The sequence below is a fragment of the Rhinolophus sinicus genome, chromosome 4, assembly GCF_057876585.1.
Source record: "Rhinolophus sinicus isolate RSI-liver-muscle chromosome 4, RSI-T2T, whole genome shotgun sequence".
Lineage (NCBI taxonomy): Eukaryota > Metazoa > Chordata > Mammalia > Chiroptera > Rhinolophidae > Rhinolophus > Rhinolophus sinicus.
This window is the reverse complement of record NC_142504.1, coordinates 77,362,196-77,434,284: the sequence shown is the minus strand read 5'-3', so window position 1 is coordinate 77,434,284 and position 72,089 is coordinate 77,362,196. Positions and strand designations below refer to the sequence as shown.

At 37.9% G+C, this 72,089-nt stretch overlaps 2 pseudogenes; one reads left to right on the top strand and one right to left on the bottom strand.

Annotated features, from left to right (window-relative positions):
* Positions 1–1,748: 1,748 nt before the first annotated feature.
* Positions 1,749–2,082, bottom strand: LOC109452322 (protein BEX3-like; annotated as a pseudogene).
* A 51,147-nt stretch (positions 2,083–53,229) lies between these two features.
* Positions 53,230–55,613, top strand: LOC141573071 (ubiquitin-ribosomal protein eL40 fusion protein pseudogene; annotated as a pseudogene).
* Positions 55,614–72,089: the final 16,476 nt, after the last annotated feature.

The following is a 72,089-nucleotide window of genomic DNA, read 5'->3' as shown; positions in this document are numbered from 1 at the left end:
CATTGCTCCAGCATACCAAGGAATATCAGGGCTTCACCTACCAGCAGTCATGTGGTTCTCATTGTCAGCCATCTGGCTGATGAGCCAACTCTAAAATCCCATTTTAGCATCTGCTTTCTGGGACCAGTTTGGCACCAATTGATTAAGTTCCCTGAGAAACAGATTCTGAGCAGAGATTTACATGCAGGAAGTGATTAGTGAGTGCTTTTGGGATCAAAACATTTGAAAGAGTGAAGGGATTAGGTATTGGGAAGAGTTGAACTGCAATGAGGTTGCACCAAAGGCCTCAGGAAATCCCATGGAGAGCTCTGGGGCTAGATGGCCCCTTGGAGTTGTTCTTTCTTGAAGCAAGAGGGCCAGGTCCATATATCCCTGAATAGAACAGTCACGGGATGTAGATTGGAAGGCAGTTTTTTTCAACAAAAGGCAACCCTTAAAGAGAATCGCAGCTGAGAATATTCTGCTGCCAAACTCGTAAGAATGGTGTCTCCCATAGCTTTTGTCATAAAGAGGACATCTGGGTAATCCACCACACAATCCACTATAGTATTTTTGCAAGTATATTTGTGGAATAAATTTCTAAAAATGGAAATGCGGATGATTGGGAAAAATGTATATATAATTTTGCTAGACATTGCCAGATTCTTCTCCATAGATGTTGCATTATTTGGCATTTCTACCAGCAATGTCTGAGAATGCCTATTTCCCTAAGGGCACAGTATCCATTTAGCCTTAGTTCTCGTTGGGATTCCATACTGCTGTGGAAGCCCCAACATGTCTAGGGGTCATGGTAGCCAAACAATGGCTAGAGTTGTGCTGTTTTTGTGCAATTAGAGCAAAACCGCTGTTTTCAGAGGAGTAGGCAAATAAAATTGTGGGAAGAATTGTCACGTCCAGCACGACGTGGGTTGTGGGCGCAGGGTTAAGAAAAGACAGTAGCCACGAGTAGAGTGCAAGCACGGGCCAAGGGGAACAGTCTCAGGGACTGAACCCCGAATTGAGCCAACGTGTAGTTTTTACTTCTTCTAAAGAGGTAATGATTGTTAATCTCAAGATCTCTGTGTTACGTAGCCTGCTGGCTGTCTCTCTGAAAGTTCCCATTGTGTTCCAGCCTGAACTTTGCCTTTACACACACGCACATCTCCAAGGAATCCATTGAAGGGGAGGGACTGATATAATTCCATCGGGTCTCAGTTTGCTGAGACTTCCCCTGAAAGGAGCTCTTCCAATATCTCTCCATTGGGCCTCAGTTTGCTGAGGCGCTCCTTTGTGAAATCCTGGGAAGAGAGCAGGGGAACAAACATTTTGACAGCTGTAAGGCAACAAAGAATGACTTAAAATTGTTCATCTTTGGACTGAGCTGATTTCTGTTATTTGGTCAAATTATCCAACTTAGTGTGTTTATTACTGGATATTGCTGCATCGATTCTTTTTCTATTTTTACAGCATCGTTTTGATCATAATCCAACTTTTGAACGAACAGCTATTTCTCTCTCTCTCTCTCTTTTTAATTGCTTTATTAACTTTACATTTTTCCATGCAAATGGGTGAAACTACTGTTGACAGAAATTTAAAACTGGGTGCCAAGGCAATCTCCAGTTAGAAGCTGGTAAGACAGAACCCACCTGACACATGGAAATTACATAAGGTTCACAGCAAACAGATCAGTAAAGGCATATGAGGAAATCCAAGGAAAAAGAAAACAACAGTGGGATTCACAATATTAATCTCATGGAAAATGGCAGGAGTCAGAGCATAAGGCAAAATTCATCATGATGGTCTTGGTGAGAATTCCTCCATACGGATACGCAGACAATTCCTCAACTGCAGCTCCTTAAGTTTTCTCCTGATTTCTCTCATCTCCTCTATCTACATTTCTATATCATCTCCACCTCCACCCATCCCATCATTGACCTGCCTATTAGGTATGGCCCATCAGAAGTTAGGGGCAAGTCGGCGAGCCTGTCCCCGTCTATTACTTCCTGCTAGCTGGTGGCCTTCGCCCCCTCCGAAAGGGCAGTCTTCCTCTGCATTCTACATGTGGTGCTCCATGTCTTAGATTTCCTGGTGGATATTTGCCATGATATTTTTTTCCTGGTTGTTTTTCTGGGCCTATCCTTGCTGTCTCTGCCTCCTCCCAATCCTTGTCTGGAGTACGCAGCCCCAACGCTTGGACCCGTAGACCTGCTTCCCTTTCCCCGGGCTGATGCAAGCCCACCATGCACAAGGTAGCGGGGATCTGGTCTATTTTTCTCTTTCTTAATGGTACTACTGTTAACTTCTCCTCGTTGGTATTAAGACATCATAAAATAATGTGTGCAATCATCCAACTAGGTAAGACATTTAGCAAAAGAATATGAGTGGGTTTTAACCGTGTCTTTTGTCTCAATGTGTGTGTGACCTGTGCAATCACAGAGGGCCCTGTACTTAAAAGGGCTTGTTCTTGGTTTAATGCTCCGTTGTGAAATATTAAAGAATTTTTGAGCAAGGGCTCCACATTTTCATTTTGCCCTGGATTTGGTAAATTATGAAGCTGGTTCTTGCTCTGCCATATTCATATTTGTTCAAGATGACCAACTGAATATGAGCACTACCAAAAATAGGGTCTGATTGTTAGTATTATTATACCTAGTAATAATTGCTTTATTCATACTTGTTTCTTGATGAAAGGTGCTAAACCCCAGCTCTGCCAGTTGTAAACAAATATGTCCCTCTCAAAGACTGAGAAGTAGTATCACCTGTGTCATTATTTCTATCCAAATGCAACAGATAAGGAAACAAATGAGATCCAGTACACAAAGGCTTCTAGATAATGTTGAAAACACTGAGAAGCTAACATCAGTCTTGAATTGCTATTCTACTTCGTCAGGCAACTAAACCCTGAGGACTGACTCAAAGCTACAGACATAAATGAAAAATGTTTTTCTCTGAGAACAAAATAAGAAATAGGAGATGTCCTTTGTAACTCAGCAATAGGTAAATATCACCTAAGCAATAACAAAGAGTCAGAGACTTTTCCCTGAATAACCTAAACTTGTTTCTGGACATAGAAATATCTTGGGTTTGAGGAGAAACTTTTCCTACAGGGTTGAAACTATGAAATTAGAACTAATTTCTGGTTAAAAATTATTTCCTGAAGGAATAAATATCTACTACCTGACATAAGGGTGACTCAGAATGTCACTATTGCCATTTTTGGCATCCAATGTACAAATCTGAGAAAAGGCTACCTGTGCCAATGAACAGTCTTTTCCCAACATGGTGAAGAAAAAGTCCATTCAGTTATGGACTGAATGTAGTGCAGACTCTGTCACTCTCTTTACTCTGATCAGTCCTAGTGGGACATGCATACTATACAATTGGGTCCATTCACAAAAATTTTTTTCCCCACTGTATATTCATAATACACGGAACCTTGCCATGGCAAGTCAAGCAATCTCACTACCCAAAGCAGCTGTAGGCTAAACGAATGTCTGGGCTTGCAGAGACAGATATTTTTGAGGCTTACAATGTGTGGGTAGAGTTGTGAGGTCTCTTGTGCTGGTGCTCAGTTACATCATCTAGAATTAAATGCTGAAGAATTTGCTTTTCAGTGCTTTCTCATACCTTAACTTTTCTCCTTGTACTCTTAGACTGGACTCCACCACAGGAAATTTACAACATTCAAACTTAGTGTCCATTCTGTCATAGGGTAAACCACCCAGCAAGTGTTTTGAAGAAAAAAAAAGTGAATGAATGATATACCATTTCTTCCTTATATATCACTAAGCAGACCCTTTGCAAGCATAGAGACTGTGATGAAATGGGATTTGGGCAGCCCGTGATTGAAGATTTCTTGTCATTTACTAGACTTTAAAAGGTCTTGTTATAGGTAGCTACCAATGTGCCTTAGCAGAAATTTCTATTTACTTCATAGGATTTATTAGTATCCAAATTCCATGTTCTAGCGGAAGGGCTTTTGAGAAACTAAGTAAAACCACCAATGAAAAATTCCCCAAGTGGAAGAGTTTAAAGATAAACTACACTTAACAGTTTAACTCAATTTCTCCCCTCTTTTAAAGGTTCTGGAAAGTTACAAACATTGGATTCTGCAGGGTTAAGATATCTATTCCTAGAACAAAGTTGTTGGTGTGCATTTTAACAACTCTGATATGTATAACTCAATGGTTTGAACATCCAGTTCTTCAAAAGGACGTGTTGGGGGTGGTTGGTTGGCTCAGTTGGTTAGGGTGCCACGCTCCTAGCACCAGGGTTGCCGGTTCGATCCCTGCATGGACCAGTGTGAGCTGTGTCCTCCACAACTAGATTGAAACAACTGCTTGACTTGGAGCTGATGAGTCGTGGAAAAACACACTTAAAGTAAATAAAAGTTTCTTTTTCTTTTTTTTTAAAGAAGAAGAATGCCTATAATTGTTCAAATCATTTATCATAATAAACAATCCTGGCTTTTTGTTTTGTTTTGTTTTAGTCATTTAATTCTATGTGAGATATTATGCTGTGTGAAACATACATGTACTTTTCAGGATGAGAAATACCAAATTTCATGGAGAGAGTATTTATGTCATATTGTATTCCTTAAGTTTAGTAGGAGAGTTCTGCCTCTGGACAAGATGAAGAACAGAGTCCATATTTACTTTCCTACTGAAACAACTAAAACAACTGAAACAACAACAACAGCTGCAGACTATATGAAAGGACAGTTTCCAGACAACAGAATCAGGTAGTGAAGCATAGAGAGAAAGGAAAAAAATGAGGAAAGCCCTAAGAAGGGCAGAAGGCCATGTGAAGATAGAAGCAGGAGATTGGAGTGATGCACCTACAAGCCAAGAAATGCCAAGGACTTCTGGCAACTACCAGAAGCTAGGAGAGAGGCATAGGAAAGTTTCTCCCTTAGCGTGTCCAGAAGGAACTTGCTAATACCTTTATTTTGGCGTTTTGGCCTCCTGAACTGTGAGAATATAACTTTTTGTTGTTTTAAACCCCAGTTTGTGGGAATTTGTCATAGCAGTCTTAGGAAACTAATACACAGAGATATTTGAAAAATCAGTAGTGCATCAGTGAACCGTGGGAAACTTCAGGCGGTCTAGTATGTATGGACTTGGAATTGCCAAAGGAGAGAAGTGACAGGGAGGAATGAAAACATTATTTGAAAAAATAACAACTGAAAACAATAAACCTAGAAATCGAAGAATCTCAACAAACTCTAAGGATAAGATTTATAAAGAATGAACACCATGAAAAAAAAACACAGTGATAAAAGGAAAATATTAAAAACAATGATAAGGAGGGGGGGCTGGCCCAGTGGCTCAGGTGGTTAGAGCTCCATGCTCCTAACTCCGAAGGCTGCAGGTTTGATTCCCACATGGTCTGGTGGTCTCTCAACCACAAGGTTGCCAGTTCAATTCCTCAAGTCCTGCAAGGGATGGTGGGCTGCACCCCCTGCAACTAGCAACGACAACTGGACCTGGAGCTGAGCTGCGCCCTCCACAACTAAGATTGAAAGGACAACAACTTGACTTAGAAAAAAGTCCTGGAAGTACACACTGTTCCCCCAATAAAGTCCTGTACCCCTTCCCCAATTAAAAGAAAAAAAAAAAAACATGATAAGGGGAAAAGATTAAACTTGTGATAAAGAAAACATATTAAAAGCATTCAGTAAAAAAATAAAACACGTTATGTCCAGAAAAATAAAACATGTTATGTCCAGAAGAATCCTTGGCATTTCTTGGCTTGTAGGTACATTGTAGGTATATTGACAGAAAGAATGCCGATGACATTTTATCTCCTTGTGACAATGACACAAGACTTCTTGTTGGAATGATGGCAGACTACTTGTTGGAAACAGTGCAAGCCACAACATAGTGGAGCAGCATTTGCAGTGCTGAAAATAAAAATCTGTCAACTTATAATTCTCCATTAAGTGGACATATTTTTCAGAAATAAAGGCAAAATGCATTTCAGACACACAAAAGCTGAAATAATTCATCACCAACAGATCTACATTATAGGAAATGTTAAAGAGGAAAATGATACCAGATGAAAATCTAGATCTATATGAAGGAATAAAAAATACTAGAAATGGTAAATAAGTGCGTAAATAGAGATGACATTTTTTCTTATTTTAAAAATATCTTTAAAAGATAACCGACTGCTTAAACATATTAATAACATATTGTGAGATTTATAACATATGCAGAAATAAAATGTATGAAACAATAGTACAAAGGCCAGGTGGAGAGAAATGGAAGTATACTGCTGTAACCATCTTGTACTATAAACTAGTCCTCCTTATCCATGGGTGATATGTTCCAAGACCCTCACGGATGCCTGAAACCATGGGTAGTATTGAACCATGTATATAAAATGTTTTTTTCTATACATACATGCTTATGATAAAGTTTAATATACATGTGTAAATTTGACACAGTAATTAGTTATTACTAATTAGTAATTATATTAGTTATTAACAATAACTAATAAAAGAGAACAATTATAAGAATATACTGTAATAAATGTTATGTGAATGTGGTCCCTCTTCTCTCTCTGATAACCAATCAAATAACTGAGGCAGCTACTAAGTGACTAATGGGTGTGTGGTGTACACAGTGTGGATATGCTGGACAGAGGAATGATTCACGTACTGGCCAGGACAGACTGGAACACACGAGATTTCATCATGCTACTCAGAATGACATGCAATTTAAAACGTATGTATTGTTTATTTCTGGAATTTTCCATTTAATATTTTCAGACCATGGTTGACTATGGGTAACTGAAACCACGGAAAGTGAAATCATAGATAAGGGGGAAGACTATTGTATATGAAAAGATATAATATTATTTGATGGTAGTTTATCCTAAATAAGATTTAGGATTTTAATAAATCCTAAAATAACTGCACACACATAAATAGAAACATGTAAACTGGAAAAAAGAATTATAACTGATATGACATCAAGGAGATAAAATGGAATAATAAGAATTAATCCAAAAATTAGAAGATGCAGAAAATTAGAATAAAGAAGAAAAATGGTACAAAGAGCAGGTGGGCTAAATAGAAATAAAACAACAAGATGGAAAATTTAAACCCAATCATATTAACAGTCATGTTAAATATAAATAGTCTCAAGAAGGCTACTTTAGATATAAAGACACAAATAACTTTAAAAATGAAAGAATGGAAAAAGAATGCTAACACTAACCAAAAGTACAATATACTGGCTATAATGGTATCAACCAAAATACATCTCAGAGCAAAGAATATTATCAGGGATAAAGAAGCTCATTTCATAATGATAAAGGGGTTAATTACCAAGGGGACATAACGATTCTAAATGTTTATATGTCTAATGACAGACTTCAGAACACGTGAAGCAAAAACTGATAGAATTGAAAGAAAAAAATAGACAAGTTCACAGTTTGAGCCTGAGATTTCAACATAGTCTCTATATTGATAGAACAAGTGATAAAACATAAATAAGGGTATAGAAGCCTTGAAAATTGAAGCACAGGGAATATTTTTCAATTTATTCTCTAAGAACAGCATTATTCAGATATCAGAACCACACAAAGACATTGCAAGAAAACTACAGACCAGTATTCTTCATAAACATGCATTCAAAAAATTTTAAATTTTACCAAATTAAATCCAACAATATATAAAAAAGGATAACAAATAATGGCCAAGTGTCCCAGGAGAGCAAAGTTGGTTTAAAATGTGAAGGTTAATGAATATCCATTTTCCTTTCTCACTCAGATATTGCCCACACCAAATTTCCTAGGTTATTTCTTCTGGAATTACTGTGTCCTCCTAAATCTGAAATTTTTTTTTCTCAGGGTAGAATAGAATACCCTTTTTAAAGATAGTCTGACCTTAGGTAAATCTTTTGGTTTTGCTTTTTTTAAAAAACAAAACAAAACAAAACAAAACACAGCTAGAGGAATTCAGTTGAACTCTTACATGTTATAATTTTAAATTTCTTTTGTAATAGTTTTTTGTTGCTTTGTAAAAGAATTATCACCAACTTATTGGCTTAAAATGGCACACCTTTATATTTCACAATTTCTGTGGTCAGGACTCGGGCATGGCTTAGCTGAATCCTTGGCTTAGGGTTTCACCAAGCTGTAATCAAAATGTTGGCTGGCTGCATTCTTATCTGGAAGCGTGACTGGGGAAGAATCTGCTTCCAAACTCACTCAATTTGTTGGCTGGATTACTTTCTTTGTGAATATAGGACTGAGGGCCCTGAGTCTTGCAGGCTGTTAGTTGGAGGCCACCCTCAGCTCCTAGCTGCTGCCTGCAGGTCTTTGAGGCTTCCCTGGGTTCCTTGCTATGTGGGTTTTTCCAACATAGCTGTTTAGTTCATAAAGCCATTAGGAGAGGCTCGAAAGTGAGTCTGCTAGCAAGAGCGAGTGGTATATAACATAATGTAATCACAGGAGTGATAGGACATCCCATTATTTTGTCCTATTCTATTGGTTAGAAGCCCACACTCAAGAGTAGGGGGTTAGGCAAAGTGTGAACACTAGGAAGGGAACATATTGGGTGCATTCACAGTCTGCCTGCACATATGCTTAAAGAAGTTCAGGCAACAGACTCTAAAAAAAATTGAAGCAGTAATAATATAACAATAATTATAAATGAAGTAAGTAGAGCGATGTAGGAATCTGGACTGAACGATTAATTGGTTGGGTTCAGTTTTGTTTAGAGATAAAAAAACACTATAGGTTTGATTAGCAGTGCAAGTTAATTTATTGAGTATTCAGACTTTTATTATGCTCTAATTATTTCTTACATAAATCTCGTCTTTCAAATTTGACTGTAAGTTCTCAAAGGCAGGTACGACTTCCCACCTTTTTGGTACTCACAATATCTTTTAGCAGGTTAATGAGTGCATTACAGATACAGTAAATTTTATTTGGAATTTTATAAACACACAACGAATGATTTTGTTGCACATTTGAAAACAGTGCTAAACACACCCTACCAAACTGCATTGGCTTCATCTATTAGTCAATAAAACATTAATTGATTGGGTTCAGCTCAGTTGGAGTTTAGAAAAACAATGTGATTTGTTTGCTTTAGGGTAAATTAAAAACAAATTCAAAAGTACAAAGTAAATAATAGCATAAGGGTTTATGTTTTAAAATTTGTTAAGTTTTAGAAAATTTCTTTTATGAATTAGAAAACGTTCAAGATATTGCTATAAAATGTCACTATCATTTATTTACATTCTTGTATGGTTTTATTTTTTGAAAGAAAATAGTTGTTACTGGAAATTGATTTGAGTCCTGGCTCACCCTATCTATGCTCAAACCTATGGTGAATAGTCATATTAACTTACTTAAAGAAGTTTTATTGTGGAAAATTTCAAACATGCAAAAGTGAAGGAAAGTAGTGTAACAAAACCTGACATATACCCATCTTAAGCATCAGGCATTATCAACACACGGACAATTATGTTTCATCTATACCCTCACCAACTTCTCTCCACTTTATATCATGTCAAAGCCAATCCTAGGCATTATATCATTTCATTTACAAACACTGAAGTATGCATCTCTAAAATATATATATCATTGTTACACTTAAAGGTTAATAGAAATTCCTTAATATCATCAAATATTCAATTGGTGTTCAATTTCTCCAATTAGTTCATTAAAAAAAACACACACAATTGCTTTGTTAGCTTTCAAATGAAGTCCACACATTGTACGTATTTGGTATATCTCTGAAATCTATTTATCACCTCCTCTTTTTTATTTGTTATATTTTGGTTTAGATCCCATAGTAGAATTCCTGTCTTGAAGGTGGTTAGAGACCTTGGAAAGTTACCCAATCCATTGCCTCACTTTCATGTCAAGTGAGATCACACCTAAGCTATCATGGTCAGAGAGGTGCTGTCTGATTTTGATGAAATTAGCTCTCTTGGGGTCTCAAAATTCTACATTGAGATAATTGAGACTATTTTGTTACTTTGCTGAAGGGAGCTATCTAAATAAATTAAACGTGCACAATAGATTGAACTGCTGGAAACACCTCTTCCTTCCTTCAACTCCATTAACTAGGATTCACTTTTGCTACTAATCTGACAAGAGGTTTTCTTTGTTAGATATGAGAGGTTACTATAAAAGTACAAAGAACTCTTGCTCATGGAAGAATTTGTCCAGCCACGATGTGTCCCTTCTGTGGGTCTCTGGAATTCTTACCTTAGCCAGAAATTTAGTTAAACTGTGTTTATATGCTACTGTATATTATCAAAGAGTAATTGATGTTTTCCTTAGAATCCTGGCCAAATTCCAGCTCTGATAAACACATTCTACTTCCCAAAATTTCCCCTGCAATTTCAAATGGATTTCATATCCTTAATTGCCTGTCCCAACCTGTTGCTTGGTGTTGAAGTTCACCTATTAAGCAGCTGTTGCTTTTGGCCCCAGAGGCTTGTAACTTTTGGGATTCAAAGAAGGGATCTGGTAAACTTGGTAAATGAGTATGTATATATGTTAGTATGAATGACTCTGAGGGCTCCAGAACTTAAACTTATCCTCTAATATGAAAACATTGGAGAGAGAGAGAGAGAGAGAGAGAGAGAGAGAGAGAGAGAGAGAGAGAGAGAGAGAGAGAGAGAGAGAAAGACACTGAACCATACAGTCACTCCAGAAGTATGAGGCCTTTAGTTTGCTCAGTAAACTTTTATTAAGAAGTTTGTATGTATGAGGTGTTGTTCTGTGTATTGTGGGGATACAAATATGAAGGAAATAATAGTTCTTGCCTTAAAGGAATATACAGTCTGGTAGAGTGGATGTTTTCAAAATATTAGGCAGTGCTAATTACCCTTTTTAAAAAGTCTTCCTTATAGTGGGTGAAAACTTCAGCAAGTTCCATTCCTCTTTAATCCAAGGTTTTCTCATGTGTAAAATGGAGATAAATATCTACCTCAGAGTGTTTTGTACAAATATTATGATGCAAAGTACTGAAGATATCGCCAGGCATATAGTATTGCCTGGCTTAATGAACATTAGTTATTGTGGATTTCTAAATGTGCCACTTGGGTCAGCTGCTGGGGGAATGTTAATGCCACTGAAACCTGTTTTGGGTTGTTTATATAGATGCAGATATCTAGACTGGATGGACAGCTCACTCATCCCATAAAAACCAAGATTGCGGGAGAATTCTACACCCAAATGCTTAGCAGGCTCCAAATCTTTTATTTACTAGTTCTTTGGTACAGATCATAAAAGGAGGAGAAGGAATTAGGATTCTCCTGTTCTCACCCCATTATCTAACTTAAAATCCTGAGTGGTTTTAGGGACCGAGATTTGGAAATTCAGACCTTTAAAGCTGTTACAACAGGAGAAAATAAAAACTTTACTGTTTGACATTGGCACGTATTCCAAAGTCCCTCCCTATTTAACTAGCTCTAAGCTTTCATAGGAGACATAAGACACTTAAGGGAAAAGTATTGCCACAAGGCTAATGATGACAACAGCTGCCAGCGCACCTTCCATCAAAAACATGTGAAGACTTGAAACAAATCTGAGCTCCGGTTTGTTTTAGAAGCATCACTGTGACATGCCTGTGCCGGCAGAGGCTCAGAATGCATTCCTTAACACTAGGACTCTAAGACGTGCTGGATGCCAGAAGCCCAGTGGTAATGAGAGAGCAGTTGTGAAGTTTCATTCAGAGGGTGTTCTTTCATCATGGGCGTGCTGGCTCTGAAAGTTGGGTGCAGGGAACCACAAAAAAAGAATGGGTCAATTCCTTTCCTTCATCAGAGGTTATAGTCCGGCGAATTCATCTATTTATACCTTTGTCCTTCAGACACTTAATGAATGCCCACTGCATTCAAAAGCACTGTGTTGATGATTAAATCAAGTAAAGTAGTGAATTTAGGATTGGCAGTAAATTATAAACTTCATAACTTCTATGCGTATTTTGGAGAAAATCCACTGGGATACTTTAAATGGAATCAAAACAACAGGTATAGATAATATGACTACAGAGTGGTGAACTCGATTCTTTCATACCAAGATTTATAATGTGCAGAACACTATTCTAGGTACTTAGGAAATCCTAAAAATGAAATGGTTGGACTCTAATAAGTAGGTTGGTGTGAGAGCAGATGTCTTCAACAGCTTCACAAGGAGAAATCTGTGTATTTTTTTTTGGGAAACACTCTGCTTTTAAACAGATAGTCTCTTCTACTAAGTCTTAGCTCCCTACCTATATACCATGTAGCTAGCTCATTCTAAAAAGCCTAAATTTGGAATGTTGTGACCTCAACTTTCATAGTTATTTGTGGGCTTTCCATATGTATTCTTGACAGGATCATTTTCCTACCATCAATTAGAGTGACTGGTGTTAGCCCGTCTTCCCCCTTTCAGCATTTCTTCATTGCATTGTAGTCCTGTAAGTATCTGTTGGGATAAACAATGTGTATTTGGTATCTCCACTTCAAACTACATTTTTTTCTTTCACTTGTGGAGTGAGAGGGAGACTTGGGAAAAGTTTATACGAATTCTCTTAAAAATCTATGCTATACATCAAAGTTTTATTAGATAAGGAATACTTTACATAGTAAAGATGTGCTGTATTTCTAATTGCTACAAGTTCCTGAACAGAGATTATTAAACGAATGTCATCAGGTTAATACACTAAGACAGAGTCATACATTTTGTTCTTTGTTACCCGAAAAGCCAGGTATATTCATTTGCAACTACTCTTCTTTTCCTACCACAATCCTCAAGACACTAGGTAAATTTCATTGAACTCTTCCTCCTCACTTCTAGCCAATTCCATTGAGCCTTGAGACATACAAAATCTTCTCCTATCAGCAGCTCTTTCTGCACGGTCTGTCTTTATGTGTCTTCTTTAATGTCCAGGTTTATAATCCATATTCCTTTCTATCTTTGGCAGTTTCATTTGCCAGGCATTATACTTAACCCTATAGCATATATCAACAAAGATGTGATTTCTGCTCTCAATGAGTTAGCACTCTATTTGGGAGAAGGAGCTCTTGCCTATATGTCCTTCTTTCATGAAATTTTTGTTTTATGAAAAACCAAGGAGGTCTTAAGATTTAATAAGTGTAAGTAGCATTTAAAAACTAGGTACACAAAAAGAAAGATTTCTTATAAAAAAGGATATAACATTGTGGTAGCATTAGAAGGTGGCACACACTTTAAAAATATTTCCCTATTTGTTTCACTGATCATTCAATTGGCTAGTCTTTGGTATTTTGGGACTTTTTATGTTGTTATTAGTTGCTTTAAATGGAATAATCAAATGGTCCAGCCATGCAGGGATTTAAATTGCTGTCAAGTCAAGCAATGTAATACTCTATTATTTTTTAATCCTAAATACAAATTATGTCTTCATATAACTGAATGTATTGTATGTAGTCTTTCAGCAAAGTAAAACAGAAAACAGCAGAAGAAAGTGGAGACAACATTGGCAAAATGTTTTTGGAAATCATGAAAAAGAATGCCTCTGATATCTGAAAATAAAACAATATCTCTGGTGGGTTAATGAATAACAAACTTTACATGTAGTTGGACTAGGTTATTTTCTTATAATTAGGCGAATGGAGAAACAAAATATTAGTTTAATGGAAGCAATCCTGCAATTTTAATCTGTTGAAAGTGCAGGCATAATTTTATGAACTATCTGTTAAGTTTCTGGTTGTAGGTAAGATGGAGCAAGCACATTTCATCTTGTCTCTTCCAAAAATACATGGAGCAGATATCTGAAGACTCTGAAAAGTGAATAGTAGTAAGCAGATGACAGAAGAAAAGAATTCAAAACACCACCAAATAGGGTGAGATGACCATTTCTTGTTCTCTGGTAACTTCCAGTTTGAACGTAAGGTAGCCCCAAATCAAGAAGCAGATGTGGGCATGAACATAGCTGTGGGAGAAAACCTACCATGTTTCCCCAAAAATAAGACCAGGTGTTATATTAATTTTTGCTCCAAAAGACGCATTAGGGCTTATGTTCAGGGGATGGCATCCTGAAAAATCATGGTAGGACTTATTTTCTGGTAAGGTCTTATTTTCAGGGAAACAAGGTAATTCTGACTTGAGGATCAAGAAAAAGATCAGCTACCACTCAGAAAAAAGTGGGGGAATCTTGCTCTTCTTTACCTCTTTGGACTCTTTTCCATTCTCTTATGCCCCAGTCCTTAGTCAATCATGCTATGGTAGTGGCAGTGGCAGGGAGAAAAGCAGCAGCTGGAACCCTCAGTACCTAAAACAGAGAGGGGAACATTTTTTTTCTGATTGAAGGAGCTGTGGTCCCAAAAGGGTGAGGTGAATTCCTGTTGCTTTTTTTGTTTCTTTCTGTTGTTTTGCTCCTCAGCCCCAGAGAGGAGCCAACCTCAGGAAGGGTGAAGAGAAATCCAGCTTTATTAGAAAATTGAAAAGGGAGCTTCAGGATACAAGAAATACCATGGAGATCATAGAGAAAGTGGGAACATTGGAAGAAAATCCATAAAGTTGTCTATGAACTCCTGGGCTCATCTTTGAGCTATGCACTCGTGGATCTGATCCTAAACAGAATATCAAAGACTTGTCCCAGACTTATCACTGGATGATAAGAACAGAACTGAATAAAGGAAAATTTCAACTTGCATAAGAATTGACAGATGTTAATGTGTCATAAATGCTGGCTATAACTGACAAAATATGCTCAAAGAAGTAAGAGCATACAATTCTTTTTAAAAAAATTATTCTCTTGTGGTATGAATACTTAACACGAAATATACCCTTTTAAAAATTTTAATGCACAATACCTTATTGTTGACTATAGGTATAATGTTGTACAGCATATCTCTAGAGCTTCTTTATCTTGCTTAACTGACACTTATGCCTGTTGATTAGTAACTCCCCATTTTCCCTTGTACCCAGCCCCTGGAAACTGCCATCCATTCTTTTTCTTAGTTTTAAAAGATTTTTATTAAAATACAGCTAACGTACAATATTATATTAGTTTCAGGTGTACATCATCATTATTCAACAGTACCCATCTAGCACTATACAGAGTTATTATCATATTATTGATTTTATTCCCTACATTAAAGAAGTGATCACCATGATAAATCCAGCAACCACCTGACACTATCATGCTATCCATTCTCTGATTCTATGAATTTGACTGTGAATTTGTATGAGTTCATGTAAATGGAAATCTATGCCTAAACCCATCACATTTAAAACTGTGACAAATATTTTGAAAGCAGCAAGAGAAAATTGATGTATTATTCAAATGACTACAATTTTCTCCTTAGAAATTGTATAGGCAAGAACAAAATGGATAATTTTTAAAGCACTGAAAGCACAAAAATTGTCAACCCAGAATTCTATATCCAGTAAAAATAGCCTTCAGAAATGAAGGTGAAATAAAGACATTCTCAGATGAAGAAGAACTAATAGAATTTATCACCAATAGACCCATTTTAAAAGAGTTACTAATTGAAGTTCTTAAGACATAAAGGAAATAATACCAGAAAGAGATTTGGAGCATCAAGAATGAAGGCAGAGCAATATAAATGACAAATACCTAGGTAAATATAATATAATAGATAATTCTAATCCTTTTAAGTTCTTTATCATTGATAGTTAAAAGCAAAAGTTATAACACTGTGTAATAGGCTTTTCAGTGTTGTAAATCTGACATGCACCACTCCTCCCTCTTGTACCAACTAAACATTACTTTCTTCAGAGAATTTCCCTTTTTCTTTTCCATATGTTCATGGTAGTGCTGCCAATCACAACACAGCATTCTTCATAGGCACTAGGGTAAGCAAGTGGTCTACATTAGACTGACTGGATTTTCTCTGCCAGGTATCTGATTCTGGAACAGAGGTTCCAAAGGGCAGAAAATCAATTGGTGCCAAGTTACTCAATGATAGAACCCAGGGAGAAATTCCATAAATTCCTACTGTTGACAATCTGAGTCTTCCTAGCTCCGTACCCTTTCTGAGGAACAATTGTTCACCTTTTTCTTCAATTCAGTAAACTCACCAGTCTCCTCACAATATCATGACCTTTGCTTAAGTTAGTCAAAATCAGTTTCTGTGTGTATAACCAAAGGCACTCAACTAACACACTACCACCCTCCTCCACTTCTACCTTCATCCCCTGCCAGAGTGGGGGGCAAAGAAGATAAATTTTTAAAGAGAAATCCAAAAGGGAAGAAAATCATTCATTTAAATAAATAAGATTCTCCTAGTGAGATAGAAAAGAAATATATGTAGAAAGAACTTTGGACTGAAAGGTAATATACGTAGATGTAATACTTAAGACAGTTACAACATGAAGATGGGAAACTAAAGGAATGTATGTTGTAGAAAAGATGCTAAGACGATTCAATGGAGAAAGGATCATCTTTTTAATAAATGGTGTTGGAACAATTGGATATATATGTGCAAAACAAACAAACAAACAAAAAAAACAACCCGAAAAACGATTAACCACCTAAACCTCATACGTTATACAAAAATTAAATCAAAATATATCATAGCTCTAAGTATAAAATGTAAAACCATAAAACTTTTAATGAAAATATAGGAAAGAATATTCATGGCCTGAGGTCAAGCAAAGAGTTCTTAGATACAACATTGAAAGCATAATCTATAAAATAAACAACTGATAAATTTAATTCATCAAAATTCAAAACTTTTGCTTTGCAAGACACCATTAAAAGAATGAAAAGTTGGGGCGGCCGATTGGCTCAGTTGGTTAGAGTGCAGTGCTCGTAATACCAATGTGGCCGGTTCGATTACCACATGGGCCAGAGAGCTGCGCCCTCCACAACTAGATTGAAAACAGTGACTTGACTTGGAACTGATGAGTCCTGGAAAAATGCACTGTTCCCCAATATTCCCCAATAAAAAAAAAAGAAAAAAAAAAAAAGAAAAGTTAAGATCTGGACATTATTCAAAATTTGCTAATCTACTTATATAGGTAACCATTTTTTCCCCCTTTTAATTTCACTGTGCTAGAATTTAGTCCTGCAACCTCAGGACACATCTTTACTCATCTCCCGGGCAACCATTTTTAGTTTTTTTCTTGCCAGTATATAGGTAGGCACCCTAAAGGGGTCTCTCTCACTCAGGCCTGCCTTTGGCCATGAGAAACATGTGCCTTTGACTCTCAGTCCATGAGAGTACTGCTAATTTACTCTTTCATTTGAATCATTCCTTCCAAATATTTGTCTAATAACTAGAATGAAAATACTACCAACCAGTTATCTGATATCTAGAATTGAGAATAAAATTTTATTTTTGTCATGTGTATAATTCATTTGTATAATTCATCTTTAGCAAATTTTGACTCGTAGGTTTGCTATAACCTAGTTTGCTATAACCTAGCTTGCCTCTTATAGACATGTTCCAAATAAGGAAAATAAATCTTTAAATTAATCTAAGCAAAAACATAAGAAGATTGCACTGTCGCTGCTAAGAAGTCCTTACCTGAAAGATTCCAAATAAACTCTGAATTTTTGCTTCTCTACTGTTAGATTACCTCTGCAAACAGTTTTACTCTTTGCAGAGAAAATTAAGTTAATATAATGAGTTAATGTGATACTCAAGAAGGAGGATTTAAATACGATATTAGAATTTTTTCTCACCTAGAACAAATGTGTTTTGGGTAACCACTTTGTCATAAAAACCCTTTCATAAGCTAAAAACTTGCTCTTTGTCTCCCAGTCTAAATGCTTTTATGGCAATTAATGAACAGATGATTATGCTGTGCCACAAAAACTGGCCAATTTGTTGAAAAAAACTAGTTAAATCAGTTGTTTTGGCATTATACAGATTCAGATCGATCAATTTGTGAATAGATGGAACTCAGGATTGAATGAAACACATGAATGATTTTAAGTTTCTGGGAACTAGTCAGTGGTGGACTAGAATGTTTTACTCTTTTAAACTTAGCCCTTCCTCATCTCTTTTCCACACTGTCAGAATGGCCTTTTAACTGATCTCGATGCCTCCAACTTAACTCCATTTTCAAATTATCCACACTGTCATTTGATAATTTTTCAAATTTTTCTAATTTGATGATGCTACTCTACTGCTTAAAGGTAGCCTCAGTGGTTTTCTATTACATACAAAACAGTTCATATTCTTCAGCTGGCCTTTAGGACTACAGAAGCTGGTTCCAATCTACCTAATTAGTCTTATTTCCTTTAATATCTTTGCCTCACACTCTATACCATATAAGTGTTCCCACCTTCCTATGAGTATAGAATATTCTTTCAGGTGTTCATGTTTTGCCCACCTTTTTAAATTAGCCTTTCCCCACCCAACTCCCCGACCCCTACTGCGTGGTGAACTTTTTATATCTTCAAATTCCAATTCAGATGTCACCTTCTTTGTAAAGTGCTCCAGTGCCCCCCTCCCGCAATTCTCTGTCATTATAGCACTTTGCACAAACTTGTCATACGGTTGTGCAAGTATATGTTTACTTATCTGTTTTGTCCAACAGAGTGTGATCTCTTTGAAGAGAGGAACTTTTTAGTTCCATATCTCAAATCCTAACCCAATGCCTGACATAATAAACACCCAAGCAATGTTTGTGGAATGAATGATTGATTGTCTAAAAGAGTTAGTGCATTTTTAATGATTTATCACTTATTCCTAAGAATGAGCACCTACTCAGGGAGAATCTGGCGCATTTATAATTCCATAAATTACTCTTTGTAATGAAGTGAGTGCTTGAAAGAAGTTGTGAAACTCTTATGGGGCAGCTTGTTCCTTCTAATTCATAGACTCAGCCCAGAGCTCCAGAAGGCACTGGAAGAAAATTATGATTGTAATTGTTAAGTATTTACTTTTAGAGTTTCTAAGCAAGAACAAGTGTTTGACATACACAAAGTTAAATTTGGCTTAAAGCTCAAAAAATTCAAGCACAAAAACATTTTAGAATTTTCTCTCCATAAATAGCCCAATAACCTCTAACGTTTGGATATCATAAAAGTACCTACTTAGTAGGGCCTTGTCCAAAGTAGGTGTTCAATAAATACTTGTTAAAGGAGTTATTTTTCCTTCTGTATTTATAATAGCAAATGGTGCCAATGTATGCATTCCCCTGTTTATCTGTGTATGAACTTGATCCTATAACTCTTATAATCATAGAATATTACACATAGAATCTTTGAACTCATCTTGTTGAATAGCCTCAAATTACAAATGAAGATACATCTAGAAAGATGAGACCCTGTTTGAATTAAACCATGTGAAATTGCTGTTTTAATAGGTCAAAAATGGTCTAAAACTGGCAATTTCATTTGTTGCAACCTAAAAAATGTGAAAGTGTTCATTCCATATCATGATACAGAGCTCTCCCTGAGGATAATAAGAAGAAAGGAGTTACTGTCTAAAGTAAAAATATAACATCAAATAGGTTAAACTCCAAGTTATAGAAAAGGGATCATATCTGCCGCTTTACCTGTTAGTTATATATGATCAGAGAAAACATTTGGATCATGGGATAAAAGGTAATGGTTTCCACTGAATGGGTTGGGAAACTTTATAAGGTTGAGAACCTTAAAAAAATATTTGACCAATTTTTTTTTAAGCTCCTGAACTATAAAAATTTCCTCGCTGAGTTTTTAAAAAACGAGATTGGCCAAATTTAACGGGTGTGGCTGTATTTCAAAGTATCAGAATTTCTCAAATTTTATCCCCTGATTCCTATTCCCTGAATATTCTAGATCCTACCTAAAACCACAAATTGTAACTGAAAGGGAAGATTATTTTGTTTACTCTGTCCTGCCTTTGTGGGAAGCTTGGCTTCCCATGGAACTGCATTTCGTTTTTAGAATGAGCTTTCAACAGGAAGCATTCTGCTCATGCATGCATGACAGGAGAGGAATGTGCCCTGACATAATGATATTTTTACCTAAGAAAGAGTTTTGGCTCAGGGATTTCTTTGGGAAATCGTTTGTGGTCTTTTCCCCCATGACACATGTGGTCACGTTGGCATTTTTCTTCATAAACACAGTTCAACGAAGCCATCCCTTGGACCTTTCTCTCCTTGTTTTCTCTTGTTTCTGTAGCCTTTCTGTCATAGGAAATGAGACATTAAGCTTCAGGCCAGAGAAGTCATCATGTTCTTAAAGTAGTCAGAGGTTTCTAATCTTAGAATTTGGGCTCATGAAGACCTGTAGGTGAAAAGGGAACACAGATGCAATTTCCTAGACAATCAGAATAAATGTTTTTGTTTGTTTTACTTTTGAATTAGATAATTACGTTGGCTCTTACCTTTACCTCAAATGTTCTGGTAATTATTTCTGCTTTCTGTTTTGCTTTATGTCTACTGAAAAAAAATCAATATTAGTTATGTTTCCGATTTTCTTAATGAACATATTCAGATTTACTGGACAGCCTATCTAATTAATTTTATAGTTAGTTAAAATAAAGTCTTTATGGTTGCCTGCAAATATAGCCTATGTTTACATGCATAATCTATATATTCCATAAGAGTAGGAATTGTCTGTTTTGTTCACTGTCAGATCCCCAGCTAGTACACTGCCGGCCCATAGTAGGGACTCAATAAATATTTGTTGAATAATTGAATGAAAGTAGAAGTATTAAAATTGAGTTCTAATGAGGTAGTTATCTAAACTTATAAAAATTAACCTAATGAAATATTCAAATATGGAGGATAGAGAAGACATAAAAATTGTTATTCTGACATGAAGCAGAATCTAGGGAGGGAAATGCCTGCGGGAGGATTTAACCCCACAGTTCTTATCCTTCCAATCTGGGTGTCCTTGAGCCTTAGAATCTGAAGGAAACTTTAGAGATCATATCATATCTAATCACTTATTTGACAAAAGGTTATGCAACCCTTGATTGATCACCATTTATAATATAGTGACTCATTACTCACTAGTTAAGAAGCAATGCACTTTTTTATAGGAAAATTCTGATGCTAGAAAGTTTTGACTTTCAATTGATCCAGAACTTACCTGTCTGCTATTTCTGTAAATTTTAAATTCTGCTTTCTGGGACCGCATGTGATATGCCTGGTGGCAGACCATCCAGACCTGAATTAAGGGTATATCGTTTATGTCAGCACTAGTCTAGGTTTATTTTGAGGCAAGGCCCAAACTAGATAATAAACCTCCCCAATTCTTGCCAGGTACACCTGAACTAGCCTGCTTTGCACGGCATAGTGTCCTTATCTCATACATAATTTGTGGAAATGTAAATTGTTAACACTTCCTTCGGGAACAATTCGGCTCGAAAAATGAAATTGTACCATTTCATCCAGAAATTCAATTTTTAGAAATTTACCTTAAATAAATATTTCCAAAGTTGTACAGAAATAGATGAACAAAGATGCCTAGAGATGATACAGGATTCCCATTATAAAAATTTTAAAACAATTTAAATGTTCAATAGGCAATAAATAAGTTGGATACATCCGTTCAATGGAAAAGTATAATGAAAAAGAATGGGATAGAGCCACATACATATCCAGTTGAAAGATGTTCATTACATATTATTAAATGAAAAAACAAATATCATAAAAGTATGTATGACACACCCTCATTTTTATAAAATAATAGTAATAATAATAATACCTCTATATAAGTATTTCAGTGAAAGATTATATACCAAGCTTATAACCCTAATTTGTAAGGGATAGCATTATGATGGACTTTTTACTTAAATTATTTCTGTAGTCTTTGAACACTTTAAAATGAGTATTACCACTATAGTCAGGAAAAAAAAAAATGCAGATATTTAAAAATGTCACCTGGAAGAATTCTAGACGATTAGGATTGAAATAGGACTTAGACTGCGTAAGAAGTATCTTTAGAATTAATCTAACATAACACCCTAATTTTACAGATAAGAAAACTGAGTTCTACAAATGTGAAATGAGTTACCCAAATCCCCCAAAGCAATTAGTAGCAAATCCATTTTTAGAACACAGGTCTAGCACTCTGAATTATACCACAATGTCTTTTAAAAAGCAGTACAGATTTTGAGAAAAATGAAATATAAAAGTATTCATTATAAATCTGTTCATATTTGTTTTCTTTTAAGTTGCTCATAGTTAAAATAATGTAAAAGAGTAACAACTTCACAAATTGTGATAGGTTTTTTTTCTTTTAAACTTGAATTTTGTTTAAGAAATGATTAATACCAATGTACTCCTCCTCAGGAGAGAAAATTAAAGCCAAGAGATTTGTGGAAGATTCTATAGTGCATTAATAGTAGAGCTGGAACTTGAACCCTGGTCTCAGGATTCTTAGTCAATGACTTCTTCATTTTGCCAAACTGTTTCCTGCAAGTTGATGTACACTTATTAACTATCCGTCACGGTACTAGATACCTCAGCCAGAGATATACTAGGCGCAGTCCACACCCTTGAAAAATAAAATAAAACGTGCCAATAAAATGTTCATTTAAGAGATTTCAGCATAGATAAGATCAATTAAGTTGAGAAAGCCTAATGAACTGAGCCTCAAAGTCTATCGAATTCTTTGTCCTTAATTTGAAAATGATGTATATGAGAACTTTCCCCCCTTATCCCAATTAAGGATTTCAAGGCATTCCATACCAATATATAAAGTATCACAACCTTCTCAAAGGGAAGGATTATTTTATTCATTAGGAAATTGAAGGCACAGAGACATTAAATGGTTTGTCTACTGGTCACCAAAAATAAGAATAACTGTCAGATCCCTTAGTTCTGGGTGATTCCCAGAAAATCACACGTTTCATGGATCCAAATTAACTTTGGACTACTCCTGAAATCCCGAACATATCTGGAAAGTGAATAGATCATTGCACTTTATTTTAGGTTATGTCGACCACAAACCTGGCAGAACCTGACTCGTCTGAGCAGAATCCACCAAACTATGCCTTCTAAGCCAGGTTTACTCCACCAGAACTGGGGAAGCATTTATTATTCCATGGGTGAGGTTGCATGCATCAACAGCCAAGTCAATAGCAGATGAATGAAAACCACAAAATTAAAGGTGTTGTTGGCACCAATACACAAACTAAAAGTGCTGATCCAGGAATGACAATCTAAACATTTTCAGACAAGTTAGGAATACAAGTAAGACCAGCTCTGGGCAGATCCCATTTGTGTGACTGGCACCAACAGTTTAGTGAGCATTTAACTTGGCACCAAGGCTTCATTTCCCCTTTGTGCTCTGGCTATGTTTTATGCAAATTTTAAGATACAAAGCCATTTTTGTTACAGGCTTATTTTTTTAATGATCTTCAGACTCTGCTTCCCTTACCTGGTTACCTTTATTGTAAATAAAAAACTAAACAAGTCTTTAATCCCCTTGTGTACTTTTAAAACATTCTGATTGTCAGTGGAAATGCAGATTCATTCTCTCATAGTCCTTCAGGCTTTTAGGATGTGTTAGTTCCGATCCACTAAGAAATAGATTTATTGGGGAAGCAGGCAGAAGGTGGGGCAGTCTTTAGATCATGAAGAAGAGAGGGAAGGATGGAAGATTGCGTAGGAGAGGTCTCAGACTGCAGTGCAGAGCCAAGAAAGATATGACCAGGTTGATGGGAAACCCCAGAATCACAGTCACTGAGAAGTCCTGCATATTGTAAGAATGGGCCCATCTTAGCACCTCTGCTGTGCTCTCTCATTGCCTGGGAGCATCCATGGGAAGTGTGGCCTCAGGGCAAATGCGGGGGTGAATCCAGAGAGGCTGGCAGTCAAGTATTCTCCTAAAACAGGTCTGAGAGGAGCATTGTCATAACTGCCACAGTCTACTCCTTGTGCTACACAGATCTACTTCTTCACATAGGTCTGGGGAACAGCTCGTCTTAGGCTCTTCTTTCTGGAGGAAAAGCAAGAAGAGGAGTAGTAGTGCCATGTCTGGCACGATAGCCATGATCAGAAATACTATTTGGTTAAACTTGGTCTATAATCATTCCCCAAGATGGCTTCTATAAGGGCCAGATATAAATGATTTAAATGAAGCCATGCTGGTAACCACCATCTTTGCCTCCTTTAGATCTTTAATGGCAGTACTAATCTCCACATCATCTCCAGGATGCAATATCTATCATTTTGAACTTATTATGTTGGCTGTGAGGAAGGATAATTTAAAAGATTTCTATTTGGCTTTTCCTGCTATGATAGCTCTTCCTTCATAGGCCAAGGGTGCAATGTAGGGGTTACTTCAACTGGCAAGTTTCAGTAGTGTGTCTCATAGGAATCATTGCAGTATGTACTTTCTGTGGTATTTAGTCAAGGGTTTCAGGATTTGAAAATTTGCTCAGGTCTGGTAACTTAGCAAAGGATCACGACTTTTTACAGGTGATGCTGTCAGCCTCTTGCTTTCCCATTCTTGCTGCATCCCCCTTTTGAAGCTGTTAAGTAGAACACTTACTGGCTGCCCTTTTGTTTTGTTCATAGATAACCCGTGCTCTGTCAACCATCCCCACAACTCCCCATGGGTCAAACCTCTTGGCTGCTCTGATCTTGTAGGTCATTAAGGTGATTGCAACCTCTTAACTTCTGGCAGGTAAGTACTGTCACCTGGCCTCTGTACTTTGGGGACTCTGTCATCTGAATTCATCATTGTGAGTATTAATGTGCCCAGCTCTGTGATGGTCTCTCCTACCATCCTTCCTGGCCTGCAGAGGTGCCACCACCAAATTTCTTAGTGATGCTGCTACCCCTCTTAGTGCAGTCCTGATGGCTGGGGGGAAAGATGTGTTTTCTAGGCCCTCCTGTGGATCAAATCCTCTGGGAGATCTTCTGGCCTGATGTAATATGTGCATTCTAGTATGTCCACTTACAGGTTCAAGTTGAGGGTGAGGCAAGAGACTCCATTCTTGCAGAACCCTGAGAGTGAGTGACTCTCTAAATTTTGCCCCTATGTACCTCTCTTGCCTCACCCTCACTTCCCTTAGCCTCTTTATTTTTTATCTCTAGTATCAGAACAACTCAGGCATTTCACTTTGCTGAGTGTTGGTCATTGCTGTTATCAGACTTCTCAGAGCCATCCTAGTAATGAATTTCCCCACACTCTGCAGTCCTTGCCAGGTTTTAAATCCTGTGTCCCAAGAAAAGCACCCTCAAGTCAATGAATTCTTGCTTACCCAGCCCAGTCTTATATACTGGCACCTTTCATGAAGCACCCTTAAAATCCAATCCCTGAGTTGCTCCCCCTGGCTCCTGCTGGTATATGCAAGCTAATTTTTGCAACTCCTTTGATGTAGAGTCTCTTTTTGTCTTTCATCAGGCCAACCAGGTCCTCAGCTGGGTAGCCAAGAGTGGAGGAGAAAGCATCTCCTAAAGTGGCAGCTGTTCCTTTGTCAGAGACCAGCTTCTATAGCATTTTCCAGCACAGTGGAGGTGCTTCCTCTGATTTGGGTAGGCTATCTACAAGCTCTGAGGGTTCAGAGAGATCTACATAGCCGATATCTTTAGGAAGCACTCATCCAGATGTTCCCATCCCATTTTTCTGTGTCCCAGTTTGCCCCAGTGAGTGCCCTTACCTTAGCATAACAGACCTGCCTTGGCTGATGTTCAAACATCACTGGAGCTCCGCAACTTTAACTATGAGATCTACAGCCTGCTGCTCCCCTTTCTTCTTTTCCAGTGCAAGGGATAAGAGCTTCTTTGTAAAAGCAACAAAAGAGGCCCCTTTAACTGCTTGTCAATAGCCCTCAGTGTCTCATTACCCCTCTGCTGGGCATCGATATAACTGAGTAATAGCCTGCCAACTCTGTTGTTTTCATAGTCATTTTGTTGTCTTTCAAATGCCTGAATGATTGGACCTGTACCAATGTTCTCTTCCACTGGGACATTTCCCTAGGTCATTGCTGGTGAAATCTTTAGCAAATGACCCCACCATCTCCCCTTGTGTCAGAGACTCTCTGTGCCTTTCCTACCACATGGGATGACACCCTCTTAATCTACTGTTTGGGGAGAGAGCCAGTCCCAAATCCCCACCTTCCTGCCTGTTTTCTCAGACCATTCTGTGTACTAAGTTAATTGTGTTAGTTTGGATCCACCCAAGCAAACGCCTAGGTGGGATTAGACATGAAAGAGTCATTTATTTGGGGAGGGAGCAGGAGGAGGCAGGAAGAGTCTTCAGAGTGTCCGTGTAAGAGGGAAGAGGGAAAGAGGGAGGATTGGGTAGGAGAGGTCTCAGACTGCAGTGCAGAGCCATGAAAGATATGGCCAGGTTGACGGGAAATCCCGGAATCACAGTCACTGAAAAGTCCAGCGTATTGCCAGAATGGGCCTGTCTTAGCACCTCTGCTGTGCTCTGTCATTGCTCGGGAGCATCCATGGGAAGTGTGTCCTTGGGGCAAATGCAAGGGAGACAGAATCTGAGGCTGTCAGTTAATTATGCTCCCAAAATAGGAGGTCTGAGAGGACCCTTAGGACTTACCCATTGCCACCGAGCTGCTAATGATTTCTAGTCTTCACTGGGTTAGAGGTTGTTGAGATTTACAGTTGAAAACACCTGGGAGGATAGACTAAGTATTTTAGCATCATTCAGATGACCACTATCCATTCTTTTTTAAATTTTAAAGAAGAAGAAGGCAAAGGAAATAAATGTATCTAAACAGTTTGCATCATAGTTAAATGGAATAACAAATCTAGCTCAGGTTAGATAATTCAGACCCAAAACTTACGTTCTCTCCAGTTCCATAGTGGCTTTTTTGGGCCTGCTATATGTGGGTGTCATTTTGAAGACAGATGTGCTATAGTATCACCATGTTTCAGCTCTAGTCACACTACCAATATCACTGTGGAATTTTGGACCTACTGAGGGGACTATCAGGGGCACTATCCTGCGCCCTGGACTGTAATGCAGTGCGATTGCTTTAGGCAGAGGGCTTCCTGACGCCTGCATTCTCTAAGTAGCTATTTGCCCTGCTTTTTCTTTCGCTCATGTTTTCTTTCTCTCTTTACCCACCTAAGTGGCATTGTTAGAGTCTAGGCACCATACAAAAAAGTTTGGTAATTATCAATGAGATTCATAATACGGATTTTATTTGTTGTTTGGCAATCCATGGTATTTCTTCGGCTCATGTTGGGCACCTTCAATCTGTGTCCTGTCAGGTAACTTTCTTGTACTGCTGAGGTCATTCTTTTTCTAATGTCTCTTCAAATTCATTTTCTCTGTTGGTATCTCTGTTTTCTCTCCTTTGGTATTTTGAGAGTAGTGACAAATGTTGGGTAGAAAAAATAACGGTGGAGCATAGTTTTGCGTATGTCCATTGTACTTTTGGGACTCCTTTGCTCTTATGGTATTATCAGGAGAAATTCCCCAGATGCCTGTATGACCAAGCTAAGTCAGGTAACTTCGTACCTATCTAGCTCCAAAGACACCGTGGATTTGTAAAGGAGATAGGGCAGAGAAAGGAGAGATTACAATTTCAATGACCCCTGTTCAGAGCTGTAGGAATTCCCTGAGTCTAAGTGAATAAGCAGAAATGTGATCTTAGGGTCAAATCAGAAGTTATGTGCTAGAGTCAGCAGTTGGGATATGCAGGTAAGCTGGTAAGCACTATCAAGTTTGAGTTCACAAACTGGAACAGATAGGGCTATGGAGTATATGTGGTTTTTGAAGAGTACCTTTTGTGACATAACTAAGACGCTTCTGCCCTTTTTGTGATCTGACAGCATATTATAAAACATTTTTAATGCACTTTCTCACATACTTCTTTTTTTGATTACTCAATCTAAATGGTGTAAGCAAGGAGGCATACTGAAGAAACCAAGTCAAAAGAGGTTGAGAAGTCTTCCTTAAAAAATGAACCCACTTAGCTTTCTAACAGTGTTTTGACTTTCACAGTGTTTCATCGCATGAGCCTCTCTGTCCTACTATTCCTCGCCCTACCCATCCCCAAGAATACAACTTAATCCAACCCTCTCCCCGCCAACCACAAAAATATACAAAACAAGTAAATTCCCTGTGGAGGCTTCAGGCTTTTGAAATGAGAAGAGCAATTGTAACATTTTTGTGTTATTGGGGGAAAAGTGGTAATAGGGATAACATGTTGGAAGAGGTCAGACTATCAGCAGTTAAGACAAGAGGGTGTGAACTGTGATACTGTTGGGGAAGGAGCTTTGTCTTAGGAGTTACATTATCTTTATATCCAAAGAGTTATTTTGATCGCCATTGCTCTAACTCGACCCACTTATAATTTTTCATTTTCTCTTTCTCACCCTCCCACCATTTAGTATCAAAGCACCCTATTTAAGGAATATTTCCTTTCCCTAAAAGAGGCCTCATAGAACAAGACAAATCATTACCTCCTAAAAATCAACATTTGGAATAAGTTTTTCTTTATAAAACCATTCAAATCTAGTGGAAGGAAAGCCAGCCAGCAGGAGATATTCAATTTTAGCAGGTGAAGAATCATCCAGATATGGGCATATTCCTACATGTCAGGAAGGGGCTAGGAACAAACATTTCTTGAACTCTGTTAGTGTCTTTACATACAGAAAACTATCTAATTTTAGCAGTAGATTATAAGATAGGTATAGTATTATTAAGCTTATTGTACACACATGGAAACTGGGGCTTGGAGAAGTTAAATAATTTGTCCAAGGCCACACAACTAGTTTGGATGTAGTGGATTTATCGCCAAAATCCATGATTTGCCAATTCTACTTCTCAGTATTAGACTATAATGCCACACACAGACACACACACACACACACACACACACACACGCACACGCACACGCACACACACGCACACACATGCACACAGAGACAGCAGTAGAACCATGTGTAACCCATTATGATTGTTTCTTATGGACAAGCTTTTGGATTTAATAACAAATTATAGTTGAGGAGAAAACATCAATTACGAGGTGACGGAACATCCCAGAACTAGGAAGAAAAGACAAAATATTCTTTGACAAAGTTGATGCTTTTTCTTTAAAATACTCATCACTTGGCTTTCCTGATTTTCCTGCCCTATCAGCCACAATTTCTGTTTATACTGGTTCTTACTCTTCTTCCCAATCTATTAATGTTAAAATGACCCAAAACTCAGTTTTTGACCTCTTCTCTTATATACATATACTCTCTTTATCTCAGTTATTCCCAGAGCTTTCAATAACAAATCTATGAATATATGGTGACAGAAGGAGACTACACTTTGGGTGGTGAGCACACAATGGAATATACAGATATTGTATTATAAATTTGTACACCTGAAATATATAATGTTATTAACTGATTTTACCTCAATAAATTAAAAAAAATAACACATTTATGATGATGACTGTATATTTTTTAATTTTATTTTTTGTGCCTTTTCATTTTTTTATGTAGTCTACCTTTATTTTTTATATTTTAAATAAAATTTATTGAGGTAACATTGGTTAATGGAATTGTATAGGTTTCAAGTATATAATTCTATAATACATCATCTAGTATATATTGCATTGTGTATTCACCACACAAAGTCAAATCTCCTTCTGTCACCATATATTTGATTCCCTTTACCCTCTTCTACCTTACCACCCCTTATTTTCTGATAACCTATAAACTGTTGTCTGTGTCTATGAGTTTTTGCTTGTTTGTTTGTCTTGTTTGCTGCTTTAAGTTTTTTTTTTCCATCCCGCCCCCCCCCCCCCCCCCCCCCCCCCCCCCCCGCCCCAAGCTGTTGTTCTTCTATTTGTGGAGGACACAGATCCCTGGGCCATGCTGGTGTTATGAGCATGGCGCTCCCCTCCCCCCGGCTGAGGCAGTCGGTTGCCTGCAGGCAGTCAGCTGCTCATGGCATCTCTTGCCAGTTGCCGGCAGCCCACGGCAGCCCAAGGCAGCCCAGGGTAGCCCAGCTCCAGATCAAGCCATTGTTCTCCATCTTAGCTGTAGAGAGCGCTACTGGCCCAGGTGGGATTTGAACTGGTGATCTCAGTGTTAAGAGCTCACCTCTCCAACTGCCTGAGCCACCCAGCGGACCCTGCTTCCAGTTTTATATCCCACGTATGATTAAAATCATATGGTTCTCGACTTTTTCTGTCTGATTTATTTCGCTTAGTATGATCATCTCCTGATCCATCCATGTTGTCACAAATGACAGTATTTCATCTTTTCCTATGGATGAGTAATATTTCATTGTATATATGTACCACATCTTCTTTATCCAATCACCTATCAGAGGACACTTTGGTTGTTTCTATGTCTTGGCCACTATGAATAATGCTACAGTGAACACAAGGGTACTTTACAGATGAATGTTTTCAGATTTTTTGGGTAGATTTCCAGAAGAGGGATTGCAGGGTTGTATGGTAATTCTATTCTTAATTTTTTGAGGCACTACCATACTGTTTTCCATAGTGGTTCTATCAATTTACATTCCAACCAACAGTGTACGAGTGTTCTCTTTTCTCCACAACCTCTCCAACACTTGTTAGTACTTGTCTTGATAATAGCCATTCTGACAGGTGTGAAGTTGTATCTCATTGTGGTTTTGATTTGCATTTCCCTAATAGCTAGTGAAATTGAGCATCCTTTCATATATCTGTTGGCCGTTTGTATGTCTTCTTGGGAGAAGTGTCTATTCAGGTCCTCTGCCCATTTTTTAATGATGATGACTATAGATATTTATCTCCTGTTTGAACCTTTCCCTTGAACTTCAGACTCATATCCAATTTCCTTGATCTCGTCATTGAAGTGTATAGTAGACATCTCAGAACTGACATTTTCAGTATTCAATTTCTGATTTCCACACTTTCCATGCCCCAAATATCTACAGTTTTTCCCATTTTAATTAAAAATTCAGGACAAAATTTTGTTTGGATCAAAAGTGAGTGTATTGTAGCCAGCATATAGTTGGGTCATGTTTTCTTTTCTGCCAATCTCTATCTTTTAACTGACAAGTTTCATCCACTTATTTTTAATGTGACTACCGATAGGGAAGAACTACTTCTGCCATTTTTCTATTTTTTTCTATAAATTATATCTTTTTTGTTCCTCATTTCCTCTAATATTGGCTTCATTTGTGTTTGATTGATTTTTTCTAGTGTATTGTTTTGATTCTCTTCTTATTTTCTTCTTATGTATAGTCTTTTATAATAGTTATTTTTATAGTGATTACCATGGGAATTACAATGAACAATCCTACATTTATCACAATCTAGTTTGAATTGATAACAACTTAGTTTCCATGCCATACAAAAACTCTGCTCCTATACAGCTCTGCTTCCTTTGTATTATTGTCACAAATTACATCTTTGTATATTGTTTACCTGTTAGTACAGAATTATAGCTATTTTTTTGTGTGCATTTGGCTTTTAAATCACATAGGTAATAAAAAGAGGAGTTAGAAACCAAAAATAAAATAATATTGACTTTTGCATTTACCTATGTAGTTACCTTTACTGGAGTTCTTTATTTCTTTATATGGCTTTGAGTTAATATTTAGTGTGCCTTGATTTTAGTCTGAAAGAGTCCCTTTAGTACTCTTATAGGGCAGGTCTACTATTAACAAACTCCTTTAGCTTTAGTTTACCTGGTAATGTCTTCATTTCGCCTTCATTTCTGAAAGACAGTTTTGCTGGATTAGATAGAATTCTTGGTTGACAATTTTTTCCCCCCGCAGCCCTTTCAAAAGTCATCCCAATGACTCCTGGCCTCCATGGCTTTTAATGAGAAATTAATTGCTAATCTTTATAAGGATCCCTTGTATGACAAGTTACTTCTCTCCGTCTGCTTTCAATATTCTGTGCTTTTGGCTTTCAAGTTTGATTATAATGTGTCTCAGTGTGGATCTCATCCTATATGTGACATTTATCATAATTAGAGTTTGTTGAACTGCTTGGATGTGGAGATTCACATCTTTTATCAAACTGGGGAAGTTTTCAGCCATTTGTTTTTTCAAATATTCTTTCTGCTCCTTCTTCTCTCTCTTTTCTTTCTGGAACTCCCATTATTATGTATATGCTGGCATGCTTGATGGTGTCCCACAGGCCTCTGAAGCTGTACATTGATCTGTATTATTACTGTTTGTTTTTTATTTGTTCCACATGCTCTTTGTTCCTGCCTTATTTTAAATTAATTGCACATTTTTAAGAATTCTATTCCATATCTATATTATTGTATTTCTTGTTTTATTTTTTAGTGGTTGCTCTAATGTTTCCAATAAGCATCTTTAAGTTATAACAGTCTACATCCAAGTTATATTGCACTACTTCACATGTAAGGCAATATCCTTACAATGGAATAATTCTATTTCTTTCCTATTGTCTTTTGTGCTATTTTTGTTATACATATTTACTTTTACATATGATACATACTCCAAATACATGGTTATTATTTTTTCTCTGAGTTCAATTGGCTTTTAGAGAAACTAATAAAAGAGAAAACATCTTTTCAATGATGATTTTTGATATTATTCATTCCTTTGTTTAGATCTAAGTTTTCACCAGATGTTATTTTCCTTTAGCTTTAATGTTTCTTATAGTGCAGATCTTCTAGATATGAATTATTTCAGCTTTTGTTTGTCTAAAGAACTCTTTACTTCACCTTCATTTTGCTGCACATTTTTGCTGGAAATAGAAGACATGTTGAAAGTTTACTCTTTTATCAGTTTAAAGTTTAAAGGTGGCATTTCATTTTGTTATCTTCTGGTCAGGATATCTGCTTCCATTCTTTATTCATCCATATGTTATTTTTCCTTTATTCTCTGATAACTTTTATTTATTTATTTATTTTTTCTCTGATAACTTTTAATATTTTCTCTTATTCACTTAGTTTTGGCTATTTATTATGATGTGACTTGGAGTAGTTTTCTTTATGTTAATTTTGTTCAGTATTCATTGAGCCTCTTGAGTATGTAAGCCCAGTTTTCATCAAATTCTGGGCATAATTACTTCAAATATTTTTTCTATATCCTCCAACCCTTATCCTTTTGGGACTTCAATTACACATATGTTAAACCACCCAATATTGTCATAAAGATTAATGAAGATCTGTTCTTTTTTATTTTTATTTTTTGTCTTTCTTCTTTCTATACTTCAGTTTGAATAGTTTCAATTGCTGTATCTTCAAGTTTATCGGTCTTTTCTTCTGCAGTGTCTGTCTATTCTGCTCTTATTCCACCCAGTGAATTTTTTATTTAGAGTCTGTATTTTTCTTCTCTATTTGTTTATAATTTATTCATTTTCTCACCTCTTTAGGTTCCTGCTTTTCTTTCAATACTTTCACATATTTATAACAGCTATGCAAAATTCCTAATCTGTTAATTCTATAATTTCTAGGTGTATTTTAATTGATCCACTTTTCTTTTTCTGGTTATGGGTCGCATTTTCCTGATTCTGGTATATCTAGTAATTTTTGACAGGCTGTTGCACATTGTACTTTTTACACTGTGATGTGCTGTATTTTGTTATGTTCTTTAAAGACTGTTAGGTAGGCTTTGTTCAGTTAAGCATTTAAGTTACTTGCATATTATCAGGATCATTTTTGACAATTCTTTATAAGTTTTGTTTGGGGGAGTTTAGAGTAGGCTTTATTTTAAGCGTGGTTTACTTCTGCTATCAGTACATGACCTTTCTGGCATTTCTACTGAATTCTCAGGTGTTTAATAAGGACTCTCCACTCTGATGGTCAGAACACAAACTTCTCCCAGTCCTTTTTGAGTTCTGAGACTTTTTCACTTTATTGTTCTCTGGTAATTCTTTGCCTTGGTCCATGACATTTAACTTTAGCCATATGTGACTTGGTATTTAGAAACAGACTCAAGGGTATCCCTATGCATATTTCTGCAGGTCTTCCTGTACACAGACCCCTTTCTAGTACTCTGTCCCTCAATTCCCTTGAATTCTGATTCTGTCTCAATTCAGAAAGACTGCTATGTTCTGCTTGGGATCCCACTCTCCATATCACAGTAAACAAAATGTCTCCAGACAGAAATCCAGGATGATTATTGATTGGGCTGTTCTCATTTGCTTCCTTTTTTTTTTTTTTTTTTTGGGGTATCATTTGATTTTTTTTTTTTCTTTAATTAGTTTCAGGTGCACAAGACAAAGCAAAACTTAGACATTTATCATTTATATCCCTCACACTGTGTGAACCCCCCTCCCCCCATCCACTATCCCTCTGTACGTTCCCAATGCTTCCTTTTTTTTTTTTTTTTTACATATTATTCTTGCATTGTCTGATATCTAGTAACTGAAAACTTTCATTTCATATATTTTGTTTAGATTATGATAGAATAAATCTGGTCTCAGTTACTTCATCATATTCTGAATTGAAAGTCAACATTTAGGCTCTTAGATACTATTTTCTAGGATCAAATAATATTTTCAAGGAGAAAATATGGCATTGTGGTTAAACATATGCACTTGGAAATGTAACCGTTAGAGTCTTGGTTCTAATACTCACTAGCAGGGTCCTTAACATCCATATTTCTACCAACAGTCTGTTCAAGGCAATCTAGACTTTTTCTATCATGCTTCTCAAAATTCTTCTGGCCTCTTGCCATTGCCCAATTCCAAAGCCACTTCCACATTTTTAGATATTTGTTACAGCAGCACCCTACTTCTGGCACCAAAATTTGTGTTAATTCCCATTGTAATAAATTATAGCAAATGGTGTAACAAATCACAACAAATTTAGTGGATCATAACAACACAAATTTATAATCTTATAGTTTTGGAGGTCAGAAGTCTAAGATGGTTTTCACTGGGCTAAAGCTGTCATCAGGATTGCATGCATTCTGGAGGCTCTAGTGGACAATCCATTTCTTTGCCTTTTCTACGTTATAGAGGCTGCCAATGTGTATTGGTTCATGTTTCCCTTCCTTGTTCAAAGCCGGCAATGGTAGATTGAGTCCTCATATCACATCACTCCAACCTTCCTTCTGTCATCACATCTTCTTCTCTTATCCTGACTATTTTGCCTCCATCTTTCACGTATAAGGAGTCTTGTAATTACATTGGGATTACTTTGGGTCCATCCAGATAATCCAGAATAATCACCCTATCTCATGAGCCTTAACTTAATCACATCTATAAAGTCTCTTTTGCAATGTAGGGCAACAAATTCACAGGTTCTATGGATTAGGATATGGACATCTTTGGGGGGGGCGTTACTCAGCCTACCACACCATTGTATAAAACATTGTTGTATATCCCCCTACTTCCTTCCCTTCCATTAAATCACTCATTAAGTTATTACATGCAAAGATTATTTTTAACACAAAGGTTACACATGGACTAAAACAAATGCTATTTTTCTTTAAAAATAATTTAACTCTCTGAATCTCTGTTTTCTTATAAGGGAAAATAAGTAGGAAGTCTCTTAGATTCTTCTGTCTCTACAATTTAATAAATTTAATGTACCCTGCAGTGTAATTAAAGCAGGATATGAAATGTGTTCATTGTAAAGTAGATTCAAGGCTCATAATCCAGAGCCTTCTGTAGGTTTCCAAAGAAGTTCAGGTCTTTGGATAAAAGAGACCTACATTCTGCTTTTGCTACCAGAAGAGAACAGTACAAATCTGATTACACATGAAGTAACATAACCTAAACAGAACAAAACAGGTAATTGGGGAAAGGCCTAGGAGTCAGAGCAAAGATGAGAAGAGAGACAAAGGGCTGGCACAGGCTCAGTGCTCAGGAGGGATACCTCCTAGCAGTTTTCCAAAGGGATCCAACCAAGGGGGAGTAAAAACCTCATCATCAAACACTTGCAAAGCCCTTCCCTGAGGTTATGCAATGGAAAAACAGACAGACAATGACTCAGAGCCTTAGCTGTGTGTGGGAGCCACTGAAACAAACTGTCAAAGGGGAAAGGTGGATTGCAACAGCTTCTACCAATGGCAGTATGGCAGTATACAAATTAGGTGTAGGGTGGAGGCAGAAGTCTTAGTCAAAATATTGTCAATGATAAAGGAGGTGCTTGCAGGTTACTAATCAGCATGTGGGGCTGCCTGCCTGAAAGGGGGTCAGGGAAGATGACTTTGTCAGCTGTATAGGTGCCACACTGAGAAACAGTTTGTTGTGGCAAGAGAGCCAGAAAATTCTTCATTCTAGACTTGACCCATCACCTGAGAATTTTCACCATGTCTCTGGCTTAAAGCTGATAGTGGGTAATAGGTTGCATGTTGAAAGAAGCGGGGATGGGGAGGCCGGATGGCTCAGTTGGTTACAGCGCAAGCTCTGAACAACAGAGATGCCGGTTCAATTTCCACATGAGCCAGTGAGCTGTACCATCCACAACTAGACTGAAGACAATGAGCTGCAGCTGAGCTTCTGGAGGGGCAGCTGGATGGCTTAGTTGGTTAGAGCGCAAGCTCTCAACAACAAGGTTGCCGGTTCAATTCCCACATGGGATGGTGGGCTGCACCCCCTGCAACTAAAGATTGAAAATGACTGGATTTGGAGCTGAAGCTGAGCTGCCTCCTCCACAACTTGATTGAAGGACAACTACTTGGAGCTTATGGGCCCTGGAGAAACATACTGTCCCCCAATAAAATTTATTAAAAAAAAAAAAAGAAAGAAAAGAAAAAGAAAGAAGCTGGGAGCATGTCAGCCACATTTCATACTGAGTTTAATGAAGAGGTCAAACTCATTTTTCTAGAGTTCTGTCAGAAACCATGAGGGAACACAGAAAGCAGAACAAAGCAATGGATCATTAGAGATGGGACCAATTGTTTGGCTGGAATAATTTGAACAGCATAGCTGAGGACAAATTTCTATGTGGAAGGATAGAAAAGCCTCCCACTCTCATAATAGAGAAGAGGTTATAAACAAAGATTTGTCATGTTTATTTCTACTGTAAGATTACAGAAAATTTACTTTCTAGATTTTTGGTAGGCATGCCACATACTATGTAAAATTCCTGGAACATGTGACTGAAATAATTTTCTTTCAGGTGGTTTTTATCTCTAACATGTGGGCACTGGATCAGTAGGTTCTCTGGGCTATCAGTTCACTGAGGAACAAGTGAAAAAAATAATAAATCATTTAGTTGTAAGCCTAAATTGCTCTAACAGTGTGATCAAAATGGTATATCTGGTATGTCTGGGTGGAGATGTGTAAAATGTCCTTTTATATGAGAAAGAGGTAAACAATACCAGTGGTATAAATTAAACTCCACCAAAGAATGGGCCTCCTGATGGCTTGCTCATTGGCAGAATAACAGATTTCTTTTGGTTGGTCCTATTTTGTGGATGGTTCCTCCCCCAATTTGTGAATATAATTGTAAGACAGAACCTATTTTCTTTTCTAGAATTTGAAAATCCCACGCAGAGGAGCTAGTGATGCAAAGGAGAGGAGGTCATAGAAAAATGTTTCTGGTTTTCTAGTTGCATTAACAGTAATAGCAAAATCAAGCTTCTGGCTTGGCGTTGGCAACGGTTTGTAGTAGCAGTTGCAACAAGACTGAATCTACAGGGTAGCAGTGGTAGCAGTGCTAGAGGTGATAGTGGTGGCCCCAAGATTGAGTTCCTGGGGGCAGATGTGCAAGTCATAGTGTTTAGTTTAGTGTTCTTGGGCAACCTCAGAGACTGCTTCACTAGATAAGTTTGGCAGTGTGATTTTGGGCTTCATTCCTCTCTGTAGCTCCAGGCTTGGCTTTCCAACCCTCCTATGTATTTTGTAAGCTGCCTAATACCCTTTTAATCAGTTCTGTTTACTTGAGTTCTGCTAGGCTTTGGTTTGCTGCTTGCAACTCAGAACCTGATGGATACTTCTGGGGACATTACTAAAATACAAGTTGCATGGTCTAGACATAATCAGTCAGAATATCTGGCATTGGGTTTCAAGAATCTAATTTTTTAACCACTCTGAAACAATCAAGACTTTTTTTTTCTGTAACAAGTGACAGAAAACTGAATTCAAACCAGTTTAAGCAATAAAAGAATGTATTCACTCATATAATTTAAAACTCTAGTTTTAAATTCAGGGAGCACTGAATTCAGAGCTCAAGTAATGCCCTCAGAATTGGTTTTCTCTATTTACTGGTTCTGTCTGCTGCGGTGTTTTCTTCAGTCTATAATTTCATGTGGTAGCAAAACGGTGGCAGTGACTCCAGATCTTATATCCTCTCAGCTTGTGTTCTAATAGATGGAGCACTTGTCTTTATCCTAGAAGTCATGGCTCTGACGGAGATCCATGTCTGAAACTGTCACTGTGGCCAAAGGGGTGCAAAGCTCCAAGCAGTTGGCCTGAGTCTTCTGCCTCCTCTGGAGCCCAGATTCTCTCAGGAGTAGATTTTCTCTTTTCACTTGGCTGATACTGTCAACCTTTTGTTAACCATCTGTCCTAAGGACTATTTGACCTCATTCTTGTAGGTGAGTTGTATACTCATTCACTTACTTATTCATGAATAGATTGAACACTTACTAGGCATTTTGCTAGGCAAAGGGGACTTAAAGTTGAACATGATATGGTCTCTCTTTTAAAAGAACATAGATTCCAGTGGGGGAAGACACATAAGTAGAGCAGTATTTAAATACATTTGATTTATTAGTGAATATCTATTGTTCTTGGCCATATTTTAGTGCTGGGGATCCAGCAGTGAATAAAATAAAGCACTTGTCCTGATAGAGCTTACATTATAATGGAATAAGACAGATGATAAACCAATAAAGAAACAATATAGGAGACAGTGATAAGTGCAATTGAAAATAATCAGACAGACATCTCTGTGAGGGTGGCAGAGATGTGAAGGAGGTAAGGCAGTGAGCATGTAAATATCCCCGGGGAAGAACATACTAGGCAGAGGAAGCCTCCTGTATAAAGGGCCTGAAGCAGGACCATGGTTGGCCACCAATGTAGTTGGAGAAGAGCATTGGGGAGAGTTGTTGGAGATGAGTTAGGAAGGAAGTATCGGGGGTTAGATTATGTAAACCAATGGTTCTGTAAACCATTGTAATGCTCCTTATATGGGAATAATGAGGATTCTGAGCAGAGAAGAGGCATGATACAACTTATTTACAAAGCATCACTCTAGCTGCTGTGTAAAGGGAGACAAGGACAGAATCTGGGAGCTCAGTTGTGGGCGCTGTTACAGTAATCCAGATGAGAGAGAATGGGGCTGAATATGGTGATGAGTAAAAAGTGGCTGGATTGTAGATATATTTTGAAGGTAGATCTTACAAGATTTGCTGGTGGATTGAATGTGAGGTGGGAGAGAAAGAGGGAAGTCAAGGATGACTCCAAGCTTTTGGCTTGAGAAACTGGAAGAATGAAATAGCCATTTACTGAAAAAGGAACATTGCTGAAGAATTTGGTAAGATGCCAATCAGACATTCAAGTGCACGTATTAAGTTGGCAGTTGGGTGTTCTGGTTTAGAGTTCAGGGTAGAGGTTTGGGCTAGGATACTTATTTGGGCACTGTTTATGGGTGATATTTAAAGCTACGAAATTGATGACATCATCTAGAAAGTGAATAGATAAAGCATAGAAAAGAGCACTCCAGGTTTTAGAGATCAGGTTGATCAGGAGAAGCAGCAAAGGGGATGGAGTAGTGTCTGCAGTGAGCTAAGAGGAGAATCAAGAAAAGACGCTGCCTAGAAACCAAGGGAAGAAAGTCTTTCAAGAAGGAAGGTGTGAGTAATTGTATCAAATGATGCAACGGCGATAGGTTAGTCAGATGAAGACTAAGGACTGACTATTTTTTATGGCCATGTTGAAGACATTTGTGACTTTGTCAAGAGTAATTTTGCTAGAATAGTCAAGATGAAAAGATCGATTTAAATGCATTCCAGAGACAAAAGGAGGAGAGGAAGGGATGACAGTGAGTATTGACAATTTTTGATGGGGTTTTGCTACAAAGGAGAGCAGGGAAACGGGGAGGTATCTGGAAAAGGTGTGAGGTCACATGAAATCAATGTGATAAGTGAGTATAAGTATAGTCTATTCAGGGTACTTTGTGAGTGCATAGAAGTTTGCCTGCAGTAGATGTTAGGATGGAGTTTTAAAGGAAGGTCCAGGTGCTGGTAGTAAGAGCACATGAGAAGAAGGTTTTTCACATGAAGGCTGTGTTTGAAGTTACATAAGTGTGGCACAACGTGAAGTATGGCAAACTGCAAGCAATTTGGAATGACTGAAAGAAAAGGCCATAACGCAAATTGGTAGGTTATTAAACTAAAGGATAGTCAACATCACACCTTAAAGTGAATTTTACTTTTTGAGCTGAAGAGACCTTTTGAAATATTTTAAGTAGGGGAGTGAGGTGATGAGATTTGCATTTTCCAAAGAGAAGTCTGGAAGCAGTGTGGAAGGTGGATTGAAGTGGGCATAGACTGACATCAAAGTGACAGGAGATTGTTGCAGGAACGCAAGTTCAAATTGGTGAAGGACTGAATTTAGGGAAATGGCAGTGAAATTAGAGGGAACAGATATGCAGGATGTGAGGAAAGTAGGATCACAAGAATTTCTGACTGTTCGGAGGTCAAGGAGTGGAGTGTATGAGGAAGAAATGTAGCAGGACGTTCACTCCTCCTTTAGGTATTAGATAGATGGTGGGTCGTTAGCAGAGCTAAGAATTATTGGAGTAGTTTTAAAATTCTATTTTAGTTTTGGGTATGTTGAGTTTAAGAGACATGTGGAGATTTTAAATTGAGAAATCTGGTAGACATTATGAGTCTGGAATTCCAAAAAAGAGGCTTGGCCTAGAGATACAGATTTTTCATTTTTTTTATTAAAGTTTATTGGGGTGACAATGGTTAGTAAATTACATAGGTTTCAAGTGTACAATTCTGTATTACATCATTTATATATCACATTGTGTGTTCACCACCCAGAGTCAGTTCTCCTTCCATCACCATATATTTGACCCCCTTTACTCTCCTCTACTATCCCCTCTCCCCCCTTACCCTCTGGTAACCGCTGAACTATTGTCTGTATCTATGAGTTTTTGTTTCTTTGTTTGTTTGTCTTGTTCCTTTGTTGCTTTCAGTTTTATATCCCACATATCAGTGAAATCATATATGGTTCTTAACGTTTTCTGTGTGACTTACTTTGCTTAGCATAGTCATCTCAAGATCCATTTGAGAATCATGAGACATGAATGTTGGCTAAGTCATAGATTTGGATGAAGTCACTCAGAGAGAAGGTGTAGAGCAAAAGTTGTTAACGTGAAGTTCAGCTGAATGTAGCTGGAGGACAACATTCAACTGTGTTGATTGGTCTCACTTTAAATCTATGAGCACATATTTTAAGCAATCTTTCCATTGCAGGGCAGCAATCTTATTTCTCAAATCTTGAACAACACTTCTCTCCTCATACTCAGCTGACGACTTTTCATCTAATTAACTGAGAAGCCAGGAGCAGTTATAAGAGAACTACTTCACAGGCTCACCGTCAAATCTACCAGTTACTCTGCATCTGTATATATACTCAGCTTTTTTCTCCGTCTTGCAGCAGGTGAACTGTTCTGACTCCTATCTAACCCCAATTAGATCCAGATCTTGTCCCCTCTCATCTGCTAAAGAACTCTACTTCTGCATTCATCCTCTTTTTCTTTTGCACCATCAGTTTTACTTTGTACTCATCATCCCATCTCCATGATGTAATATGTTCCATTTCAAAAAGGTTTCTCATGACCACACATTCCCATCCCACAACCCCTCTCCCATTTCTCTGCTCTTCTTTATAGCAAGTCTCTTAAAAGAGTTGCTCTCTCATCTCTCATTATTTCTGGAACACACTCCAGCCAGGCTCTTGTACTCTGATCCCACTAAAACCAATCTTATTATGATTGGCAAGAGTCTCTTTCTTGCCAATTTCAATAAACAATTCTTAATCTTCACCTTACTCTTCCTCTCAGCAGTATGTGACACAGTTGATTCCTTCTTCTTTCTTGAAACACTATTTTTGTAGTTGTTGGCTTCCCGAATTTCACATTTTCTTTGTTTTCTTCTTATCTCACCAGTTACTTCCTTCTCAATCTCCTCCACTGGGTCTTTCTATTTTTACTGAAATTGAAAGGGTGAAATACCCCAGGGATGAGTCCTCAGCTTCCTCTTCTCTATTTGCTCTCCTCCCTAGGTGATCTCATCCAGAGTCATAGCTTTAAATAACATCTGGTCAAATATATGTCTCAGAGAGTTCTTTCTTCTCCATGACTCCTACTCTGCTTTGTTTTTCTTTGTGGCAGTTGTCACTATTTGAAATCATATATATATATATATATATATATATATATATATATATATATATATATATATATATTATATATATATTTACACTTATTTGTTTATTATCTGTCTTCCCCATGAGAACAGGGATCTTGTCTGTTTTGTTCTGTGTTATATCCTCAGCAACTAGAACAGTGCCTGGCCCATAATAGGGTCTTAAAAATATTTAACAAATGTATGTTCTGAAGAGACATTCATAGCTTTTTTTTCTTTCTTTCTTATTCTTAGCTCCCCAAAGGGAGGAATCATTAGTTTCTAGAGTGAAAAGATATAAGAGCCAAGAAAAGACACCTGGGGGATATAGATATTTAAGAGGCAAGGAAGAAAAAGGCTCCTGAGAAGGTGGGCAAGAATTAATACAGAGAAAGAAAGGGAGAATCTAGGAGGCTAACATAAGCAAAATTTCAAGCTAAAGAGTTAAGAGAAGAGTAGAAAAGTATTTAGGTTGGATATGGAAAGGACAGGTGTGATTTTTTAGGTAAGTGAGAAACTTTTGTTATTTTGGAGCTGTGGAAAGAGGAAAAAAGACAAGTGTGAAATCCCAATCTAGCTGATGGGACTTTGCTTGGAGGGAGAGGTGGTGCTGGATGTAAGAGATGGTGCTTGTGAGGAGAAGTGAGGTGCTGCTATAACAAATACCTAAACATGTGGAAGTGGCTTTGGAACTGGGTAATGGGTAGAGACTGAAAGAATTTTGAGGTGTGTGTGAGAAATATGGACATTAACGGAAATTCTGGTGAGAGCTCAGAAAGAAAGGAGAGCTGGAGAGAAAGCTTCCATCTTCTTAGAGAATATATATATAATCAGGAACATAATTGGTGAAACTGAGGGCATTAAAGGACATTCCTGTGAGGTATCGGATGGAAATGAGTAACATGTTACTGGAAACCAGAAGAAAGGTAATCCTTATTATAAATTGGCAAAGAACTTGGCTGAATTGTGTTCATGTTTCGTGTTTTGGAAGGTAGAACTTGCAAGCAGAGAAACTGGATATTTAGCTGAGGAGATTTCTAAGCAAAGTGTTGAAAGAGGGTCTTGGTTTCTCCTAATTGCTTACAGTAAAACATGAGAAGAGAGAGATGAATTGAAAAAGGAATTGTTAAACAAATCCAAAATCAGAACTTGAAGATTTAGGAAATTTCAGCCTATCCATTTCACAAAAACTGAGACATAAATTTATGTTGTGTAAGTCACCCAGTCTATGATATTTTGTTATAACATTCCAAGCAGATGAAGACACACTTTGGTGGCCAGTGACACCCGGAAAGGAGTACTGTGCGTGTCGTGTGCTGGCTGTTTTCCCCCTATGGATTCAGTTCCAGGTTTTGCTTTGAATCAGAATGGTCTGCAAACTGGTTCTTCCAAAGGTTGAGTCTCTCACTTGGCCCTTGCTAGATAATTAATTGTCAAGGTAGTTCATTTTCTTATTTCCAGAGGGCAGGAAGGTCTTTTGGGACAAAGGGGAGAAAGCCTGACTGAAAGCCTGTTTGGCCTAGAAATGAAGGCTGTCTCTGCCTGACCCAGGAAGAAGAGCTTGCATTCCTGCCTCAAAGGGAGGTTTTTAAGCATAGAAATGTGGAAATGGACAGGTAATTCAAGGGCCTCAGGGTAAGGCAGAGGTGCCAAGGCTATCCAGAGGTGGGAGTTTATGAGAGGAGAAAGACATCCTGAGGACAAGTTTATACAAGAATGCTCAGGGAGGGACATAAAAGGAGGTGAGGCAAGAAACCTCAAGATTAACTTGGCATCATGTAAATCTTTTTGAGGAAAATCTCCAACTAGGGGCTGTCAGACAGCCTTCCTGTGTTAGTCTCAGGTGCTTGCACTTGCCCCGAACCTGCTTCCTTGCTCGATGTGCAACTCGAACCAGTCTTTAGATACTCAACCTTGGCAGCATTTGAAGTAAATTATTTCTTGCTTAGTACTTCCCCCGTGCAGGGAGGAGGACTCTCCCAAGCAGGTGCTGGCATGGCTAATGCAGAGCTGCGGCCCTTTCGGGTAATATTTTGAGAAGAAAAGCAGAGTGATTGCCTTCCTTCAGACATCTTGCCTCCCACCCCACCATGAACAATTCTGGAGGTTCTGTTGAATAAGCAGATTAAATGTTCAATGCTCTATTTTACTTGTCTATTGAGCTATATAAAGCTACTAAAGAAAGTGATACCTTTGAGAGAAAGTTATAGATTAGTAAATCTACTAGGCTAATGTTCTTTAATTCTTTCTTTTTTTAAAAATTTATTTTTTAAATTTATTGGGGTGACAATTGTTAGTAAAACTACATAGATTTCAGGTGTACAATTCTGTATTACATCATCTATAAATCCCATTGTGTGTTCACCACCCAGAGTCAGTTCTCCTTCCATCACCATATATTTGATCCCCCTTACCCTCATCTCCCACCCCCCACCCCCCTTACCCTCTGGTAACCACTAAACTATTGTCTGTGTCTATGAGTTTCTGTTTCTCATTTGTTTGTCTTGTTCTTTTGTTGTTTTTGGTTTATATACCACATATCAGTGAAATCACATGGTTCTCTGCTTTTTCTGTCTGACTTATTTCGCTCAGCATTACACTCTCAAGATCCATCTATGTTGTCACAAATGTTCCTATATCATCTTTTCTTATCGCCGAATAGTATTCCATTGTGTATATGTACCACAACTTCTTTATCCATTCATCTATCGAAGGACATTTTGGTTGTTTCCATGTTCTTTAATTCTTGTGAAACTTTCCACTACAGAAGCTAAGGATCCTACCAAGTTTGTTTAAAAAGCTTTACTAGAGTCATACTTCTAAAACCTGCAAGAGGTTATGCTTTTGCTAAGAGTATTACTTAACCTTTATGAGGCACCCGCAAAATTCTTAACATAGATAAGTATGTCCCACTGGCTAGGCTCCAAAGATGAAGCTAGAAATTTTAACAATATTACTATAAATGTAGTTTTTACCAACGTGCCACTATTGTTTTCATGTTGCTTGTTACTATTTGGAGGTATTAACTATTAATGCACCTCAGTGTGATAAACAACAGCTGTAGTTTGTTAATGCTTTTACTGACAACAATTACCTAGAGAGTGTCTTCTAAGGAGAAGGACAATTAAACCTAGTTTAAGAAATAATGCCTAGCAAAGCAAATTACATGTGGGAATGTTTGGACACTCTTACAGTGTCAAGAAGAACGGTGTGCTTGTAGAATTTCTTCTTGCCACCTAATTGACAGGTTCTAATTGGACTAGAAAGATTCACTGTCAGATACCATCCAGGATAATGGACACAACATGAATTCCAGAAAACTGATAAGATTATGTTATATGTACAAGCAATCTACTGCTTATAAACATGATTTCTGCAGAAAATAAATCAGTCAACAAAACAAAAGGCTATCCTTACCAAGTAGTCTGGTTCTCTTAACTCATGGTTCTCCAAATGTGGTCTCTGGACCAACAGCATCAGCTTTACCTAGAAATGTGCTAGAAATGCAGATTCTCAGGCCTACCCAGACCTACTGAACAGAAACTCTAGGGCTGGGGCCCAGCAGTCTGCATTCTAACCAGTCCCCCACGTGATTCTGATGTATGCTCAAGTTTGGAAACCACTGTCTTGAGCCTAAATCAGTACTGGAGCCAACAGCACTTTTTCAGTTCTATAATTACCTAGGGGTGTTTATGTTGGGAGAGCTTGAGATATCAAATGTGACTGGTCAGATTTTCTATACACAAATGTTTTGTCTGGATAGATAGGCAACTGATAATAATTTTTTCATTAATTAACTCATTCAACAAATATTTTCGGAATGCTGACGGTCTAGGCACTAGATAAGCAATTGTGAACAAGACAGAAAAGAGTTTTGTTTCACAGGGCATCATTCTGGGCTAAATGTCACACACACACACACACACACACACACACACACACACACACCCTGTTACAGGAAATGAATTCTTTCTACACTTGACCTGATGATACAACAATGTTGCAGTCACATTAAACTCACACAGCCAGGTGGAAAGTGAACAGCTCAATCAATCAGTTGTTTCATTCAACAATCCCAAGTGACTGGGTTTTACTCTACTAAATTGTTCAAACCAATTAGTAGTGTTGGAATTATGTCGACTTAGTATGAATCTTCAAGTATATGGAAGATTATATCTGAAGAGTTCAGGTGGAAAAAACATTGATGGATGAAAAGGAACATTTGGAACATAAATGATCCAGCTTTGTTATTGCCTGATTTTCCTAGTTTTTTTTTCTTCTCAGCATTCCAGTTTCTTTTGTAATATTATACACAGCCTACCTGGATGAAATGAGGTCAACATGTTAACGAGAGATGATATAAAGAAAATTTAAGGCCAATACTTAGCTTCATAAAATTTGTTTGGTCGCTAGGAAATAAATGACAATTCTAGTTTTCATTCAAGTTTATGGTTTTGTTACAGGCAAAATATGAAGTAAAGCATATCTTAATTCTCTCTACATTTCTTGCATTGATTAATATGCATATAGTAGGAGAATAACAACCTTTAATAAAGAAGCCACATTATCTGGATTTGTTTATTCACATAACAGAACTAAATTGTTCTATTTGCCACTGTGAATATTTTTAACAGTAATTATTAAACACCAGTTGGCGTATGAGGTGTTCGTGAATATTTTGTATGTTAGTCGGTCATTCTTTGTGGTCCCAAAGATTCCTCTTTTCTCAGACAGTAATAAAAAACAAAGGATCATCTTTTAGAGGAAACTGTCAGGCTCACTCTCTTGCCATGCACGGGGAAACCAGAAACACTTGTCGTAGAGTTTAGACCAACCCAGTCCACTTTTTTCTGGGGCAGAAAAAAACAAGTATGATTTCTAATTAAGGTTTTCAAACTCAACCTGGACAGTGCATGTTTTGTCTAAAAGTGGTTCAACTTTAATTGTTTTAGTCACATCTTGTGCATGGAGATATGTACTTGACTCATTTCTCAAAAGTAGCAGATTAAAGGCCACAGAAGGAGGTTAAAGGTCAGTGGTCTGGCCCAGACTTCGATCTTTGGTATCAGGATACTGCTCTCTCCAGGTTTGATATTTTGTGAACATATGTCAAACCATTAGAATGTATCAGGATACTGCTCTCTCCAGGTTTGATATTTTGTGAACATATGTTAAACCATTAGAATGTATCAGGATACTGCTCTTTCCAGGCTTGATATTTTGTGAACATATGTCAAACCATTAGAATGTATTATGTTGACCCATATGAAATTGTCACTTTTCTAAGTAAAAATGGTCAGATATTGGTTATCCCATATGATTAAACCTAATATTTTTCTATCAAGAACAAACAAAAATAAGGTACATATTCTTTTATCCCTTCCTTCATTCTCTAAAGAAGAAGTGTTTTTAGTTTATATGACTGTTTATTTTTCTTTCTGTAAAGCTAAATTCTCACACTGTGGTCTTGATTCAGTCATTCAAAATATGTTTAGTCATTCAAAAAGTATTTTTTTAGAAGTTGGGAACACAACTGTAAACAAGATATATCACATACTTGCGCACATGTTTCTTACAGTCCAGATTTAGAGAAGTAAACACGCAATTCTGTTATAGTAAAATGTGTTAAGGGAAGTTCAGTGTTCTGTTAGAGGTACTTGTATGTGTGTGGGGAGCGGGGGTGGGGGAGGACATCTAATTTGAAACTGGGATTCAGAAAGTCTTCCCGGAAGAAGGGGCTTGAGAGCGGAAGGATAATTAGGACATAACTAGGCTAAGGGGAAGAACAAGCGTGATCGAGGGAGATGAATAACATGTGCAAAGCGGAAAGGAAACCTGACTATGTTCGGTGAACTGTAAAGAGTTCAGATTGACTGGAATACATAATATGAGGAGCACATATGAGTTTAGAGAAGTACGGAGAGAACATAATCATGAAGGTTAAAATATTTGGAGGTTTCCTTATAGGCAATGACCAGTTATTGCAAAGTTTTAAAGGGAACAAGGTGTAGTGTGATCAGATTTGAAATTTTAGTAAAACTACTTTGGAGAATATTATAATAGCAGTGGAAATAGAAAAATAGTAACTTGAAAAAGGCAATGGCAGTGGTACAAGAGAGTAGCTTAGAGAACTTTATAAAGAGTTAAAATCAGTAGGCCTGGTGATGAGCTGTGAGAGAAGGAATACACACAATTAAAGAGGGTTCCCAAGTATCCAGCTTTGAACAACGGGTTGGTGGTCTTTAGAGAAGCCAAGAACTCAAGAGGAGGAGACGGTTTGGAATGGAAGATTATGAGCTCACTTTTGGACCCGACGAGTTTGAGTTGGTTGTGGAAAATCCAAGCTGAGATGTTCAATAATGATTAGATAGACAGGAAAAACATTTGGCAATGGAGGTATAAATTTAGAAGCTAACAGCTGATAGATGCAATAGAAGGCATGGAGTAGATAGATTCATACACCGAGAGTATGTGGAGTGAGAAAAGGTCTGGGCATGATACTTTTGGAACAGAAAATTTAAGCGACAGGCAGAGAAAGTGAACACTCCAAAAGACAGAGAGCTAAAAGGACAATCAGAAGAGGGTATCTTAATGGAAGACAATGGAAGAAGGTTGAGAGGATGGTGTCACCAGCCACCACAAATGCTGCCAAGAGTGCAAGACAGATTGAAGTTCATTGTATTCAGCAATAAGGACGCCATTGGTGACCCTCTGTGAGCAGTTTTTGTTAGAATGGTAGGGTCAGAAACAAACTGAAGTGGTTAAGGAGTCAGAGCTTAGCAAATGGAGATTCTAGACAGATCTTTAAGAAATTTGGCTTTGAAGGAGAAAAAGGAAGGTGACACTACAGGAGGTTATTTATTTATTTTTAAAGGATGGCCTAGTCTTGTTGGGAAGGAGTTAGTAGAGAGACAACAGTTTGAAGATTTGTGAGTGACAGGAGACATTGAAAGGCTAAGGTTCCTAAGAAGCCTGGACGAAGTGAGATCCAGAATATAGAGGAAAAGTTAGCCTTAGACAGGAGGAGCTGGAGGTAAGAATTCTGAAGTTTTGAATTATTTCTTCCGAACCTTAGAAAGATAGGAACAATCCTTTAGGAAACAATATATCTTATACTGAAAAAAACATTTAGTTGAAGTTCAGCAATTATTTTAGTGTGCTTCAGTTTCTTTTTCTTCTTTTAAAATCAATGATAGATTTAATGCTTTTATGAAAATGTAGCACGTACAGTGTGATTCTATCTTAATAAATTTTAATCGATATGCTTATATAGCTGTCATTTATCTAATTTATATGTCTATGTGTATTTATGCATGTAGAGCTATCTAGGATAATGCTCAGATATTTGGAATGAGGATCATTTAATGAAAAAAATGATTACTTTGAATGGCAGATTTGGGGGTAATTATTATTCTTTCTTCTTCATACTTTTTGTGTTATATACATTTTTAAAATAAACATTTTTAAAATTGACATATGCTCATTTAAAACAATTAAAAATTTACAGAAAAGCACAATAAAGAAAAAAATAATCTATAATTTTACCACCTAGAAATAATTATTATTTTGCTACATATCCATCCAGACTTTTTCCTGAATGTATTAATACATGCATGGTCACACACGTGTACACACATTATTTTTAAACAAACAAATTGAGGTCATATTTTTACACTTTTAAAAAATGCACTCAGTATATTGTGGACATCTTTTAATGCCAATAAATGAAGATCCACACGATTATTTTAAGTAAAATTTTATTGTATGTCTATTCCATAGCTCCCCAAAGTAGAATTTCTGGGTTTAAATCTATAACTTTTTGGGAGGAGGGCAGAAGCAAAGTGTGTGTGTGTGTGTGTGTGTGTGTGTGTGTTGTGTGTAACCAGGCATCAAGCAGTGTGCTGCAGACTTTTCCACTAAAGAGAAAGAGTGAGTGTGCATCTCCTGGGGTCTGAGAGTAAGTTTTCAAATGCCCAGCTGCAAGTGTGAGTTGTTTTTGATTTTCATATTTTTACCTTCAAATTTCATGCTTATTGTTGGATTCTATTTTTTAAAAAATATAAACATAATGTCTTATGTCTCTAGATCTGTGAGTGAATTTGACATTCGCAGAAAGTGTGTCAAGGATATCCTGTTGCTCAGGTAAACCCCATTACACTGCCCTATTTTTTCGTTTGTTTGAAAAGAACATAAAAGTGATAAATTAACGTAAGCTAATGTTAACCAAGGAACAACTGTCAACCAAGCATTGGTCTAGGTTAGCATGGGGAATTACAAAGAAGTTGAGAACATAGTCTTTGCCTTTGAATGGCCTCCAATTTATTTGTTTCTCTTTAACAAGTACATCAAAGGATTATGCTTAACCTGGTAACTGACTGCGCTAAGGTCTATGATGAATTTGCTTGGGAGGATGGAAAGTCCCTACTGGTATTTTTCGCACACTTCTAGGGCGTGCTAATGCATTTGTTTTGGACTCTGAGGCATCATTGTTAGCATCTGTAGCATTTTAGACTCTGGGAAGGGGATCATGTACCCTCCTGGCAAGAGGACAGTGTAATGAAGATAGGAGTTTTTAGGCTTTCACATTTGGGATAAGTATAGTACAGGAAACGTAAATGAACTGGATCTTAAATTAACCAGTATTTCCAATTCAGTAGACTTTTTGAGACACATGATATTAAAAACTTAAAGTTAAGGTGATGGAAGGAGAACTGACTCTGGGTTGTGAACACACAATGCAATATATTGATGATGTATTATAGAACTGTACACTTGAAACCTATGTAGTTTTACTAACCAATGTCACCCCAATAAGTTTAATAAAAATTTAAAAAAACAAACAAAAAGTTAAGAGGAGTGAGGAAAATGTCAATAATAAAGGCTCTTACCAGAGATATAAAAGTCACATTCAGAGTTCATTCTGTCCATTGCTATTTAACTTCTGGGTCTCCATCTCCTTTTCCTTACAGTGACCCTGATTCTTAAGATAATCCCAAGAACAATGTAGGTATGCGTTTGCTGAATAAATGTATGCTCTGAATAATGAATCAAAGGCATTAAATTGTATTTAGCCTGCATTTACTAAAAGAACTAAAACTTGCTCCTTAGTTTTAAGAGCTTTAACATCAAGGATTGATATAGAAAATGTTTGCTTGTGAACCTTAAGCAAAATAAGAGACCCCCCCCCTACCCCACCCCACCCCTGTCTTCTGAGCTATGTCTCCCTGTAGCTCGGTCCCAAGTTTTTGCCATTGCATTCCTTGGGTCTGGTTGCAGAGGGTCTCTGGCAAAGAGGGTGGCTTATCTCTCTCTTTATTTTTCTCTCCTTACCCCATGCTGGGATTCCTGACTTTTGCCTAGCTCCCTTGCTTTACGTGCTTCTTTGGAATCTCTCGACTTTTAACTTATGTTCTCCATGGACAATTTTGCTGTTTCTTCTGACACAGGCACACATTTATTTAATAAGAAGACACCTATCCCCTTTCTCTGACCTGACACCTTGTAAGATCATCAGCATGTTCCCATGAGACTAGATACCCTTATTTTGAAATATCTTTGCCCAAGTTACCATCCAGGACTGAGCTGAAGAACTGGTAGGACAAAGGGTAAGGATAGAGTTACACTGATGTGCAATAAATTGTGCTGCCTTTGACTTGTTTTATTTATTTAAGTGAACAGTATTGGATTAATCATAGTCCATGGTTCATAAAATACTATTGTCATTGTTTCATGAATGGCTCTTTCATTATTTAAATTGTGAATTTGTGCCTTTAAATATAGTATAATGGACAATGAATCCATTACCCACTCAAGAACTAATACATTACCAGTAAAGTATCTACCTGTGTACTTCTTTTCTGTTTCTTTATTTTTTAATTTCTCCTTTTACTGATGACTTAAATATAATCTAGTCTACAAAAAAAATAAATATGTTCCTCCAGGCACCAAACTTCAGGTGCGGCCATTCACAAAGACAGCTTCATGAGTTATAGAATGGAAACTGAAGACCTGGTGTGGAAATTCCACCAGGCAGAGGTGTTACTAAGAATTGGAACAATTATTGTTTTGACCTTCCTTTATAGGGACACATCAGTGTGGTATTGCAAGGATGCTACCTGACACTGCAGCAGCATCCATAAAGGACAAAGACAATAAAAGCTGAAGTGTGTGTTTAGTCATACAAATGAGCGAGTTATTTAAGGGTGAGAGGTACTTTTAACATTTACCAATTAGAACTATTTTTTCCTGTCCTACAATTAGGAGGAGGAGATATGATTCACTTGAATCTTCCTTTGTGCTTCCTCTTGACACTGGATTACATGCTGATTGCTAGTCTTTGAACAGTTAACTCAGACATTCTTTTTTTTGTTTAAGTTTCTGGCCATATTAGACAGATTGGTAAAGGAGCCCTTTAGTTTAGTGATTTCGTTGTTTGTTTATCTGGACTAGCAGAGGAATTTTTTTCCTCTGCAGCTGGCTGTAGTCTTATGTTCTTGCCTGAACATGCCTGGATGTGGAAGAAAAATTCTCTTATTCTACAAAGCACTTCTCCATATTGTCAGTCCTCCAGGACTGGTGCCTTTCTAGTTTAGAAGATTTCACTCAGGCTACAGCTTTTCTTGAAGATAAAAATTGCATGACAATTTCTGCAGAATTAGAACTGAATTCTCTCCTTGGCAAAGTAGCTAATTATAAATAATTTGGAAAGGAAAAAGACCCATGATCATTCTTAACCTAAAGAAGTATTTTCCCTTTGTGTTTTCAAGAAGTATAGTTATTAATAATTAATATTTACCCTTCTGATCTACATGTATAAAAACATCTATTTCAAGTGCGGTTTAGTTGGCATTTTACCTCCCTGGAAAACGTGTCCTAGCTCAGATCAGGCCGTTAGCACCACCTAGTGTATCACGCAGGCACAGAAACACAAACTCCAACTCCAGGAGAAAGCATCCAAAAAGTTCTTTAGACATTTGGAAAAGTTATAGGTAGGGCCATCTGGGACTAACTCCTTTTCTTTTTTTAATATTTTTAAAAATTTGTTGCAGTGACATTGGTTAGTAAAATGATATAGATTTTGCTTTTCACCTGGACAGTGGAGCTGCCTCCCAGCACACGCAGAGATGCAGGTCTTTGTGAAGACCCTGACGAAGTCGAGCCCAGTGACTCTGTTGAGAATGTCAAAGCTAAAACCCAACACAAGGGCATCCCATCTGACTAGCAGCGTCGGACTTTCGCCGGCAAACAGCTGGAGGACGGCTGCACTCTCTCAGACTAAAATATACAGAAAGAGTCCACTCTGTACTTGGTGCTTCGTCTGCGGGTGGCATCATCGAGCCCTCCCTCTGCAAACTCATCCAAAAATACAACTGTGACAAGATGATCTGCGAAAAGTGTTACGCTCGCCTGCATCCCCGTTCTGTCAACTGCCACAAGAAGTGTGGCCACATCAACAACCTACACACGAAAAGGAAGGTCAAATACGGCCCCTCCACCACCTCCTCGGCCCACAGGGCAGCTTCCTGCCCAAACTCCTTTCGTTGACTGGAGCAGTGAAAAAAAAAGGAAAAAAAAGAAAAGAAACAAATTATGTAGGTTTCAAGCGTGCGTGTCTATAATACATCATCTATATATTGCGTTGTGTGTTCTCCACCCAGAATCAGTTCTCCTTCCATCACCATGTATTTGATCCCTTTGCCCTCTTCTACCTCCCCCCTCCCCCCTTACCCTCTGGTAATCACTTAACTGTTGTCTGTGTCTATGAGTTTTTGTTTGTTTGTGTTGTTTGTGGCACTAACTCCTTTGTGACTCATACTTTCAGCTTCAATATTTTTTATAAAGTTGGAAATATGGAACATAAGACAATTTATTAAAGAAAAGAGTAAATGAGCACCAAGATTATGTGGGATAACATGTGCAGGGAGATGGCGAAGGGAATCAGCCTTTGTTGAATACCTACTGCATACTGTTACTGAATACCCCCTGTGTACCAGACTACGAGCTCTGCTTATGTTTTCTTGACAGAGGGAGTGGAGTTGAGGTTTCCTCTCACCAAATCTTCTTTGGGGCAAATGAATGATACGATAGGCTAGTGTTGTTATGTGACTCCAGGTCTTTGCCAGAACCTGCTACGTCATTGTTGGGAGACAATTCTGCATCGGTCTCTTGCACATCCAGTGAACAGAGGAACTGACAGTCTTTTGTTCCAGAATATGTTTTCCAGGCTGTTTTATGGTGAACAGGCTTGGAACATAGAGATGGTGTCTCCACCCAGAACAGAGGTTTGCTTTTGTCAAGTGTAATAAAGTCTGCCCCCAGAGCAAAGGTTGGGCAGGTTTGCTTACAGCCCATTATAAGATTTGGGTTTCCTAAACCTGGGATTGCTCAGCTGTGAGGCAAACCCACAGTGTGCACAGCACTCACCTGGGCATCCCCAGTTTGCCCCGTGGGACCCGAGGGGCAAGGGAAACCGATGCAAATATGCAGCTCATGCTGCTTGCTGTGGCTTGAGTAAAAGTCCTTTCCTCTGATCCAAGAATTTGTATCTTCTGGCAGCATCCACGGAACTGTGGCAGGCTGACTTGTTAACATGCAAGTGGAGTAAAATCTCAGACCTTTTGCAGTTCTTGACATCACCACCCCAAGTGACCACCCAGTTGCTAGATGCCTGGTCCCTACAGTCATGTAGTGCCTGCCATCCCCGACCCCAGAAGGAGGGCCTCCCAGTTGACCATGGACTTGCCCTAAGTACAGTCTTGCCTCATTTTAAGAAAACCAGATATTAAGAATACTCCAAATATTAAAAACGGAAACCAGCAGATGATTAGGTACACAATATACAAACATTTGTGTTACACTTCACAGAACACATGTGTAATTACATAACATTGGAATTTCAGAAGCTGAGTTTTTTTATAGGTTTAATACAGTTTTAGTGTTTATAGCATGGTGAATTTCCGGGACTTGTTAGAAGTCTTAATTATGTTTAGCATAAAAGAATCCTGGGAGGTTAAAGGCATTTCTGCTGAGCCAGGTTTTCCCAAAGGTATCATAGTTGTTTTAATTCTTGGGAATCTGAAAGTCATTCTCAAACTTCAGAATTACAGTGTAGGAGTGGGTTAGTTGTGTGTGAGTGTGTGTTTGTTAAAATGCAAATGATGCAGTTTCATTCTCAGAGATTTTAATTGACCAAATCTGGGCTGAGATCCAGGATTCTACATTTTCAAAATGTAACTTGGGGTAGGTTCTGAAGCTCTTGAGAAGCTCTTGAGAAGCACATTCTGAGAACTATCTTGAGACATAAAAGACTCTTCAGGTGAAGGAATGATTTACAACATGCAAATAGCTTGTGCAGCTGTGGCCTCTGAAAATAAGAATAAGTTTTGGGTTTTTTTTGTTCGGTTGCTGGTGGCCTTCGTTGCAAGGATAAGTGAGTGCCAGCTGGGTGGGGGCCACTTGTGATTAACCGGTGCACAGGATAGTAAACGGTGGCTAAAGCAGTTGTACCTTTTTTGTATTCACTTAATAAATACTTATTGAGTGCTGGCTATGTGCAGTGATACGCCTGTTTCTTGAGATGGTTTCATTTTCACATCCATGGCGTTCCCTTTCTTATTATTTCTGATTCTTGTAATTGGGTTTTTTTGTTTGTTGTTTGTTTGTTTTTTAAGTGTGTTTTTCCAGGACCCATCAGCTCCAAATCAACTAGTTGTTTCAATCTAGTGGAGGGCGCAGCTCACAGTGGCCTATGTGGGGATTGAACCGGCAACCTTCTTGTTAAGAGCTCAAGCTCTAACCAACTGAGCTAACTGGCCGCCCCAGTAATTGGGTTTTTATGAATAGGGTTTGAAATCCCAGAGGACATGGACTTAGTTTTTCTTCATCCAACTCAAAAACACTTTGTTGGATGCTCACAAAAAATAAGGTAGTTCAAAAATTCATATTATGTTCACTTTACAGATGTGAAACTATTGAGCAAAGAGATGAAATGACTTGCCAAGACTCACACAAGCAAGAAGCAATGATTGAACTAAAGCTTGAATCTTGATTTTCTCACGCCCGCCCTGCACTTTTTCCTACACACAACATCACCTTCCATATGAGTTTCTACAGGGATCCTATTGCATTTTAGATATGATTTGATTGTGACAAAATATGATTTACAGGTACATTTTCAGGACAAAGACTCTCTTATTGTCTAAGCATGCTATACCTGTACAGCAAAGAAACACACTGACATTCTTATGATATCATTAAAAATACCCCAAAGGAAAAGACAGGGTTCTGTTTTCAAAATGAAGTGGTGTCAGCAATAAACAGAACCAAGCCTAATTACAGAACATTATGCTCTGTCCCCCAAGACATGCACATTGAATTATCCTACCAATCTTCTAAATGCCCCGTGAGAGGGGGAAATGGGAACGGCGGTGAAGAATAGGCTCAGGAATGTGGACACACTGCCATGTTAATTCTGAAGGGGACTTGGGAGCCACACCTTTGGTTTCTTGTTCCCAAGTACCATGCCAAGCATTGCTCTGGGTTTCCTGCCTTTCCCAGAGACTTCTCTAGATTTTGTATTTTCCAGGGCACCAAGACCCTGTCTGGCTTTCAATAAATGTTCGGCAGCAACAATAACACAGAAGTGACTGTTTATTCAGATGGAAAGTAACATGGATGAGATAACATTCTGGATTTCTGTTTCCCACCCCTAAGATTGTAGGTTTAAACACCAAGAGAGAGAATGGATTTAATACACATTTCTATTGCTCATTGAGATTGGCAACACTTACCTTGGGATAGGTTCTTTATTGTTTTCAAAATGCTCTCACATGCACTAGCGCCCTTAATTAACCAAACATCTATGAAGTGAGCGAGACAGATACTTATTTCATTTTACAAATGGAGCTCAAAGAGATTAATTGATTTGTCTAATGTTTCAGTAATTGAGTTCGTCTGAATTTGAACCTGACTCTTAACTCACTTTTAGTTTTTTACTCACTGAGCCACACAGTCTGGATTCTCCTCTAGCCAGAAAGAGGGCATTATCACCTGCCTTGGTCCAGTCATTTAACTTAGCTAAGGCTCAATTTCTGTTTTAGTCAGGACTTCTGGTTATTTGGGACAGAAACTCAACTTGAACTAGCTTGGATCCTGGAGGGGATTCACTGTTGATATAACTACTAAGGCAGGAGTGTAACAGCAGAAGGGAACCAAGGTTTTATTGTGACTGGGGCACCTCTCTCTGCTTCTCATGGGCCTCAGTTTGATTCCTTTCCACCACAATTCTGTCTCTCTGTGCTATGTGCTGGTAGTTAGGTGCTGACATATGTACTACTTTGTCATGAGAGAAAGGGCCCCTTCGTCCCAGTTACAATTCAGAGAAATCTAGGTAAGGGTTTCCTCCTTCTGGTCATGTTACCCTAAGACGATGGCTAGAAATGTAAGCTACTGTAATGGCCCAGCTTGGGTCACTGGCCCTGGAGGGCACAGGGCATTGCATTGGCTCTACTTAAACCACATGGGGGAACCACATGTCAGAGGGAAGAGCAGTTTCCTAAAAGAAGGGGGAGGTGGTTACTAGATGAAGAGGGAAGGGGTTCTGGCAGATGAAATCAATAGATGTGCATTATAGGCTTTTAATCTGCAAAGTAGGAATAATAAAACTGACTTTTCTAGATACTTTGGTGAGGATTACCGATGCTTTGAAAACTACAAAATCTGTATCTTTGGTGCTGATACTTTACTGAAGTTCTTTTTCTTTCTTTTTAAAAGACCAATGTCAAAATCCTTCATACAGCACCAAGACTCCCTTCATTATTTGCCCTTCAGCTTGCTTCTTGAGACTTCTCTCTTTCCACTCCCTTCTAGAACTCCATATTCTGATCTTATTGAACCATCTTGAAAACATCATGCTCTCTTTTATCCCCAGATCTTAAAATGTGCCTAACAGGTAGTTGGTGACTCTTGAATATATGTTGAATTAATTAATTAACTAATTAATTAATCGGTAATAGTGTCTTGCCCATGGTGGGTGCTCACTATGTAGAAGTTATTGTTATTATTATTATTTTTGTCTATCAATTGCCAACCCTAGTGTTACATTAATCTTATTAGGCAAGTTAACTGTTACCTTGCTAGGCAGACTATCTAGCTTTGGAGTTGAGGGAAGGGGATATGGCTTTTGGATGGAGAAAAAAGGTCAGACATATGCTAACATGCTTTTATTAGCAGAGGGCAAAGAAGAATGATTGGAGAAGGATGAGCTGAGGAAGGTCAGGTGGGGTGTGAGGGCTGCATCAGAGAGGCCAAGCCCAGGCGGTCCAGAGGCTCAGAACCAAGAAGAGAGTTTGGGGCACATGCTAATTTGGCGAGGGTCTAGGCTGTGGCAGAGGGGAATATCAATCACCATGGCAGTGAAAGAGCACTGGATTAGGAGACTTGCGTTCCAGGCTTGATTGTACCTCGAACTGCTAGCTGTGTTCCTTTGGCTAGATCATGTGTTTCTCTGAGCTTTATCCAGGCGCATTGGGGGAAATTACTGTACTAAATCAGATTTGTTTCACTAGAGTATAACATGAGTTTTAAAGCTTTACTATTACACAATTGTAAAGTTAGCACATACAAATTAAAAGTACAGTTATTGAGCTTTCTAGAATTCATTCTTGTGGGACTTTATTTTATAACTTTGCCATTAGGAAGCACAAATATATTAGCTCCGAGATAAATCTATTTTGTCATTTAAAAAGTCATTAAAAAGTTGATTGTGAAGGAATTAGATCATTTTATCATATCTAATTTCTATTCTTTATAAAGAAATGCACAGCGAGATTTACACATTTAGTGTCTTGTAAAAGACTTTCTAAAAGAATTCGGTGTATTAGGAATTTTATTTTTATGACCTCACTATAATTATTTTTGGTATCAAGCTTAAACTACTTTTAAAAGGCAATTTTTAGAAAGTCTTTTTAAGAGTTAATACCAAAAATTAAGGCTCATTACAAGACTGGATTTTTTCATCAGGAAAGGGTGGTGATTGTAATGAAATGAGCAAATTTTTTTCTTAGAAAGAAAGTCACAAGAACCTATTCCTGTAAGACAGAGAACTCCATTTCACATCTCAATCTATTTTGTATTTCTGACTGGCAAAGTATTGAGCTAAATCCCCACAGATCTGATTACAGCAACTTCTTGGACAAGTGCTTATCTCTAATTAATAGTGTGTTCATCCACACTATGGGGTTGTATGACATAGCTTTGCAAATTGTATCGTACCCTGGTAAAACTGAATTGATTTAGTACAATGATTTCCCCAAGGAATTTGGGATAGTCCCAAAGTTAGAATCCAGACTTAGCTGATGTTATTTGGGAAAATGATTTCTACAATCAATCCAGGAACATGTCATCAGATTTCTTACACAGATTTTTTTCCTGGGAGATGGAAACTTATCCCTTTCGGTGATTAACCTTTGGCTCTAAAAGTTCTTGCAATGCTGTGTCTGTTCATGAACAAAAGGAAGGGGTGAGGTGTCAGAGTCTCTACAGTCATTCTGATCACCCCTGCTCCTCTAGGACCAAAACAGACATAGCTAAGTTTATGTTTTATGCTGGTTTGTTTTTCCTTATGTTTCTGTTTTACTGAAACAGGCCATTGCAAGTCCTCTGGAACCAAAGACAAATTTCCACTTGTTTGCATGATTGCCGATTGCTATTGTGGGACCCCTGTCCGTGGACTCTGTGGGTACCCAGTGCCAAGGCATATGGCAATCCCCGGTCTGCCCCAGCTCACCCAGTTTTTGCAGCTGCAGCAACACCTACAGTCCTCTGAGCTGGGGAGAGCATTTTTGCATCAGAAACCATGGCTGGAGAGGATCTCACTAAAAAAAAAATCCCGTCCTATACGTCATCTTTCACTGGTTCCCTCAACTGATTGGGGCCCAGGGAAAAGAACGTTAAGGCCCTGGGTTCTTTCCCACTATGGACCTGTAAGCTTGTTCTCTTAACCCCAGTCACTGCTTCCCCATATCAGTCTGCTGAACTAGTACTACGGGAAAAGCACTCCTCTGTTATAACCCTACTTTTACCCCATCCCTCAGGACCCCAAAGACCTAGATACTAAAATAAAGTAGGATTTAAAGTCATTTTTTTAAAAAAATGTTTGTAGCCAAGCCATGCAGAGGTGTTTGTTTGTTCCCTAGTGGGTGGTAAGCTGAAGTCTTAATTTTGTTTTCATTTTCAGGATCTGGTTTGGGAGCTAAACGTGGGAAATTAGGTGAACATGAATGGAAATAATTGTGCAAGCACATATGTTTGATTTATTTTAAAAGTATGATGAAGAGAAAAATCCCAGCAGTACCTTATACTTACACTGCTACATTCCTGAATATCTGTTTGTCAAGAAGTCATCTACTGTTGAATCTCCCTTTGCACATAATAGGTGATACATAAACATTTCCTGGAATCTCAAATGTAAACTACACTAACAACATGTTCTGTTCAGAAATCTGTTTTAGAACAGCCTTTGTATGCTTCTAACATGGGTTCATTTCATTGTTAGAGCTTTCCTATTATTAGAGACCCCTTTTAAAATGTGAAACAATACTTGCCTCCCGGTAACGTCTTTCTCTGTTTTGAGTGAATTAACAAAGGAAACCTTCAAAAGAAGGCTAAACCCATCCTCTACCGAATTCCATGGTGTCAGGGCATTTATCATCCTTCGAGGATCACTTGAAATGTAGTACATGCCTCCTTGAGCTGAAAGCCACATTTCTGTGGCAGTGGGTGGGTGGGCTGGCAGTGTTCAGTTTGTTCAGCTTGGACAGTGCCAGGAATCCTAAGGGTTTCTCTTTCCAAGGCAGACAAATAGTTTCTCTTTGCAGACCCCAAAGGATAAGGAGAAGAAAGTCACCTAAGGCCCAGGGGAACAGCAAAATATTTAAGGAGACCAGAACAACTCCTCTCCTCTTTATCCTTTTATCTCATTCCAGAACCATAAATCTCTTCTCCATCTTAGATTGCTTCACTCTCTACCAACATGTGGTAGAAATTTTGACCAAAGTATTCATTAAAACTGAAGGAGCCCCAAGGGGAAAACACAGTCTTGAGTCTCCCTCTGGTGGATGATTATAGCAATCCACACACAACTCTGCCAAATTAAGGGATGGATTTCAGAAATAAAAATACAAAGACTATATATAGTATACATAGTGAAAATATTTTAAGATAACACCCCTGTGCATTATCATTATCTATAAAATATTTAAAATTCTTAAATGACATACTCACCTCTATAAATTATATTTTATTTCACAGAATTTACTCCCGCTTTGTAAGTGTAAATTAACAGCTCTTGTAACTCAACAACCTGGAGAGACTCCCACCACACTTCCACCAGTAGATGAAAGAACTATACTATTTTGTCCATTGCTATTTCCATTCAAACAGAGAAGACCCAAGCAAGGAAGATTTAAATTTTGTCATTTGTAATGAACTGCTGGGCAGGATTCCACTGGAAGCTTCCCCCTTACCTTTACCCTTAGTGTTGAGGAGGTATTTACGCTGGAAGCTCTCCTTAAAGCACCTTCCAGGGAGCATTCACTCCAGTGCCTTTTTCTGGAGCCTTATGCCCTAGGCAGCTCCAAGCTTTTTGGTGACGTTTCTTGGGCCCAGATACCCAGTCAGTGGCCCTCTGAATAGCTCCCTTCAAAAGTGGCCACTGAGGAACTGCCTCTGCCTTCTTCAGATCTGCCGTTGTTCATGTTCTTATGTCATGATATTAACCTTCTCTTCCTCGGGCTCAGACCCCACTTGGTATGGTCTGGATGCTGGTGTTTGAGCAGCACACCGTGTTTCCCTCCCAATGAGCCTTCTTCCCACTGTTAGATTCACAGGCTGGTGTTGATTTGTCTCCACATATTTTGCTCTTTTGACATTAGTAAGGTTAACTATAGTTCCATTATTTTCTCCTCTAATGTTCTTTCGCTTAAGTACATCCTCTCTATAGTCTACTTATAATTAGTAGTGATCTCACCTGTTGTGAGATCTACAGTTAGGTTTAAATAAATGTCCTTTCCTGGTAGTTATCTCCCTGATTAGAATTTGATGACATTTTTAAATTTAATTTAATTTTAAATTAACATACAGTGAAATTGACTTTTTGCGGGGAGGGATGTACAGCTCTAGGAATTTGAACACATATGAATTTATGCAATAACTATCACAATAGGGTACAGAACAGTTCTGTCAGCCCACATACTTCCTTATGCTATCTCTTTGTTGTCATAATTTTCCCCATCCCTACTCCCCAGCAATCACTGATCTGTTCTTAATCCCCATAGTTTTGCCTTTTCCACAATATCATATAAATGGAGGCATATAGTATATAGACTTTTGAGACTGGATTCTTTCACTAAGCATAATGTCTTTCATATTCATTCATGTTATTGTATATTGCATGTATCTGTTATGTTTGTGTCCCCCTAAAATTCATATGTTGAAGCCCTAACCCCCACTGTGATAGTATTTGAACGTGGGGATTTTAGGAGCTAATTAAGTTTAGAGGAGGTCATGAGGGTAGAGCCTCCATAATGGGATTAGTGCCCTTATAAGAAGAGGAAGAGACACCAGTGCTACCTCTCTGCCTTGTGAGGCAGTCCTTCACCAAGAACTAAATCTGCCAACACCTTGAACTTGGACTTTCCAGTCTCCAGAACTGTGAGAAATAAATGTCTGTTATTTATGCCATCCAGTCTATGGTATTTGTTATAGTAGTCTATAACAAATATAGTATCAATAGTTGGTTCTTTTCTGTTGGTTAGTAGTGTTCCATTGGACGGATGTGCCACATTTTTTTTCAGTCCATTTACCCATGGAAGTACATTTGGGTTGTTTCCAGATTTGGTGATTATGAATAGAGCTGCTATAAACATTTAGGTACAGGTTTTGGGGTGAACAGAATTTTTATTTCTCTAGGATAAATAACTAAGAGTGTCATTGATGAGTCATATGATAAGTGTATGTTTACTTTCATAAGAAACTGCCTGTTTTCCAGAATGGCTGTACCAGTTTGAATTCCCACTAGTAACATATAAGAGTTCCAGGTGTTCCATCCAGTACTTGGTATTGTCATGATTTTTTATTTTAGTAATCCTAATAGGTCTGTAGTGATATCTTACTGTGGTTTTAATTGCGTTTGCCTAATGGCTAATGATGTTGAGCAACTTTCCATGAGTTTATTTACCATTCTATATTTTCTTGGATGAAGTATCTGTTGAAATATTTTGCCCATTTTTTAATTGTTCCCCCCCCCCACTGTTAAGTTTTGAGAGCTCTTTAGATATTCTGGATACATGTCTTTTAATGGTATGTGATTTGCAAAATATTTTCTCCCAGACTATAACTTGTTCTTTCATTTGCTTAACAATGTTTTTCACAGATAAAACGTTTTTTCATCTATTCTTTCCTTTTTAAAATTGTGGAGACATATATCCATTTTAACCATTTTAAAGTGCACAATTTAGTATATTGACAGTGTTGTGCAAGCATCATCACGTCACCATTACCTATTTCCAAAACTTTTTCATCACCTCAAACAGAAACTCTGTACCCATTAAACTATGACTCCACATTTCTTCCTGTTCCCACCCTGGTAACTTTTATTCTACTTTCTGTCTCTGTAAGTTTGCATATTCTAGGTTCCTCATATAAATGGAGTTATATAATATTTGCGATTGGCTTATTTCACTAAGCATAATGTTTTCAAGATTCATCGGTGTTGTAGAATATATCAAAATTTCATTTCTTTTTAAGGTTGCATAATATTACAGCATTTGTATACACCACATTTTGTTTATTCATTCATTTGATGGTCCCTCGGGCTGTTTCCATCTCTTGGCTATTGTGAATAATGCTGCAGTGAACATGGCTATAGAAGTATTTGAGTTTCTGCTATATAAGTATTTTGGCATATACTTAGGAGTAGAAGTGCTGGGTTATATGGCAATTCTATTTTTAGCTTTATGAGGACGCTCAAAAGGAAGACTTAAAATTTTTGATGTGATGAAGTTCAATTTGTGATAAGTTCAATTATTTAATTTTTAAGTGAATTCTGTGTTCCGTGTCATATTTAAGAACACTGCCTAACCTGAGGTCTCAAAGATTTTCTCCTATGTTTTATTCTAAATATTTTACAGTTTTCTGTTTTACTTTTAGATCTATGATCCATATTGATTTAATTTTGTATAAAGCATAAGGTTTAGTTTGGGGTTCATTTTCTGGATATGAGCATCCAAGTATTCTACCTCCATTTGTTGAAAAGAATATTCTTTCTCCTTGGAATCTCTTCATAAATTTTTCAAAAATAAATTGACTATATTTGCGTGCATCTTAATTTTATTCCATCAATTTATAGCTGCATTCCTTCTCTGATAATACATTGCCTTAATTACCACGTTTATTAGTAATTTAAAAATCAATAGCGTGAGTTCTTCAACTTTGTTCTTCATTTTCAAAATTATTTTGACTATTGTAGTTCCTTTGCCTCTCTGTACAAATTGTAGAAAAAGCTTGTATTTATAAAAAATTCTGCCAGAATTTTTATTGGGATTGTGTTAAATCTATAGATTAATTTGGGGGGAAATTGACACTTTAAATATTTTGAGTCCTCTAATTTGTGAACAGAGTGTGTCTCCATTTATTTAGGTCTTATTCCACTAACATTTTTGTAGTTTTCAGCACAGAGCCTCACATTCTTGTTAAATTTGCACCTGAGTATTTAATTTTTGGAAGGTATTCTAAGTGATATTGTTTTTAAAGTTTTGGTTTTTAATTGTTTGTTCCTAGTATTTAGAAATATATATATTTTTTGCCCCGTGTGTGTTGACCTTGTAGTGTGCACCCTGCATAATGGACACCATTAGAAACAGCTGCCAATACCCTAGTCAAGACCACCTGTTGGCCAGGGGCACCAGTTCTGGAGGTTGTGGGATGGACCAATGGGTGAGGGTGGAAGAGGGGTAGTGTCTGGGAACCATGTAGTGGGGAGGACTTGCAGGGCCCTCTGAGGAACCCATGCATGTGCCACGTAAGAGAGCCTGCTTCAAGAAAAGTCCACGCTAACCAGAGATACTCAGAAAGCCATTACTGTGTCCAGTTAAATAAAGCGATGCTTGTCCTTTCCTTTATCCTCCTCCCAGTCCTGATATATTGAAGGTGTTAGAGTCTTTAAATCAGATATGAGATTGCATTTTTGCGTTGGCTTTTTCTAAGCTTTGAAAAGTAAAAGTACATAGGAAGTTATTATTAGTTAAGAGAGACTCAACACAGCATTGGAGAAAAGATAAAACTATTTCATACAATGACAACACTGACTTAGAGCCACTCATGCTTCAGCCTCAGCTTAGATGTCACTTCCCAGGAATGCTCATCCTCTAGACTGGATTAGGTGTCCCTCTGATAAGCTCTTGTGGTCCTGCATTTACTCTTTCTGTCACCTATCACAGAGTATTTAACTCCTGATTTATTCTGTGTATCATTAGACTGCATGTACATCGAGGGCAGGGAAAGTGCTTCCCTCACCGGTGTGTAGACAGTGCCAGCATGCTGCGTGCCACCTATTAGACATTTTAGTATATGCAATAAGTTAAACACGCAGAGAAACTGTGTCCTTGCTATAAACTATCCCATCATCTCTAAAATTCTGCAAAAATTTCCAAGAAAACCCCACCTTTCTAATGAAAAGAAACACAGGAAAATAGTTTTTATAATGAATTATTTATTTATGTATTTATGTATTTATGTATTTATGTATTTATTTATTTTAAATCAGAGCTGATCGATTTAAAAGATGAAATGCTGCCCAGGGAGATAATGAATTTTCTGTCACTGGAGGGTGTGCATGTCTAAACTGGATGACAGCTGGATTTGGGGCTATGTAGCGATTCAGATTAATGGTAGGACTAGGTCATCTTTAAAGTTCATTCTAACCCTGAACTTCTAATTAGTGTTTATTATGCTTTTAGATAGATTATTATCTGTTAGTTATTGAACTCAGTGCAACATTTATTTCTTGAGTGGATGCTGAGACTCTCTAAGGCTCTTAATTATTACCGAAAACAGAATCTAAGGAACCAGAAACATTCATTCGAAGAAATGTTTAAAGTAATTGGCCCATTTATGATAATTCTGATAATGTGTTTTATCAGTTTCAATATAATTAGTAATCATTTATCATTGCAATAGAGAGGTGAGTCTGAAGTAATCTGGTAAGTGCCCCAGTGATTCTTACACCAGGTAACTTGGGAATCGGTGTCCTTCTAAGAACTACCGGGTCTGGCTTTATTATGTCAGCCTCTGCTGGGGAAGGGGGTCCCCAGGTGGTGGTCTTGAAGGCAAATGGAGAAAAGCAGCTGAGGGGAAAAGAGGGAGGCAGCAGAGCAGTGTCCCCACTTTGGCTGCATTTTAGAACCACCCGAGGAGAACTTTTACAAATCCTCAGAATCCTTGCAGGTAGGACCCAGGCCTCTTCACTTCTGAAGATTTGTAGGTGACCCCAGTGGATAGCCAGGCATGAGAACCACTGCAGTAGAGGGAGGTGACTGAGCCAGGCAGGAACCGTCAGCTTTCAGGAAAGTTTTGTTGAGTAGAATGAGGAAGTAGCTGATTTATTTATATTATAGGTAACTTCTTTATGGATCTGCTGGCCTCTCTTTAATACTGGCTTTCTATAGATGTGTTTTGAAAATAATTTTTACTTTAAGGTCAATCTTCCTTTATCTCTTTTTGTGATTGAGGAAATATTTATTCTCCCCTGGCCCCAGCACATCATTTTTAACAGACATGATGGGAGAATGCAATATTAACTAATGGAATTAAATAAAAAAAAGACTCTGGGAAACCATGGAGAAAGGCCTTGCTGGCAGTGAGTGTTATCCTCAGCTAGCAGAGTCCTTCCTGTTTTCTAAAATGCTAGCTTTCTGGAGCCATCAAACTAGGCAGTGCTTGGAGATTCAAGAAAAGTTCAGATAGTGACGCAGGAAAGTGTCTTATGACTTTTATTTCACTTCCCCAAACCAATGTACCACAAAGCAGAGAGGACCTGTGTTGCATAGCATCCCATCTGATTGGTGTGTTAAATTTCATCCACAGTCAAGGAGCACACCCTAGTGAGATTTACACGTTTTTCTTTAGTAATTTACTGCTTCCTGCTCCTGAAAGTCTAGTAAACCAAATAACAATGGACTGAGGAGAGAAGGAATTGTTCTCATCTTTAAAATAAGAAACAACATGCTTTGGCATAAAGCAGCACTAACTTGCTACTGTAAACATCAGCAATCCTGCACAGACAGCTGCAGGCTGATGGCGCCCCCCACCCAGGGAAATGTGCGCACAGCTCAGACATACACACTGGGCCCAGGCAGCAACAATGGAGAATGGGACCTGAGGTCTTTTCCCAGGTTTTATCTTTAGCAGGCATCAATGTCGAATGTAGTAAGTCAGCCACTAAGTTCTCCCAGAAAGAGTCTGGCTTCCTCTGTTTGTATAGAATTTCCTCCAAGTGTGTGGCTGGAGAGACCCAAGTTCACAAAAAACAACACTGTCGGACGGGATTAATGTCACCTGTCTTTCCTTGTCTGCTCTGCTCCTGGGGAATAATTCACTTCAAGCAATACAAAACAATGCCAAACAACGTGAGAGCAGAAGCTTTCAATTCCCGAAGATTTTTCATTAAAAAGTGTACATATATTATTTTTAAAAAATGACAGGAAAAACATACAAATTTTACTGATGTCCTCAAAGCTAAGTTGAATATTCTGCTATAAAGTTTTACTGGAAATGATTATGAACATGATTTTAAGATACATAAATGTCATTATTGTTTGTGGAGGCTGAACACAGACATTGGGCTTTTGACGACTGACAAAAATTACCAAACAGCGTGTTTCATAAACTTTTTACTCAAAAATAGTACTTTAGTATTATGGAAACTTATAAATAGATATTGGCAGGGACATATTATTGAAGCCTAGATTCACAGATGTTAGAGCCAGAAGATACTTTAAAGAGCATCCAGTCCACTGGTTCTAAATTTAGGGTGAATCAGAATCCCCAGGGAAGCTTGTTAAAGCACAGATTGTTGGGCCTGCTTCAGAGTTTCTGATTCAGTAGGTCTTGAATGAGGCCCGACCATTTGTAATTTTTTCTTTTAGAATTTGTATTTTTAATAAATTCTCAGGTGATGCTAATGCTGCAGTCTGGGGACCACACTTTGAGAAACTCTGGTCTAGTCCAGTGTCACTTTATCATTGAGGCAACTGAATCCTGAAGTCAAGAGTCTGGCCCTCTTGTTAGGCCCTGTCCCTGTCCAGGGTAAACTCCACTCAAGTATAAGGTAGTACCCTCTCTCAAAGACATTGTTTTAATAACCGTCTCTTCTGGCATCAACAACTCCTGGCATTAACACTAGTTATGTTAGTCAGCATACAAAGGCTCTGTCATAGTGTCGGTCTTAAAAAAGGCAGTTCCCTGGGCTCACAGCCTATTCCAGCCGCACCCTACAGAAAATCTCAGAGTGGTTGCCCACAATCATTGTCCCAATTCCTCTCCTCCCATTTTCTCTTGAAGTCACTCTATTCAGACTCTCCTGGGATCACTTTACTGAAATAGCACTTGTCAAGGCACCAGCAACCTTCATAATTGCCAATACAATGGTCAATTCCCAAATCTTGTCTCTTGTCTAACCAGCAGCATAGTTGATTACTCCTTCCTTGAAACCCCTTGTTGGCTTTGGGACACCTCTCAGTTCTAGCGAGTTCGCTTTCAGCCTTCTGTGTTGATTCTTCCTCCTTTCCCTTATTTCTAATCATTGGAGTTCCTTAGGTCTCAGTCCTTAGAGCTTTTCTTTGTCTATATGCACTCTCCACGTGATCTCATCCTGAAATATTGTCTATCCAGTAATACCATGTTTCCCCGAAAATAAGACCTACACCCAAAATAAGCCCCAGTTAAGATAGTCAGTCGGATGGATGCATTTAGTACGTTATGATGATGTTCCAGAAGATGACATGACTGTATTTGAATAAATGTAGATTGTTGTACATGGAAAAATAAGACACTCCCTGAAAATATGCCCTAATGCGTCTTTTGGAGCAAAAATTAATGTAAGACCCTGTCTTATTTTCGGGGAAACACAGTAATTCCCAAATTTATGTCTCCAGTCTGGACCTCTTCTCCTAAACTCCAAATTCACATATGGGTACGTGTAGTCCTCGCTTTGCACAGTAGTGTGGGACTGTAAAAATGAGCATGTGAGCTGAAATTATGCATAGTGTTTTAAATGATCAATGAAAAAATGGGATTGTTCTGGGACTTTTAAAATTTTGTCAAAAATTTAAAACTCTCAGTTGTAAATGTATAGGGAAATGAAAAAATACAAACTAATATTTAAAAACAAACATTTATTTATTTAGTTTACACTAACTTAAAACATTAGGAATATTGAGAATTAGTGTTCCATTTCATTGTAAGATACTTGTCGAGTGTAATTTGAACTGTCATGACCTCCCTGTTGTATCACATGGTGTGGAGTGAGCATCTTTTCTATGCCTTGGTGAATTATCATAGTCCTTTCTAAGGCTGGATTAATTTCCAACATATTAGCCTGTATGCTTTTATTGTTGTAAAATATCTCCAAGAGTTTCTCTAATGTGAAGTTTTTTGCCTGCATCATCAGCTCTGGAACATCTTCTTGTGTGTGTGTGTGTGTGTGTGACAACCACTTTCCTCCTTTGTGTCAATAAGCTTGCCTTCACCTGTGGCTGCACATGTAGTTACTTGAATGGTTGCGGGGATAACATTCCCAGGTTAGCTATTCTTTTTATAACTCCATGTTTGATTCAAATTTCACTTTCAGTGTTACCACTTTTTCCTTTGTTATGCTTTCATCTTTATTGGCCAATTTCTTCTTTTGAGTACCCATTCTGGTGGAATGTCATGTGGGTTTATCACTGGGAGACAAGGAAGCAACACAGTGATACACTTTGCTATCTGTAGAAAATGAATAAGAGATGCACAGCGACCAATCACAGACAGACTGAAAGATGTGACGTGATTTGTCACTAATCCTGACCTGCATCTGTTATTTGCGAGGTGAGGAAGCAGTGAAGTTGTACTGTCTATAGTTACTCACAGTTAATGTACTGTGGGTAATGGAATTTGTTAGAGGACTGGTGTTATTTAATGAAACCATGGTAACTGAGATTTGTGCAGAGAGGACTGCCTGTGTTCCACTGCCTACTTGACACCCCGACTTGTTTAATAAATATCTCATACTTCACATACCCTAAACTGAGCTTTTAATTTTCTCCAATTCTAAGCCTGCAATCCTCCTTGTCTTGTTAAATGACGACTCCCTTCTTTTAGTTGTTCAGGTCTAAAACCTTGGAGTCATTTTTGACTCCTTACTTTCTCGTATGCTACATATCCAACCCACCATCTAATCTTGTCAACTCTATGTTCAAAATATAATTAGCATCCTACCATTTTTTTAGGCGCCCCACTGCTACATCCTCATCTGGGCCATCATCATCTCTCACCCAGTTTCCTAATGGGCCCCCTCACTTCTACCCTAGAACCACTGCCTCTATTCTCCAGAATGATTCTTTAAAAATTCAAGTTAATCATGTGACTCCCTGCTCAAAATCCTTCAGTGGTTCCTGTTTCAATCAGAATAAAAACCAATCATTTTGTAAGGATCTCCAAGGCTCTATAACACCACCCAAGGCTATCTCTCTGACCCTCTCATTTCATATTCCACCTCACCCACTCTGCTGTTGCTGCACTGGCCTCCTTGCTCTTCCATCTCTTCCATGTGTAGGCCAAGCATACTTTGCCTCAGGATCTTGGCACCTGTTTCACCCCTGTGTGGCGTGTTTCTTTTCCATATATCCACATGGCTCATCCCCTCATTTCCTTCATGCTTCTGTGAAAATATCTCATTTTATAACACATACAAAATAATAGTACCCAGCAAGCCTTATTTCCTAATACTGTTTTTCTCCCTCACACCTCTGTCACCATCCAACATATTGCATATTTGTTTGTATATCCCCCATGCAAATAGATTGCAAATTTCACAAGGGCAGAGACTTGGTTTGTTAGTTTAAAACTTTATCCCCAAAATTTAGAATAGTACCTGGATCATAGTAGGTCCTTGACAAATATTTGTTGAATGATTGGATGATGACTAATCCTGGTTTGTGGTAGTTTTAAAAAACCACATCTCCAAGAATGGCTTCTGTCAAAGAAGACCTTGTCTAGAGTGATAAGCAGGGCAATCACCCGAGTGCTTTAGTTTCTTGTGATTGGAGAAGCAGAAGTTTTCTAGAAGTGTAAAAATGTGTTGACATTTTTCTTATGGAAGTTAATTCTTACCTACAGAGCATGAACATCTTGTCTGGGAACTGTTGGTGGTCTTTTTGCCTATAAGTGTACCTTTTTAAGCAGACCTGAACATTGATCTGAAGCAAAAATATTCTTTATAATTCGGATATTTTTTTTCATTTGTGTGTGTCTTTTTTAATGATAGGGGGAAATGGAAGGAGGAAAAAAGAACAATGTTAAAAACCCTGGAGCTGATCGCATGGGCAAGAATCATGGTGCAAAGGACTTAAGAAAAAGGAATCAGGTAGGAACCTTGAAATATGGTGTTAGGCTGGGTCGATTTTCCTTCGAAGGTTTTATTAGACTTCTCTTATGCAAACACTCTCTTGGACCCCTCATTTTACTCTAGCCATTGCTGAGGTTACCAGCTGCACACAGGTGTAACTTAACAACACTGTACCTTAGCCTCACTGTGCGTTTCTTACTTTCTGCCCCAGGCTTACCTGCTTGCACGAAGTGGAATGCCTGCAGAAACCCACTTGTTCATTCTGGAGCATATACAAGCCAGCAGATGTGAGGGCAACCCTTGAATAATGGGGGATGGGAATTG